The sequence below is a fragment of the Callithrix jacchus genome, chromosome 1 (assembly GCF_049354715.1).
Source record: "Callithrix jacchus isolate 240 chromosome 1, calJac240_pri, whole genome shotgun sequence".
Lineage (NCBI taxonomy): Eukaryota > Metazoa > Chordata > Mammalia > Primates > Cebidae > Callithrix > Callithrix jacchus.
In genome coordinates, this window is record NC_133502.1 from 72,006,255 (window position 1) to 72,078,343 (window position 72,089).

The 72,089-nt window shown below is 42.0% G+C and overlaps 1 long non-coding RNA gene and 3 pseudogenes across 3 annotated transcripts; 1 reads left to right on the forward strand and 3 right to left on the reverse strand.

Moving 5' to 3' along the window:
• Window positions 1-2,900: 2,900 nt before the first annotated feature.
• LOC118153653 (uncharacterized) lies at window positions 2,901-31,916 on the reverse strand. The gene is made up of 3 exons (XR_004743055.3): window positions 31,803-31,916; window positions 4,211-4,299; window positions 2,901-3,819 (listed from the first exon to the last, which is right to left on the reverse strand). It is a non-coding gene; the product is annotated as an uncharacterized LOC118153653 (long non-coding RNA).
• On the reverse strand, window positions 13,010-23,643 carry LOC100406768 (glycine cleavage system H protein, mitochondrial pseudogene; annotated as a pseudogene). The gene has a single exon (XR_013525948.1). The product of XR_013525948.1 is annotated as a glycine cleavage system H protein, mitochondrial pseudogene (transcript).
• Window positions 31,917-40,072: 8,156 nt separating the features above from the next.
• LOC100406032 (serine/Arginine-related protein 53-like) lies at window positions 40,073-42,195 on the reverse strand (annotated as a pseudogene).
• Window positions 42,196-45,874: 3,679 nt separating this feature from the next.
• LOC100406400 (dynein axonemal assembly factor 5 pseudogene) lies at window positions 45,875-48,940 on the forward strand (annotated as a pseudogene). The gene has a single exon (XR_013525951.1). The product of XR_013525951.1 is annotated as a dynein axonemal assembly factor 5 pseudogene (transcript).
• Window positions 48,941-72,089: the final 23,149 nt, after the last annotated feature.

A 72,089-nucleotide genomic window follows, 5' to 3' on the forward strand; every position in this document is an offset into this window, starting at 1 on the left:
CTTGCAGGGCAGAGAATAGATGGTGGCTGAGCAGTGCCTAAGGGCCTGTATGGGGTGAGCAGTGAGGAGGATATCAAGGTGGTCCAGATGGGAAAGGATGGTTTGGAACAGGGTGGTGGTAGAGAAGGAAAGAAACAGGCCCAGAGATGTTCAGGAGGTCAAATGAAAAACATACATGAGACATGGGGCAGTTTTAAAAATTGGCCACAAATGATTTGCAGCCTCTCCCATCAGGTGGGGGATGGGGGTGTGTGTTCCCACCCTTCTTATTTGGGCAGGCTGCTCTGAACAACAGAATATGGCAGAGGTGACCCTATGTGTGATATTATGATTTTGTGTGTGTGCATATGTATGTATGTATGTGTATATATATATATACACACACACATTATATATATATATATATTATTAATACAAGCCAGAAACTGTGGACACACACACACACACACACACGCACTATATATATATACACACATATATATACTATATATATACACACATATATATATACTATATATATACACACACACACATATGTATTGTATATATATATATATATATACACAATATATATATATATATATATATATATATATATATATATATTGTGTGTGTGTGTCCACAGTTTCTGGCTTGTATTAATAACTCCCAAAACCCTTGATACCATCTCTTGTTATAATATTGGGAAACACTGGGCCTCAGAAGCAGGCGTCAGGAAATGGAATCTCTCTCTGCTCTTCTTCTGCCCATCTTTCATCTTCCCAAGACAAGACTTAATCTCATTGTGGACTGAAAGACTGGCAGTCCGGAGAGGGCCCACCTCTGGACCCTAGAGGAAAGAAAGCTACATAGAGAGGCTAGAGTAGTCTGAACAGACAGGCAGGCCTTGCTGGATTTAGATCATGTGCTTTTGTCCAATCACATTTCTACGTGGTCGTCAATCATCCTGAGTCCTTCATAAAACCCAAAAGGACAGAATTTGGAGAACTTACGTCCAGAGAGCTGAACACGTAGAGGCTGACTGGAAGGTGAGCAAGAACCCATCTGCATGCTGGAAGGGTGGCGCACCCCAGCTTCACAGGGATGAAGCTCCTGCACTAGGGACCCTTCCAGACCTTGCCCTGTGTATTACTTCATCTGGCTGCTCATTTGTATCCTTTAAAATATCTTCATAATAAACAGGTAAGTACAAGTAAGTGTTTCCCCAGGTTATGTGAGCTGCTCCAGAAAATAAATGAAACCCAAAGAGGGAATTATGGGAACCTTAACCTGAAGCCAGTCAGTCTGAAGTTCTGGAGGCCTGGACTTGCAACTGAGGGGAAAGAAGGGAGGGGGCTTGTGGGACTGAGCCCTCAACCTGTAGGATCTGATGCTCTCTCCAGGTAGAGAATGTTGTAATTGAATTAGAGGACAATCAGCTGGTATCTGCTTCTTGGTGTGTGGGGAAAAAAACCCTTCATTTGGTCACAGAAGTCTGCTGTTTTGATTGGTGTTACTTTGGTGTGAGAGAAAAAAAAATACATAGTTTGTTTTTTTCCCAAACACTGTGATTTCTGATTCTGGGCCATAGAAAACAATGCAGCTTCTGCCTTCATCATCAGACTCTCACTCTCAGAGCCCTGGGTCCTGTGTAAGAATCCACATGCACCTGAGGTGGCCATGCTGGCAGGAAGCCCAAGTTTCACAGAGAAGTCACACATCAGAGCTCCAGTCCTAGATGAGTTCAGCCTTCAAGTCAAACCCTCACCCCTTCAAGTGAGTAAAGAAGCCTCTGGTGATTCCAGGCCCTGCCACTGAAGTCCTGTTCATTGTGATCCCACACCCTGTGAGACAGACAAGCTGTCCTCTCAGGGCCTGTTCAAAGTCTTGATCTCAGAATCCAAATAGCATTGTTGATGTAAAAGGAAGAAGCTGAGGCAAAATTAAAACAGACAGTTTATTTGGGCTATGGTTGAGGGCTGTTCCCAGGACACACTTCCCAGGTTGCCTTGGAGAGTGTGTTGGGGAACAAGGGGGAGGCTCTTGTTTTTAAAGAAAAAGAATGAATCAGGAGAGGGGAGATTACAAAAGTTGTTTGTCAAGAATTCTCATTGGCTTACAAAAGTAATATTGGTTGGTAATTAGTGACACATTGTTGAACCAACCAGAGGATGTATGGCTTTTTTTTTTTTTTTTTTTTTAATGAGATGGAGTCTCACTCTGTTGCCAGGCTGGAGTGCAGTGGCATGATCTCAACCATGGCCATACATTCAGCTGGGCTCAAGCGATTCCCCTGACTCAGGCTCCCAAGTAGCTGGGGCTACAGAATTTTGTATTTTGTGTAGAGACAGGGTGTCATTATGTTGGCCAGAATGGTCTCAATCTCCTGACCTCATGACCTGCCTGCCTCAGCCTCTCAAAGTGCTGGGATTACAGGGTGAACCACCATGCCCGGCTGACTGTATGGCATTTTATGGCTACTTGGCATCAGTTAGTCTAGAGTCCACATAGCAACTGACTTCAAAACATAACTATTTAGCTCATGGGGGAGAGACATTACTGCTATTTCATTCTAGCACCTCTCTGGGACTGATCATTTAAAGGGGCTCATATTCCTCAGATAAAAAGTTTGTTTTCTTCTTTTTTTCTTACAGCACAATAAAATGGATGTTGTTTTACACCACTTTTTTTTTTTAACTTTTAGTTTATTTATTTTTTAGATATGGGGTCTTGCTCTGCCATCCAGGCTGGAGAGCAGTGGCACAGTCATAGCTCACTGCAGCTGCAAACTCTTGGTCTCAAGAGATCCTCCCACCTCAGCCTCCCAAGTAGCTGGGACTAGAGGCACATGCCATCTCAACCAATATATATATATATATATAAGTTTTTTTCAGCAGGGATAAAGATAAAGATACGGGAAATGTTGGGGTGAGGTGCAGAGGAGATGGCAATAAGTTTTATGGTATTGTTTCCTATCGGTTAAAATGGTTTTCATGGAGGAGGTAAGAAGTCAGGAAAGACGTGAGACATTGGGAGCTCTTTTCTGGCTGGCAGCCAGTTGGAGTGGGGACTGGAAATGTGAATGGACTGACCCTCCTGAATGGTGATGATGTGCCCTGAAAGGGGTCCTGATCCAGACCCCAAGAGAGAGTTATTGGATCTTGTGCAAGAAAAAATTTGGGGTGAGTCCATAAAGTGAAAGTAAGTTTATTAAGAAAGTAAAGGAATAAAAGAATGGCGACTCCATTGACGGAGCAGCCCCGAGGACTGCTGGTAGGCTATTTTTACGGTCATTTCTTGATTATATGCTAAACAAGGGGTGGGTTGTTTTTGAGTTTTGGGAAAAAGAGGTGGGGAATTCCTGGAACTGAGAGTTTCTCCCCTTTTTAGACCATATAGGGTAACTTCCAGATGTTGCCATGGTATTTGTAAACTGTGATGGTGCTGGTGGGAGTGTCTTTTAACATGCTAAAGTATTATAATTATCATATAATGAGCACTAAGGACAACCAGAGGGCACTTTCATCACCATTTTGGTTTTGGTGGCATTGGCTGGCTTCTTTATCACAACCTTTTATCAGCAAGGTCTTTGTGACTTGTATCTTGTGCCAACCTCCTATCTCATCCTGTGACTAGAATGCTTAATCTCCTGGGAGTGCAGCCCAGCAGATCTCAGCCTTATTTTAACCAGCCCCTATTCAAGATGGAGTTGCTCTGGTTCAAATGACTCTGATGATGAGATGGCAGATGGGGGCTGTAGGAGACCAAACCTCAGCAGCTGGGCTGTCCAAGGCCATTGGCTGTTGTCTTGCCGAGCACTGAGTGGAAGTTGAGTCTGTCCTGGAGAGTACAATAATGTATCAGATCATAAAGTGCTTTGAGTTCAGGACAAGGAATAAGGTTGTTATGAATAACAATGGAACTTAATTATTTTTCTGGATTATTTATCCTTGATTTGTCTTTCTACATAAATAAAGACAAATTCCAGAACACATTTATTGATTTAAATAATTTTCTAGTGGGAAAGTCAGCATTTAGTTTCTAGAAGAATGAAAGGTACATGCCTGAAAGAACTTTTCTCTCGTTAAAAAGTGTGATTAGGGGGTTACCCAGAACACTCTGCGTTGCATTTCCCTGTGGCTTTCATTACAGCTGCTCCTTCCTCAGCAGGTTCCATAATTATACAAATGTCTTAGCCTTTCGAGTGTTTCATTATTCATTTGTTACTCACCAAGATCACCTAAGGCCTATTCAGCTGCAGAGATGGCTCGCTTGATTCACTGGCTGTGGATTTAATTTTTGATTTGGGTCTTTTATGTTCTGTAGGAAAGATGAAAATTAAAGATAGCACTTTATGCTTTCAGACTTAGCTTTTATTCTTTATAGTCTTTATATGTGATCCTATAGACTGTTCAGTGCTTGATTCTAGTTGTACTTGCTTGCAAATGATAGGCTTCATCATTTTACGCAATCTTGTCCACCTGAAATATCTCATTTACTGTCATTCCTTCATATAAGCAACAGTCTTTCTCCCATCCTTTGGGTCTCATGGCCATGGTACCATCTACTTCTTCCATTTAGTCATTCTATAATAAAATGTTCAGTGAAAGCCATTTTGGAATCCCAATTTCGTATCACAAATGTTACTTATATATAACTTCTAAAAAAATTTAGGGCCGGGCATGGTGGCTCACACCTATAATCCCAGCACTTTGGGAGTCCAAGATGGGTGGACCACCTGAGGTCAGGAGTTCAAGATCACCCTGGCCAATATGGTGAAAAAATTCAAAAATTAGCTGCCTGTGTTGGTGGGCACCTGTAATCCCAGCTACTTGGGAGGCTGAGACAGGAGAATCACTTGAACTTGGGAGGTGGAGGTTGTGTGACTTGAGATCTTGCCATTGCACTCCAGCCTAGGGAACAAGGGTGAAACTTCATCTCAAAAAAAAATAAAAATAAAAAATTATACAGTACTTCTCAGCGATATGTATATGGGGGAATGATTCAGTCATGTGAAATGGATAAAAGAGATAAATCCTTTTGACAAAAAACAAGAAGCTAACATCTTTTCAGTGGTTAATTAATCATTTGGCTGTTGAATTGTCATTCAGAAGAGTTCAGAAATTCAGATACTTATGGGGTCAAGCAAATATAAATGTGTGTTGTGCTGGGATATATAAAACAACAAGAATGAAGTGAAACTCATAATCACATAGTATTTTTAGAAAATTAACCTTTTATTCAGAGAAAATTGTATACTCACATGCAGTTTTAAGAAATAATATAGAGAGATCCTGAGTATCCTTCATTGCATTTCTCCTAATGGTAATGTAACTCGGTTGTGGGACAACGGGACGCAGGGGCTCAGCTCCCTCCATGTTTGGATGTGCCCAACGTGCCTAGGTTCTTGGTCTCACTTGCCCCAGGAATGGGGAAGGGGCCCTGGCAACGTGGTGAGCTTACCGTTTAAATAAATATTGAACTAAAGAGTTTAGCAGAGATAAGTTATTAGGCAAAGAGAGAGAGAGAGAGAGAGAGAGAGAGAGAGAGAGAGAGAGAAGAGAAGAGAAGAGAAGAGAAGAGAAGAGAAGAGAAGAGAAGAGAAGAGAAGAGAAGAGAAGAGAAGAGGAGAGGAGAGCTTCCATACTGTTGTGGGAGGGGTTCCCAGATTCCCAGAGAGGGAAATCCATATAGGTAAAGGGCAGGGGGATTTTAACCCCAGAGGTATTCCTGCCCCATTCATGTTCTCGTCCAATGAGAGGAGTTCTTTCAAATTTCCTCTGGAGTGATTGATCTTCAACTCTGATCCCGGATTGGTTGCTTGGGTCCGCAACAGAGCCCCTCCTCCCAGGGCTTTTGACGGGCTTTCTGAACAATTTTTACCTAGTTGGTGCTCGGGAAAGTTAGACGAAGAACTTTACATTCCCGGATGAGGGTGCTGGATGGAGGTGTGGTGCTGGGAAATTCCTGCCTTTGAACCACAGGCAATCTTCCTTAACGCAGTCACTAAGTAACATCTTGTAAAACTGTAGGACAGTATCACAGTAGGATATTGATGTTGGCATAGTCAAGATAAAGAACATTTCCAGCACTCCAGGGATCCCTCAGGTTAATCTTTTTTGGCCTCTGACTTTCCCATCCCAACCCTAACCATGGGCAATCACTGATCTTCACTAGATTATTTCCCATTTCTATAATTTTGTAATTTTTTTCTTTTTTTATTTTGTAATTTCAAGAATGATATATGAACAATCAAATAGTATGTTACCTTTTGGCTTTTTTTTTTTTTACACTCAATATAACTGCCTTGCGATTCATCCAAGTTCTTGCGTGAATAGTTTTTTTGATTGCTGAGAAGTATTCCATGATACAGATATACCAACCAGAGCTTGTTTAATCACTCAGCCACTGAGAAGCCTCATGTTTGCTTCTAGTTTTTGGTTGTTACAAATAAAGCTGCTTTGAGCATTCACATATAGGCTGTTTTTTTGAGACAGAGTCTCACTCTGTCTTCCAGGCTGGAGTGCAGTGGTACCATCTCAGCTCACTGCAACCTCCACCTCCCGGGTTCAAGTGATTCTCGTGTCTCAGTCTCCCAAGTAGCTGGGATTATAGGCACCCACCACCACTCAGCTAATTTTTATATTTTTAGCAGAGACGGGCCATGTTGGCCAGGTTGGTCTCGAACTCCTGATCTCAAGTGATCCAGCCAACTCGGCCCCCCAAAGGGCTGGGATTACAGGTGTGAGCCAGTAAACTTGGCCACATATAGGTTTTTGTATGAACATAAATCTTCATGTTTCTGGGATAAATACCACAGAGTTTACTTGCTTGTTTGGGGATCAGTTGCAGGTTCAGTTTTGTGAGAAACTGCCAAAAAACTTGGCCAAAACTATCCTGAGTGGCTGCCCCACTTTGCCTGCCCATCGGCAGTGTATGAATAATCTGTTTTCCCAGTGTCTTCACTAGCATTTGGTGCTGTCACTATTTTCTATATTCTAGCGAGCTCTTATCTGAATTGTTGTACCAACTGAGAGAGGGAGGGATAATTCAAAATCTCTCACAGTTTAGGAATAGGAAAGCTGGGTTCTTGGCTGTGCCTGCCACCAACAGGGCCCCCAGGGCCCACCAACAAGCCAGAGGGTGGGGCTTGTTCAAATTGCTGTGTGTGCTGAGGTGGGACAAGAACCCTGGGTTGAAAGGACTTTTCCAGATGAATTCTTCAGTCCTTCAGAGTAAGTGTCCTCCTGTCCAGGTACCTGTTCTCATGGCACCAGGGGAAAGGATGAAGCATTCAACAGTCTTGTTTCTGGATGGGGACTGAGAATTTCCCCTTTATATCCTGTGTCACTCAAACTATATGCAACATGCTTCAAGCTGGCTTTCTACGCCAGCAGACGCTCCCCTCCCATCGTGGAGTCTGCACCTAGGAGGGGACGCACTCCGTAGTGACTGAAAATACAAGTAAGAAAACATGATTGCAGGGAAAGAACTGGGGTCACAGGTTCCTTGAGAAGCATCAAGCTTCTACTTTAGTAAAAAGCATTAAAGATAAGTCACTGAAGAAACCAGGAATCTTAAACCACTTTGCCTGCCTGCCAGCCGCGCTCACCTGCCGTGGGGCACCAGGTCAGGGAGCAGCATTGAAACTTCAGAAAACCATTGTGAAAATCCACTGAGTGACCTCATTCCCTCCTTGCCTGCATTTAAAACCAATCTATCCTCATCAAAATGGTGTTCGGGGCCTCCCATGGACCAGGAGTAAAGTTCAGGCTGTCATGTCAACATTATCTTAAGCCTGTGAGGGTTGATTATCCGAACTGGGTCATCCAGAGAGAAGAAGCCGGGGGGAAGAGCACTCAGGGATCAAAACATTGCTCCAAGGGTGTCATTCTCTGCAAGTCTGGCTGCTGGAACTGCTTGTTGAAATCTGAAACCAGTTTTATCTCTAGCTTCTGAGATAATTTGCTGCAACTCTTAGACTAATTTTTTCCACTGCCATTGCTCAACAATCAGAGCTTGCCAGCTCCCCGGAAGCTTCCCAGTGCCAGTGAACTTTCTCAACCAGCAATACATAACATTGCAGAGCATACCGGAGACTACCTGATCTGTGTGTATGCCCCGAATTGCGATTCTCTCTTCCCAAATGAAACATTACATTTAGATATTCTGGTCTATATTTTTATTTTGACTTTGCAGGCTCTATGTATTTTGCATTTTTACCATTCCACATCAATTCTCTGTTTGTTTAAATATTTTTTTTAATAAGCCAAACCCTTGTAACCCCAGCACTTTGGGAGGCTGAGGCAGGAAGATCACTTGAGGTCAGGAGTTTGAGACCATCCTGGCCAACACAGTGAAACCCTGTCTCTATTAAAAATACAAAAATGTTGACCATTTAGAAACTCTTAGATGTGGATGCTGGGCATGGTGGCTCATGCCTGTAATCTCAGCACTTCGAGAGGCTGAGACAGGCAGAACACTTGAGCTCAGGAGTTTGAGACCAGCCTGACCAACGTGGTAAAACCTCATCTCTACTGAAAGTACAAAAGAATCAGCCGGGTGTGATCATAGGCACCTGTAATCTCAGCTATTCGGGAGGTTGAGGCAGGAGAGCCACTTGAACCCAGGAGGCAGAGGTTGCAATGAGCCAAGATCACGCCATTGCACTCCTGCCTGGGCAACAAAGAGTGAGACTCTGTCAAAAAACAGACAAACAAACAAAGACAATAACAACAACAAAAAACTCAAACCCTTTAAGAAGAAATAAATTGGCAGGGTGATATAAAGATAAGTCACTAATTCCAAATGGAATCGTCCTGAGATAATGCATGCCAGGTGCTTAGAAGAGTGCCCAGGGCATATCAGGCCCAAAGAGCTTACCAGCCACAGGGACTGTCAGGTGTCCAGATTATGAGGATGCCCATTGTAATTTTCACATTTGCTACAAGATTTTATCATGTGAACCTCACCTCACCCCATGCAGACATTGTTTAGCTATCAGCCAAGTGGACAATCACAGCTCCATTAATATGATATGAATGGAAACCTTTCCATTTTAGTTACCATTTTGATTCTTCTGTCCAATTTTTCTGTGTTAAACATAGTGTAAATATGAGCCTGTTTTCTAAATCTCAAAGCATATTTAAAATTCTCGTTTCTTTGAAGGGTATGAAATTCTAATCAGTTTTGGGAATTTGCTCATGTTGTCATTTATTTGACAAATACCTTCTTTGGAAAAGCCACTTTGTGTGGTTCTGATTGCTCTCTCTCTTTTCTAAATGCCTTTAATAAACTTAAACATGTTTTTGTAGTCAGCCATATCAAATAGTAAGCAAGGAATGAATGAAAAACACGCACATACTTTATTCTCTCAATCACAAGTCAGCAAATTTTTTCCATGAAGGACCAGATAGTAAATATTTTGAGCTTTGCAAACCTCTATCACAACTACTCAACCTTGTTATTATAGTGGGAAGACAGCCCAGATAGTACATATTTTAAGCTTTGCAAACCTCTATCACAACTACTCGACCTTGTTATTACAGTGAGAAGACAGCCCTGGACCAGTCCTGAATGAATGAGCATGGCTGTGTTCCAATAAAACTTTATTTTGGACATTTATTACAGACACCAAAACTTGAACCTCACATACTTTTCACATATCACTAAATATTCTTCTTTTCCCTGTGCCCCTTACCCACCCCCCTCCCGGCATTGAAAAATGTAAAAAAACCTATTCTCAGCTTATAGGCTGCATAAGACATGGTGGGCTCTAGTTTGCTGTCTTCTGCTCTAAACTGTCCATGATGATGACCAATACACTATTACGATCGTTTTAGTGCTGCCACTAACAGAAAGCAGATGCCCACAATGGCTAGATGACTTAGAGAAAAGGCTCCAGTGCTGAGGACATTTCCTTTCAACAAAGCCAGACAGATGGAAAAATAGAAATTTTGATTAACAATCTATTTTCTTCGGTTCCAGTGATCTCTGTTTGCTGCCAGCTCCTGTTTGATTTCTGATCAATAGTTTGGGACGGGCTATCTTACATGAACTTTCTGATGATTAGAACATCTCTTTTCTCTTCTGTATTCCTCATATTGAAACTGCCTCCCACCCCCCTCAATTTTGTAAAATGAATTAAGAAAAAGGAAAATAAAATCCAACTAGGCTTGAACAGCCATCATTAGTCAGTTTGCCCTTTGGCCTGCTTCTGGGTTGCTGTTCTGTGGATAAAGTCTGAGACTCTGTGAGGCCATTGGCTTTCTGTTGGAGCTGCGGGTTCTGCTTAGCGACAGACACCAGCTGGTGTGGAGGGCCTAGAAAGAAGCTGGCTCAGGAAGGAATGCAGTTTCCACATCCTGATGATTTCATCCCGACCAGCTGACCATCCAAATTTCCCAGCCCCTCGCCCTCCACAAATCCTTTTAAAAACCTTTGCCCAGAATCCCTCAATGAAATGGATATGAAGCTTGAGAATTACCCCTCCTTCCTCACTGAGCACTTCTGATTACGAAACTCTTCCTCTGCTGCAGCCCCGCTGTGGGTGTGTTTGTCTATTGCACAGCAGGCATGTGACCTTGGCACCATCTCACACTCTGACCGGTGAGGCAGCCGCTGTACAGACTCACCTCCTGGGCCCCTCTGGAGCCTGGTTTCTCTGCTGTCTGATTGCCTCTGGCCTGGCCCAGGTCTCTGTCGGCTCCAGCCTCCACATGGCCTGTGCGGGGCTGGTCTCCTGGCTTCCCATCTTCTCTGCTTTCTAGCTATCTGCCCTTCACTCAAGTCCAAAGGGAGCATCTGAGCAGGACTCCTCCAGGTGTAAGACCCTGCCCTGACTTCCCTGTGGGTTGGGGCATCAATTTCCTCTTCCTTGAAGATACACCTTGCCATGAGGTGACTGTGTAACTAACTCAGAAAAATGTGAATTCTTAATCCTCTTGTTCCTCAACTTCTTTTTCTGCAAAATGGGGCCAATTATGGGAGGATTGCCTGAGAGCATTTCCAGGTGCACTGAAGATGCATGAGAAATATTCGTTCTCTTCTCCTATTTCTACTTACTAGTCTCATCCCTGAGGCCAAGAGTGAAGTTAAAGAACACACCTAATTCTCTGTGACACATTCTTGAAGAATGAAAAGCAAATATTGAAGTTTTGTATTCTCTAGCCGTAATCACCTTGGTCTTTTCGGCCACACTGAGACATCCTGGCTTCAGGTTCCTGCGCTTGAGCGCTGCTCTCTACCAAGGGTGTGCCTGTCGCAGCACCCACTGAAGCCCTAGCATCTGGAGCTGAAGGTAGCCCCTTGAATGCAGTTTCGTCGGAGCCTTGTCTAGTGGGATTATTTTTCACTTAACGCAAACTAGTTTTCTAATAAAACACTCAGCATTACACCTTGAGGAATGAGAGATCTGTAGTTTGTCAGTGTGTCACACACACACACACACACACACACGCACACACTTTTTCTCACTCTGGTTGCCCAGTCTGGAGTGCAGTTCCATGATGTCAGCTCACTGCAGCCTCGACCTCCAGGTCTCAGGTGATTCTCTCACCTCAGCCTCCCAAGTAGGTTGGACAACAGGCACGAAACATGCCAGATTAACTTTTTGTATTTTTAGTAGAAACGGGGTTTCACCATGTTGCCCAAGCTGGTCTTAAACTCCTGAGCTCAAGTGATCAGCCTGTCTCGGCCTCCCAAAGAGCTGGGATTACAGGTGTGAGCCACTGTGCCGGCCCCCAGTTAAAAGAACAAAATGGGTAATATAGCCATTTTTAAAGAAAAGTGTCTGGAAGAACTGCTTTGTACATGTTAAAAATTTAATGAAAAAAGAAAGCTTTTTAGATAAATAGAGAGCTAGGAAGTGGCGGAAACTCTGATCACTATTTGAGCAAGCTCTTTGCTTTTCACTACAGACTGACGCTACAGCTTACCTTGATAGAACTATGAGATGAATGCTCTCATCACACATGTTCGTTCATGCCATGTATTTTGCGATATTACTACTTGCACCTTGAAGTGAGTTAAACTATAATTTTGATAATTTTCCATAACATATATTACAATCTTTTCAAAGGGAATGGGGGGGTCTTCCTGCTATAATAAATGTTTCGTTTTTGGTTTGTAATTCCGAAGGAGATGTTTGTCTTCAAATTTTATCCCCTGGAGATAGGCAGCGGGTGCAACACAATCTCTTCCATCTTCCCATTCCTCCTGAGGGGAAGCAGAAGTCTAGATGCGGGGCTGTGGCTTTTGAAGTAAGCTGTCAGCTGTGATAGCTTTGGAGCTGTTAACCACTGCACTAGGGCTAACCTTTCCCTCTGAAAGATGTTCATTCTGGGCCCACGACCCTGCTGCCCCTTCCTTACAGATGTGTGGCTGTCCCAGCTTGCTGGTCTGCGGACATCAGCTCTTCACCCAGCCTGTTGCTCTGACCACACCTATATCAAGACTGGCCTGCCGATATCTTCCCATCAGCTAGAACATCACCACTGTGAGATCTAAGCCAAGAGGTCTCTTCTCATAAGAAGGGACTTCTTTCATGAGAGTTGTACAGCATGGTCACAGGTCAAGATGCTGAAGAACAGGGATCAAAATCCCCAGTGTGATGCCAACTTTTAGTCAGGCTAACCCAACCCAAAATGTCTGGCAGAACTTTCGTGTCATGTAGCTTTGGGTTAAAAATGAAATTTTGTGAGTTAAATTAAATCACATTTTTTTTCTTGTTGAATGTACCTAGACTTTCATGAAATGTCTATTGTTTGATTGAGAAAAAGTTTTATATAAAGATGAGACGAAAACATTCAAGGAATTTTTGCTTTGGAGAAAATGTTTTCCAGTGGAAAACGACATGCAGAGAAGGCCTTTGGTGTGTTGCTGGTGCGCTGATCCCAGACTCCCTGGTCCATTTTGAACAAACTTCAGTATTGAAGCTTTGACCTCACTGTGATGTCAGGGAGGATGCCTGCTGGCCAGGGAGCTTTCTCCCAGACATTGCCACCTTAGCAAGGTCTCTACTTCTGCCTAGTGTCCACAATTATTTTCCATAATATAGTTTATTAACTATAAACTCAAGTTAATAAAATTCTCAAGAGACTGATATACAATCCCAAACACTAATTTTTTTTTTTTTTTGAGATCGAGTCTCACTCTGTCACCCAGGCTGGAATGTAGTGGCATGATCTTGGCTCACTGCAACCTCCACCACCTGGATTTAAGCAATTCTCCTGTCTCAGCCTCCCGAGTAGCTGGGACTACTCGCACACACCACCATGCCTGGATAATTTTTGTATTTTTAGCTGAGATGGGATTTCATCATGTTGGTCAGGCTGGTCTCTGACTCCTGACCTCAGGTGATCCACCCATCTTGACCTCCCAAAGTGCTGGGATTACAGGTACGAGCCTCCATGCCTGGCCCTAATTTTTAAATTCTGAGTGAATAAAGGACCAGAAGCACAGTTCTGCTGTGTAGCACATTCTCTGCCCTCAATATGGGAAGTCTGTTGTTCTTAGGAGACTGTGCTGGGGTGGAGGAGAGGGGTGCATAGACACATTAAAGGCACCTTCCCAGATGGTGGCCTCAGGAAGCATCTATGGATTGGAAGCCGAGAGCTGTGTCCTACTGTGGCTGATGCATCGGTCGCTCCCATACGTGGACCTCAAGTTGACCAGAACAGCTTCACTGTGCACATGGCTGAAACTCTGAAAAATCCATACTGCAACTTGTAGGCCCTTTTGTCTAAAGCACTCTCAGCCCATTTCCCTTTCATTGGTGTCGATTGTTCTGATAAGATGCAACATGTGTGTTGTGACTTCAGCTTCTGAGAGACAATCCTGTTTTAGTCCTAACCATGATTTCTCCAACACAAGATTTACACCCCTTAATCCTACCTGGATATTCTTAAATCCAGTGTCTAAATAGTTATAGATGATATTCCAGGGCAGTTCAAACTTCCCTTTATGAGGATGGCCTTGAATTGATCTTGTTGGGCATCTTTCCTTGCTTAATGCCTGGCAGCTTTGATGTTATTTAGCTGCATCTTTACTCTTCATGGTTTGGAAGTTAGGGCTTGTCGGACAATTTATTAATTCGTTTTTGACATACCACTGCTTTCGTTTCGGCATTGGTTTATTGCGGGTGGCATAATATTAGCAGTTAAAAAATAAATCCTAGAAAAGAATGTGTGTATTCAGGCGGGGCTAAAGTAGGAAGGAGATGACAGAGGGAGTGGGGCAGGGAAAGAAACAGAAAAACCCAGCATAGAAATCCTGGTCTTCTACTGGGCCATTAACAAGCTTATTTATAAGAAGTGGGTCAGGCACAATTAAAGACATTTTCATTCCAACCCTCAGCAGACTCAGTGCCTATTCCAAGTGGAGCTGATGTTCTGGGGCAGGTGCAGCGAGAATGGCGCTGGGTCTGCTCTCTGGAATTTTCACATGTCTGGGATCCCCATGAGAGTGTCCCTCTTGATAGCTCCTACCTGCTGATCAAATCTGCTTTATTGTGTTATTCTGAGGAATAATTTTAATACCAGTTTTTTATCTCCTCTCATCTAGGTAGAAATAGAGGTGTTATCATTATTCTTCTGCCTAGTCATGCGTTTGAGGTGACAAATTTAGTATCATTGCATGTGGTTAATCTTCGCATCATCCCATGTGGATGTTGTCTCTTAGTGACTTTTAGAAGAAACACACTTGTTGCTTTCAGTATGCAGCAGCAGTATGATCTTACTTTCTAATAGGCTTGCGTTTTGTTTTGTTTTTGAGACAGAGTCTTGCTCTGTCGCCCAGGCTGGATTGCAGTGGCACAATCTTGGCTCACTGCAACCTCCGCCTCCCGGGTCCAAGTGATGCTCCTGCTTCAGCCTCCGGAGTAGCTGAGGTTACAGGTGTGCACCACCACACCCAGCTAATTTTTTGTACTTTAAGTAGAGACAGGGTTTTGCCATGTTGCCCAGGCTGGTTTTGAACTCCTGAGCTCAGGCAATCTGCCCACCTCGGCCTTCCAAAGTACTAGGATTACAGGTGTGAGCCACTGTGCCCACACTACTTGCATATTTTTATTTCACGTGTGCCTCCTGTGGGCAGTCAAGTACTGAACTTTTTTTTAAATACTGGCAATGACTTTTATTTTTTTCCAGCCAGCAGTTCTGCCTATATTCATTCGCTGATATCAGGGACCCTCTTCTGTCCCACTATAGCTCTGTCCCCATAATTGACAGGCTAATTACTTCCTGCCACTTGGCTTCCCTTTGCATTTTGTGAGTGGTTCAGGGCTCTCACTGACTTGCTGGGAACTTTCTTCAAGGATTCGAGGTTTAAAAAAATGCAAAAATTCATGCCACATTTTTCAAGGAACGACATGGGAAACACTATTGTCAACCTGCATCCCTCTACTTGATGAGAAGTCTCCATCTTGAGGAAAGCACCTCTGGGACTGGTGGTGCCCACTGTTCGCTTCTCAGGTGGCTTTGAGAATGGGAGGTGAGAGGGACCCCACCCTGGACCCAGGGTTCCTCAGGACACCCAGAGTGGTGTGGGTAGGCTGGATTTGGGGACGGAGAAAAGAAAGAAAAGAAACCAAAAATGCATCTTCTTTGCCAAATCACTTTCTGCCTTGACCTATCCCTACCTTGTCTTTGATCACGGCATGACATTGAAATAGAATCTTATTGTTTTCTAATTTAATTCTACTGTGGCTATAAGAATATACTGTAAGTTTCTAATTCTTTGAAATTTGTAGATAATTGATTATTGATTATGTCCCTGCTTCTTGTCATTTATGGTAAACATTTCATATGCACTTAAAAAGATTGTCCTGAAGTCATGGGGTGAAGCCTGTTTTTTAAGGGCAGGATTTTCAAATTGTTTCTTTGAAAACTCATTACTGACATAGTACATAGAATGTTGGATAAATTTAATAAATATTAACTAAATGAAAAAGAAAGAAATCGAATCTAAAATGAAATTGCATGTAAGCAACAAGCCTGCCTGGAGGGCAATGTCAGGAGTGGACAGAAAGGGAATGTTTCTTGTTTTTTTTTTTTTGAGACAGCTCTGTTGCCCAGGCTGGAGTGCAGTGGTGCAATCTTGGCTCACTGCAACCTCCACCTCCTGGGTTCAAGAGATTATTTTGCCTCGGCCTCCTGAGTAGCTGGGATTGCTGGCACCTGTCACTACGCCTGGCTAACTTTCTGTATTTTTAGTAGAGATGGGGTTTCACCATGTTGGTCAGGCTGGTCTCAAACTCCTGACCTCATGATCTGCCCACCTTGGCCTCCCAAAGCTCTGGGATTACAGGCATGAGCCACCACGCCTGGCCAGAAAGGGGATGTTTCTTTCTATCTTCATCCTCCCCTTCAATCCCTGCCCACAATGACTCAGATGTGTCCAGAGTGCCTGGTTCCCAAGGTCAGCAGAGAATTAGCATGTTTTTCTCCCATCTTTTGGCTGACAATTCTTTTTTTTTTTTAAGATGGATTTTGACAAGAGCAACTCTCTGTGTGTTCGAAGGCAGGATTCCTCTTAACTAAGGCTGTTCAAAGCACAAGTGAATTCAATGGTTATACATTTTAAGTAAGTACCTTTCAAAAACAGACAATTATGCTTCAAAAGAATTAATCTTATAATTTTTGTTTCTACTAAATTGATTGCTTGACTGCTATTTTGGTGTCATGAATTTACTGAACATCATTGAACAAAAATAACATCCTTTTGTCAGTATCAGTTAAATATCAATGTCTAAGAGAAAATCTTGAGACTAGCACATTAAAATCTGATAATGGTTGTGACATTTTGATATTTCTGCAACATTCTTTTAAAAAATGAAGTGTCAGAAGCCTCATTACAGTTTAGGTTCCCTAGAACAGCGTTTTTGAGGAGATTTGCATACCAGGATCTTTGAGGCATTCTCATGGGTATCATCCTGTGAAGGAATGTGAGTGGCAGGAGGACAGGGGCAGAGTTGGGCTGTGATGTGGGTGCAACAGCAGCCTCAGGTGGAACATGAGGTGTTCCGAGCTGCGATGGCTTTTCTGAGGTGGCCCCCATAAAGGGAGCATGACTTGAGTGATTGCAGCGTCTTTCTGCTGAGGGCAATTCCTGAGGAGGGAGCCATTGGCAGCCAATACTCTCAGCAGCGGGTTTGGCCCCGAAGGGAGATCCACCACAGCAGTTATTAAGTCACTTATGTTCTATTCTTCTTGAATGTGGATATGAGAAAAGGAAAGGAAAGGCAAGACTGGAAGCGCCACCGGACAGAATGAAAGCAGTAGGGCCTAAGGCACAACCAGCGGGCTGTGTGGATGCCTGCCTCCCCAGTGAGGGCTGGAGAAGGGTCTCTTGCAACTGCCCCACCCCATAAACAGAATTCTTCTGTAATATCTCATGCCCATCTGCTTTCATCTAGCAGATACTTTTCCTTATTTTTTATTTACTTATTTTTTTAGAGATGAGGTTTCACCAAGTTGGCCAGGGTGGTCTTGAACTCCTCACCTCAGGCAATCCACCCGCCTCAGTCTCCCAAAGTGTTGGGATTACGGGCATGAGCCACCACTCCTGGCCTACTTTTCCATATTTTTAAAAATAAAGTTGTCTTTTGATTCCTTCACTCACTGAACCTCTGTTATGTGTCAAGCGCTGTTCTAAACTCTGGGGACCCAGTAGTGAACAAAACAAAAATTCTTGTGTTCCCGAGGCCCTAGAGATTTATTTCAGGGAATCGATTCATGCAATTGTGAGGATCGACTGGTTCAAAGTCTAAAGGTCAGGGAAGTTTGGAATTGTAGGGCAGACTAGAAGGCTGGAAATGCAAGCAGGAGTTGATGCTACAAAATTTCTCCCCTTTTCTACATTTTTTAAAATGACAGTTTTTTTTTTTTTTTTTTTGAGATGGAGTTTTGCTCTTGTTACCCAGGCTGGAGTGCAATGGCATGATATCGGCTCACTGCAACCTCCGCCTCCTGGGTTCAGGCCATTCTCCTGCCTCAGCCTCCTGAGTAGCTGGGATTACAGGCACGCGCCACCATGCCCAGCTAATTTTTTGTATTTTTAGTAGAGACAGCGTTTCACCATGTTGACCAGGATGGTCTCGATCTCTTGACCTCGTGATCCACCCGCCTTGGCCTCCCAAAATGCTGGGATTACAGGCGTGAGCCACTGCGCCCGGCCCTAAAATGACAGTTTTATTTGCAGTCTTGCTGAATACAGAATAAGAAACTATTATTTTAGCAGTTTACTAAAACTTTGTTCTGATGTACTGTTGAAGTGACTCGAGTGTATATTTTTTTCTCCAGAAAAGATACATTTGGCATATCAAATTAAATCTCCCCAAAGTAGTTTCTGGAAAAGAAAACGCAAGTGAAAACGTGTTGGTGATCTGGAACTTCAGCAGGTAATACTGCTACAGTCTTAGTCAAGGGTGGGTATTTGGCAGGTACTTAATTACTTTTATTGTTATTGTTATTTTTAGATGAAGTTTCACTCTTTTTGCCCAGGCTGGAGTGCAATGGCAAGATCTTGACTCACTGCAACCTCCACCTCCTGGGTTTAAGTGATTCTCCTGCCTCAGCCTCCCGAGTAGCTGGGATTACAGGTGCCCACCACCACACCAGCTAATTTTTTGTATTTTTAGTAGAGGCAGGGTTTTACCATATTGGCCAGGCAGGTCTCCAACTCCTAACCTTAGGTGAGCCACCTGCCTCAACCTCCCAAAGTGCTGGGATTACAGGCATGAGCCACTGCGCCTGGCCCTTAATTACTTTTTTAATGCATTATGATTTTCTGATCCTTAAGGGTTATTTTGAAGAAGATACATTTAAATTAAGAACATAACAGAATCCGTTTAATAAGTGAATTGTTATTAACATCTATCTTCTCTGTTTACCTAAACGAACACTTATCGATCTTTCAAAACCTTTAATGTGATGAATAAGATCTATAAAACAACATAATTTAATCAATGCATTTAACACTTCTTTAACAATAATCATCTGGATTTCTTTGCACATAAGGAATACCTTTAATCTGGAAGTATCAAAATTTCCAAGTCAGTTGCTCAACAAAAGAATATTTCACAAGAAACTGTAGGGAAGGAAAAACTATTCTTTTTCTTCCTCTACTCATCTTAGGTTCATTGAATGGGGTCCTGCAAATTAGACAGATTAGCAAGAGGAAATGAAGAGAAGTTTGTTAACATAAGCACTGGGTATTCACACGGGGCACTCAGAGGTGAGTAACTCAAAGGAGTGGTTACATTGTGGGCTTATGTGGCATCCTGACAAAGGACAATACATTTGCAGAGAGGTAACAAGACAAAGGAAAAAACTGGGTTTCTAGGATTGGCCAATCATAGGGAGGCAAATCTGCAGGGAAGCTAATGGACAATAAGTGCTAGTTAGGGGGTTTGTTTGTCTAGACTCTTTCTGGGTGCCATCGCATCTCCAATGTTAAGGTCTTTCTTCCCCTCTTGGCACAGGAAGGGGGAGGGGCGCCTTTTCAAGGGGAATTTGCATTTTACTTTTCCGGCAGAGAGAGGGAGGGCAAAGGGCTCATCCTGTGTCTGCTTTTTTTTTTCTTTTTTGTTTTTTTCGAAGAAGTATTTTATTATTTTGCTGCAAAGCTGTTGTTTCACTGTATCAAAATAGCACCAGCAAATGCAGTGTATTGCAAAATTAAGATAGTGTTGTTCTTCATCTGACACTGTACAAGCAACAAACACTCCTTCACTCCCAGTTATTTCCAGTGGACAGATCATTAAGTATTTCACCCCAAATCCAAATATGGATGTACACAAGTTACAACATCATATAAGGCTTAAGAATAACAACATTATCTCTGAATTATGTAATTTTTATAACTAGTTTTCAACAAGTATAATTTCATGAATACTGAATACTAAAGCCTAGTCTAAAAATCATAGGATATTGTGGAAAAGACATGTATTATGTGTATGTATAATCATTAGAAAGTTAAAGGGCATTGCTTTCATTAGCAGGGTGAACAGTTTTTTCCCCATCGGTAATGCTAAAAGTTGCTGTTCTAAGGCTTCTGCCCACCACTAATTTAAGACAACTCTGCTGGGTTGCATTAAATCATAACTGGTTTATTTAGCGGTTCCATTTTCACTCCTCGATAGATTTTATGTATTTCCCTACGCTTCTTCACTAATAAGTTAATCTAGTTATAAAGGGTTACTCAGTGTCATCTTGATCAGCCAACCATCTTCATAACAAGATTTGTTTACAAGTCCTGGATTTTCTGCAAGAGCTTCATTAATTTCGGTGACTTCTCCTGATAAAGGAGAATAAAGTTCACTAGCAGCTTTCACACTTTCCAAAGCACCAAATTCATCTTGTTTATTCAATTTTGTCCCAACGTCAGTCAGACTACAGTAAACATCTCCCAACGCTTCCTGTGCAAAATTGCTGATTCCCACTGTTCCAATACCATTTTCTGTTGTTATCCGTTCATGTTTCTCTGTGAATTTACGCACCAAAAGCAGAGCAGATCCCTTGCGCAGCTTCCGGGCCGCGCCCGCCCCCAGCTGCCAGGGCCTCGGCCTGCAGGACGCGGCAGGTGACTGGACTGCGCGCAGGGTGCAGAGCACCACCCGCACGCTCCGCGCCGCTCGCAGCGCCATCGTGTCTGCTCTTTCTCAACTGTCTTTAGCTCAAAATAAACCCTTTACTACAACAGCATGTTTTGGAGCATCATACTCTGAACCCCTTCAAAAGTACCTATTTTTTACTTTCTGCTAATGCTTATAGCTGAAGCAGTGTCAGCAATTAAACTCTTTGATCTAAGGTTGCATTATCCATCAATTTATAGACGACTTTTTAGAAGCTGTTGTCTGGGCTGGGCATAGTGGCTCACACCTGTAATCCTAGCACTTTGGGAGGCTGAGGCGGGCGGATCACCTGAGTTCAGGAGTTCGAGAGCAGCCTGGCCCATATGGCGAAACCCTGTCTCTACTAGAAATACAAAAATTAGCTGGAAGTGGTGGTGCATGCCTGTAATCCCAGCTACTCAGGAGGCTGAGGCAGGAGAATCATTTGAACCCAGGAGGCAGAGGTTGCAGTGAGCCGAGATTGTGCCATTGCACTCCAACCTGGGTGACAAGAGCAAGATTCCATCTCAGAAAAAAAAAAAAAAGAAGTTGATGTCTGTTATCCAAGACAGCGTGAATCCAAACTCAGTGATTTTTGAAAGCCAGAATCTATTTTTAATGTGAACCTTCTCAATTTTTACATGTTGGCAATTATTTACCTTTTTTGAAAAGCATAGTGCAGGACAAAGAAAACTATGTGAGGCTCCAATATGCAGTGTTCCCTTAACTTCTTCTCACTGCAGCTGAAGTGGTACAGAAAGATGAGGGACTGCTGCCCAGAAGTCCCATGCATCCATGGAGTCCCAGGAAGCTTAGAGGAAGGGCCCTGGCCATGGCTCATCTGGGAAGCTGATGGCACAGATGGAGATTACAGTTATCATTCTGGCCAGCCTCTTGACAGAATAGATTTTCTTCATATAATTTTTGGGACTTAATGTAATTTAAGGTCATCAACTTAAACCTGGGCTTCATGAAAGCTTTCTGAAGTGCTTCATAAAATACCTATAAAAATATAAAGTATGTAAAACACCGTGGTGCTGCTCAAAGAATCTGCATACTGGATACACTTCAGTGCTGGTTGGGGCAGGCAGCTCCACACAGACAGCACAGCACTGACAGCAGCATGCTCCATGAGTCCTTCCATCTCCCTCCTCTTTCCTCATATATCCGTGTGCCTCAGAGGCTCTTGTTATATGATCTCCCTGGGGGAAAAAGAAATCCAGGAAGTATGTAGATGAACATCTGCTTATAGGCACACATGAAAAGAAGAATGTTCATCACCCTTCCCGTTCCTGCCCTGCACACTGATGAGGACCTTCACTAACAAGTACCTTCCTTCACCAATGAGGACCTTCGAAAACATGAACCTTCACCAACAGGGACCTTCACAAATGGGGACTTTCACAAACATGAACCTTTGCCAATGAGGACCTTCACAAACAGGAACCCTCACCAATGAGGACCTTCACAAACATAGCTCTTCACCAAAGGGGCCTTCACAAACATGAACTTTTGCCAGTGAGGACCTTCACAAACAGGGACATTCACAAACATGGAACTTCGCCAATGAGGACCTTCACCAATGGGACCTTCACCAATGGGGACCTTCACAAACATGAACCTTTGCTAATCAGGACCTTCACTAACAGGGACCATCACCAACAGTGACCTTCACAAACATGAAACTTTGCCAACAAGGACCTTCACAAACATAAACCTTCACCAATAGGACCTTCAGAAACACGGACCTTCACCAATGGGGACCTTCACAGACATGGACCTTCATCAACAAGGACCTTCACCAACAGGAACCTTTATAAACTTGGACCTTCACCAATGGGGCCCTTCAGAAACATGGACCTTTACAAACACGAATCTTCAACCACATGGACCTTCACCAATGGGGACTTTCAAAAATGCGACCTTCACAAACATGGAAGGTCCTTCATAAACATGGAACTTCACAAACATGGGTCTTCCCCAATGCAGACATTTGGGGACTTCACCAACAGGGACTTTCACAAATGTGGACCTTCAGAAATAAGGACTTTTACGAGTGTGTTGAAATGGCCCCAGCATGACTGTATCTGCCACCATCCTGTTTATCATGGTGGTAAATGAGATTATTCTAGTTCTTATTATGACCCACTCTCCTTTCCCAGTTTCGCACAGAGCTAGCTCAGTAGCTCCTGCCTCCCTCTGCTCTTCCCAAATAGGAGCTAGTGAGCCGAGAGGGCCTGCTGAGCAGCCACACTTTCTAAAACAATGCCTGCCTGGTGCCTCCATGCAGTGACAGTCAGAGGTGGTAACTAAAACTAAATAGGGAAGTTTTATTCTTATCTCTTTGCACCCAGCAAAACCTACAAATAATTGTTTAGCATTTCCTTTGAGTTGGAAAGCTCCTAATAATTGCAAATATAACCCATTAGAATCATGGAAAAGAGTTGAAATGGGTCAAGGCTGCCTAACATTCTTTATTCTTGATAGAAACGTGTTTGTTAAACATATGACCCAATCTTCCTTTCTACCTACATGAGTCACCACACATCACTGCTACATAAATTCCGATTATATCATCTTTGCAGCGTTGACTGGGTGACAGTTTTCTCTGGATGAGAACTACATAGTTAGCCTGTCGAGAAATTAGCATGTTTATATTTAATTGCTGTCTAAGCACTTTCAGCTCTTTGCTACTGGTATAAATCACTCCAGCATTACAGAACAAATGTCCTCCAACAAGACCAGTACTGTCCATGCCATGCTGCTGTGGAGCTGGGTCTGGAAGGGTGCTGTATGTACTTTGGGAGCCTCACTTAAGGACTTGATCTTGCCCTTTGTAAAGGCAAAAGTCACCATAATTTGCATCTGACACCAGAAGTTAGGCTATGAGCCTGGCTATGGGAGCGTGTCCTGTCAGCTGGGCCATCGGCTGGAAATGCCAGAACTAGGCGGAAAATTCACTCTCACATCACCAAGCAAATTTGGAGCAGGGTCCTGTTAAGGAAATCTACTTATTTTTAAAATACCATTTAAGTTTAAATGGCAGAATTGTTAAAAATAATTATAATTCTCATTTTCTTCATTTTTTAAAGATATTTCAAGGCACTACTAATAATAATTTTCTACTCAAACTTGCAATGACATTTCTGTGCAAGACAAGGTGGCATGGGCATTTTTCAAAGGATATTTTTGTTGCTGGACTTGGGATTTCCAAAAACTAGAAATATAGATTGCACCAGAGTGTTTAATGCATGGCTTTGGCAGGGTCATAACAGAACAGAAACTATTTTCAAAGCCAAGAGCAAGTCGATGTATGTTATGATCCAGATGGTTCTGAGACAGGCTTACAGGATAGCCGTTTCTGTGCCTCATATTCCTTGTGATACTGTGATTTAAAATAAGAAATATATATTTGGTCTTCATCCTGGTTTCCCGCACACATCTCCTAAATTTTTTGGAATCTCCAAAATGATGTGCCTTTTGTGTGCTAGGGAGATGGCTGATGACTGGTGACTCCTGGATAGCCTCAGGATGGAGCTGGTTGCCAGGTGAACTGGCCTTGCGATTAGAGAGTTAGAGCCGGGCGTGGTGGTTCACGCCTGTAATCTCAGCACGTCGGGAGGCTGAGGCAGGTAGATCACGAAATCAGGAGTTTGACACCAGCCTGGGCAACATGGTGAAACCACATCTCTACTAAAATGCAAAAAATTAGCTGGGCGTGGTGGCGGACACCTGTAATCCCAGCGAACTGGGAGGCTAAGGCAGGAGAATTGCTTGAACCAGGAAGGCAGAGAGTGCAGTGAGACACTGCACTCCAGCCTGGGCAACAGAGCAAGACTCTGTCTCAAAAAAAAAAAAAAAAAGAGAGAGAGAGAGTTAGAACTTTACACCTGTAATCCTAGCATTTTGAGAGGCCAATCACTTGAGGCCAGGAATTCAAGATCAGCCTATCCAACATGGCAAAACTAAAAATACAAAAATTATCTGGGCATGGTGATGGGCACCTGTAATCCCATAATCCCAGCTATTCTAGAGGCTGAAGCTGGAGGATAGCTTTGAACCAAGGAGGCCGAGGTTGCAGTGAGCCAAGATCGTGTCACTACACTCCAGCCTGGGCAACTCCAGCTTCTGTATCAAAAAAAAGAGAGAGAGAGAGTTATAACTTTTAGTTTTACCCACCCCTACCTTCAGTGAGGGAAAAGGAACTAATGGATGAACTGAACACCAATGGCCAATAATGTAATCCATCATGCCTACATAATGAAGCTTTCATAAAAACTCAAAAGAGCTGAGTTGGGAGTTTCCAGGTTGCTGAGCACATGGAGGTGTATGGAGTTATGCTCCTTCCCACATACGTTCCCCTGTGCATCTCTTGCATCTGACTATTCATTTGTAGCCTTTGCAATATCCTTTATAATAAGTGGGTAAACGTAAGCAAAGTATTTCCCTGAGTCCTATGAGCCATCCCAGCAAACTAGCGGATTTAGGAGGGTAACCTCAATTAATAGCCAGTTGGTCAGAAGTACAGGTCACAACCTGGGACAGGTGATTGGCATCTGAAGTGGGTGGCAGTCTCATAGGACTGAGTCCTTAAGCTGTGGGATCCCAATTTTGGGAGATAGGCCTTAATATGAAGTAATTGGGCCATCAGGGCAAACCCCTCATGTATGGCTTAACGTCGTTATCCTTGGAGTAGATTAAACAGCATGCCTCTTTCCTCTATGGCTTTTTTTCATACTACACAATATATATTTATGTATTTTTTGAGACAGGGTCTTGCTCTGTCACCTAGGCTGGAGTTCAGTGATGCCAACATGGCTCACTGCAGTCTAAACCTACTGGGTTCAAGGGAGCCGTGCCTCAGATCCCATGTAGGTTGGACCACAGGCACTCACCACCATGCCTGGCTAATTTTTAATTTTTTTAAAAATAGAAACAGGGTCTCACTTTGTTGCTCAGGCTGGTCTCAAACTCCTGGGCTCAACCCCTCACTCTCATCTCAGCTTCCCAAAGTGTTGAGATTACAGGCATGAGCCACCACACCTGGCCTCATAATACACAATGTTTTTGAGGTTTATCAGTGTTGTGGTATATATTGGTAGTTGATAATTTTTATTGCTCAGTGGTATTTTATTGTATCGACATATTATAGTAAATTTATCCATTTTAATAGATATTTGCATTGGTAGATATTTGGGTTATTCTGACATTGTCATTTTTCAGTGCATAGTGTGGAAAAGGCTGATGTAGAGGAATTTTACAGAAATGCACACATGCACACACAGAAACCACAGGAGTTAATAACATGGTTCCCAATGGAAACTGATGGAAAGGATGCTTTTTTCAGTGTTGTCCATACGGATATACAACGAGAGATCTGTAGTCATTTTTGTAGTGATCTGTAACTCAGGAAGATATTTTATGCCAAAGAGTAGATTTTTCTTTTCTTTCTTTCTTTTTTTTTTTTAGATGGAGTTTCGCTGTTGTTACCCAGACTGGAGTGCAATGGCATGATCTCGGCTCACCGCAAACTCCGCCTTCTGGGTTCAAGCAATTCTCCTGCCTCAGCCTCCCGAGTAGCTGGGACTACAGGTGCGCACCACCATGCCCAGCTAATTTTTGTATTTTAAGTTGAGACGGGGTTTCACCTTTTTGACCAGGATGGTCTCGATCTCTTGACCTCATGATCCACCCGCCTCGGCCTCCCACAGTGCTGGGATTATAGGCGTGAGCCACTGCGCCTGGCCTTTTTTTTTTTTTTTTTTTAAGACAAAGTCTGTCACCCAGGCTGGAGTGTAGTAGTGTGGTCTCAGCTCACTGCAACCTCCGCCTCCAGGGTTCATGGGATTCTCCTGCCTCAGCCTCTCGAGTAGCTGGGATTACAGGCATGCACCACCACGCCTGGCTAACTTTTGTATTTTTAGTAGAGACAGGGTTTCACCATGTTTGCCAGGCTGGTCTCAAGCTCCTGACCTCAGGTGATTCACCTGCCTCCACCTCCCAAAGTGCTGAGATTATAGACATGAGCCACCACGCCCAGCCAAGAATAGACATTTTTTATGTCAAAATCTCAAAGTATACTGTTTATTCATCCAATTCATTTGTCCCTTTTCCCTGAAAAAAACTAAAGACTTTTTTCCACAAAGGCTCTTAAAAATATGCAAATGATTTACGTAAAAACATACCATATAGGATAGTAAATTTTCAAAACATAAAATCAAAAGCAAAGGAAAAGGATAAAGCAAATGTGCCAACAGTAAGAGGAAACATAATTGCTGTAACTGAGCTTAAAGTTTGACTTGGCTCTTTCTGCTAAAGAATTTAAACCAGAGACATTAAAAGTCACATGATTCTTATTACCAGTGACAAAACCATTTTATTTCCTTCAGAGAGATGAAGTCACCATAATAGATTTCTAAAACTTACATGAAGAGACAACCATTCAATTCAGCAAATACATTTTAAAAACTCAACTGGCCGTCTGAGTAATTGGTTGGCTTCTTTTGTTTTGGAGAGAGTCTCTCTCTGTTGCCAGCTGGAGTGCAGTGGCGTGATCTTGGCTCACTGCAACCTCTGACTCCCTGGTTCAAGTGATTCTCCTGCCTCAGCCTGGTTGGCTTCTTATAACTAAATCACACAACTGTCCTATCAATCAGTACACACTGGTGTCTTTATATCCTGGTGGGGACATCTTACTTCAGGCTCGGTGTGTCTAATAGAAGGAGGTCTGAGAGGGGACTTAGGCCATTGTATGCCAGGGCATACACAGAACCAGTAAAATATGGTGTAAAATTTCACAATGAAAACTCTGTTCTTCTGTGGCCCAGAAAGAAACAAAATTTTAAGATGGTACACAAAGGTTAAGAATGAGAGTGTAGTAAGGCTTTAAAACTGTGTGGATTTTTAATTCTTATTGTTCTTTAAGAATTTTAGCTAGAACACTGTTGCTTTCTTCCAGATCACAAGGTTTGGTGTTTTTTTTTCCAATCCCATAGCAGATTAAAGACCACAAGGTTTCTACATGTGTGAGTGCAGCAAAGAGATTTGAGGTAATCAGAAAGACATAAAGATCATTCTCTTAGTCAAGGAACTAGGGAAAAAAAAAAAAAAACCCAACCAAACCCAAGGTTAGCAAAATGAAGGAAATAATAAAGACTAGAGCAGAAATAAATAAAATAAAGAAATGGGCATGAGGGCACACACCTATGGTCTCAGCTACTTGAGAGGCTGAGATGGTAGGATTGTTTGAGTCCCAGAGTTAAGGCCAGCCTGGGCAACATAACAACAGCCTATCTCTAAAATAAATAAACAGGCTGGGCATGGTGGCTCACACCTGTAAACCTAGCAGTTTGGGAGGCCGAGGCAAGCAGATCAGCTGAGGTCAGGAGTTTGAGACCAGCCTGGCTAACATGGAGAAACCCCATCTCTACTAAACATAAAAAAATTAGCCGGGCATGGTGGCACATGCCTGTAATCTCATCTACCCTGGAGGCTGTGGCAGGAGAATCCCTTGAATTCTGGAGGTGGAGGGTGCAGTGAGCCAAGATCATGCCATTGCACTCCAGCCTGCGTGACAGAGCATCATCGTCTATTCTTCCACTCTTGGCTATTTGCATACTAGACAGAGCAATCATTTCAAAATCTGAATGTGATTGTGATACTCTTCTGCTCAAAACTGCCTAATAACTTCCCATCACACTTAGAATAAAGTTGGGGTCCTCACTGTGGCCAACATAGTGTTCATGACCTGGTCGTGGCTTCCATTGCAGCTCCCATCACCAGCGTTTCACTCCCTTATGCTGCTCTAGGGCCCCACCTCCTCCCACAGCCTGGGGATGCCCAATGTACTTCTACTTCAGGACATTGGCATTTGCCGCGCCCTCTGCTGAATGAATGCTCCTTCTCCTACATCTCCGCATTTGCTGATCCTAAGTCTGAAATCTTTTTCTGCCAGACATCTACATGGCTCACTGCTTACACTACATTCAGAAATAGCTAGCAGAAAGATCTTTCATGACCACCCTGTATCAAACAGCACCCCATGAGTCTTTTTTCTTATTCCATTCCATTTTTCTTTGAGATCATCTCCTGATGTTACTTATTGTACCTATTATTTTATTTATTTATTTATTTTTGAGATGAAGTCTCACTCTGTCGCCCATGCTGGAGTGCAGTGGTGCAATCTCAGCTCACTGCAACCTCCGCCTCCAGGGTTCAAGCGATTCTCCTGCCTCAGCTTCTGAGTAGCTGGGATTACAGGTATGAAGGACCACGCCCAGCTAATGTTTGTATTTTTTGTAGAGATGGGCTTTTGCCATGTTGGCCAGGCTGATCTCGAACCCCTGACCTAAGGTGATCCACCCGCCTTGGCCTTCCAAAGTGCTGGGATTACAGATGTGAGCCCGGCCTAATGCACCTATTATTAAGTGAGACTATAGGGTATAGAAAATACATTTTTCCTGTGTCAATATAGTTCTGTAGTGCCTGATATTTACTTTAATAGAAGATGGCTTTCCCTTTCCCATCTTTTACCACACTGGGTGTGGACTAAGCAAACAGAAGGAAAATGCAGTAGTCAGAGGCAGCAGCAGATGGCACTGTAAAGAAAGGTGAGCATTCTATTTTGGACAAAATTGAGGCGTCTGTAGGAACCACTTGTAAAAAGCAAGTGATGCTTGCTCTAAGACATCACCATTCCCCTAGTCAGTCTGTCACCCTTAAACCGCAGGAAATCCTAGTATGAAAGGTTAGTGTCAGTGACCAGTGAAAGCTGAGCTGCTCAGTTTCCCATATCCACATCAAAGTGGGGTCAGGGTTAATAACATCATCAGCGTTTCTTATCTTGATGCCCTACAAGGAAACAGCTAGTAACAGTTGCCTTGAAAATATCTTGTCCTAAGAATGCAGCAAAGCCCTTGTGAATGTGGATATTGAGAGGGAGGACAGTGCAGGCATTTTGGCAGCATAGGTACCTTGGAGTCTTTCTTAAAAATGAAGGTGATGACATCTCGATTCAGTTTTTAAAACTTTTTATGATTAGTCTCCTTTGGGGATAAGTGGAAAGACTGTGTGTTTGGGATAAGACTCTTTTCCTTTGTAAAGCCAGTGCTTTAGAGTATCTGGAAAGAATTCTGTGTGCTTTTTCCAGATGGGGAACGATGGGGTGAGGGGAGGGGGAGGGGGCGATGCACAGACAGTTATTTTAAAAAACTCCTCTGGCATGCATCTCTTCTTGGGAAGTCACTGCACGGTTTTCTCAAAAAAAAAAAAAAAAAGGTGAATGTGTAAAGCAACAAAAAGAAATACACTGGAGCAAAGAAAAGAGGATTTGGAAAGAGTCAAATCTTCATTTTCATATGAAAACACAGTACATGATATCTGAGATAGAACAATCAAGAAAGAGCAATGTTAAGTATGCTATTTAGCAATATGGAGACTAAGACCAAGAGAACCAGCTAAGAGAGCGAAAATTACTAACTTGCTGGGGTGGCCAGGTGTCTAGGCTCACTCAGGGCTGTCAGTCCCGCGTTCCAGAAAAATACTCGGTCCTGGGCACAAGATGTCTCAGTTTTTCATGATGGGTGAGGAAGGTTGAGGGAAAAGTACAAAACCCATAGGGCATCCTAAAAAATAGGGGCTGAGTACTGCATAGATCCCCTGCGAGTGTGGTCACTGACCGTTCATGTTGGCACCCATGACTTGGAATTCCTGCAATGGGGCATTGAGTGATGAGCGAGTGAGGTGACTGATGTGACTTAAGGGTGCAGCATTCAGGGAAGTATTAAGAAAAAGGAAATAGAAAGAGTAAATTATCCTACTGTACAGGAAAAAGATGTCATTGTTGTTTTCTACTAAATATGGGTAATCTCTCTTTACCTATATTAAAGTCCTCTTTAAATATTATTAAAGTTCTATAATTATAATTATAAATAATTATAATCTATATTAAAGTTCTCCTGTGAAAACATTCACATGTACCTTAAGAATGCCCAACTAGGGGCCGGGCGCGGTGGCTCAAGCCTGTAATCCCAGCACTTTGGGAGGCCGAGGCGGGTGGATCACGAGGTCAACAGATCGAGACCATCCTGGTCAACATGGTGAAACCCTGTCTCTACTAAAAATTACAAAAAAAATTAGCTGGGCACGGTGGTGCGTGCCTGTAATCCCAGCTACTCAGGAGGCTGAGGCAGGAGAATTGCCTGAACCCAGGGGGCGGAGGTTGCGGTGAGCCGAGATTGCGCCATTGCACTCCAGCCTGGGTAACAAGAGCGAAACTCCGTCTCAAAAAAAAAAAAAAAAAAAAAAAAAAAGAATGCCCAACTATATGGCCTACATAATTTATTAATTTTTTTTTTTTGAGGCAGAGTTTTGCTTTTGTTGCCCAGGCTGGAGTGCAATGGTGTGCTGTCGGCTCACTGCAACCTCTGCCTCCTGGGTTCAAGCAATTCTCCTACCTCAGCCTTCCAAGGTGCTGGGATTACAGGCATAATCCACCACTTCCTGCTAATTTTCTTTGTATTTTCAGTAGAGACAGGGTTTCTCCATGTTGGTCAGGCTGGTCTTGAACTCCCGACCTCAGATGATCAGCCCTCCTTGGCCTCCCAAAGTGCCAGGATTACAGGTGTGAGCCACTGCGCCCAGCCAAAATTTATTAAATTTAATAAAGAGTTAAAATAAGTTGATGTGTCAGAGAATAAAAAACATGAAAATATTGTTATATTTTCCTCACACATAATTTTGTTTAATCACCTCTACTACTAATTGCCACTGTTAACTAGTCCTATTGTTTTTGTTTAAATAATAAATTCATCATTTCATTTTGTTTGATAGCATTTATGTAACAGAAAATAAATCATATATAATAATATGTCATTTCAAATAAACACCCATTTTTTTCATCCTACATAAGGTAAAGTAACCCAGGCTGGCGCTCTAATAATTTGGTTTTCCTCATCTGGAAGGGAACAGAGGGACAGGAGAAATGAGAGATAAATTCTGTTTTCTTTTTCTAGTATGTATACACATTATTTTGTTTAAACTTAAAAATGTTTATTTTTTATTTTACTTTATTTTTTTTATTTAAACAACTCATAAACTGAATTATTATTCCAAAAGCAGAGGTAAGAATAGAGACTGTCTTTGTTCATTTAGGCTACTATGACAAAATACCATAAACTAGGGAGTTTATAAACAGCAGAAATGTATTTCTCACAGTTCTGGAGGCTTGGGAAATCCAATATTATGGCATGGCAGATTCAGTATCTGGAGAAGGCCTTTTCCTGATTCATGGATGAGGCCTTCTCTCTGAGTCCTCACATGGTGGAATGGGCAATATAGCTCTCTAGGGTCTCCTATGTAAGAACACTAATCCCATTGTGAGGGCCCTACCCTTATGACCTAATCACATTCCAATGGGCCAACCTCTGAATAGCAGCACACTGGTGATTAGGCTTCAACACATAAATTTGGGGAAGACACAAGCATTCCCACCATAGCAGAGAGTCAAACGTAAAATTTTCTCAAGTCACAAAATAAGTGATTCAGTCTGAGTGCTAAACCACATCACTGACTTCTTATACTCTTCTTCCAGACAACCATGCTGCTAGCACAGAAGTTCTTTATGCAGGAACTAACTCTTTAATTGATTACTTTGGTATTAGGAATTGCTCACAGCTCTACATGCTGATTTTCTGCTCTGGAAATGCATGAAGACCATCCAGAATAAATACTACTTATTCAAAGCTTACCAGAGCAAGGGAATCAGCCACCAGCAGTTGTGTTTGTCAGAGAATCAAAGGCAGACAGAGGAGCCGGAAAGCTTCATGGGTGAAATAAAAAGGGGCTGGTGTGGGAGGGAGTTTCAAGTCCCTTTTCTTATTGGAGATTGTGGGCATAGACAAATTGAAGGCAGGCTAAAGAGAAACAGCAACCTATGTGCTCAGTCAGGAGAACATATTTGGCTTTTTCTGGTTGGTTCTAAGTTGAAATTAGGGGCAAAAATTAGGAAAGCTGGCAGTTAGAACAAGTTCTGATCTTGTTGCTGCAAAGGTTGTGAGTCAGAATCCTATCTTTATAGTGGCCTGAACTTTGTACATTCTGTTTATTTCTGTCCTCAAGGAACTCGCTCTCTGTTGGAGAAATATCTAACCAACATGGATTAAACATGGATCAGGCCCTGATCTCCCTTTTCTTAGAACACTTACTTTAGAAAACATGTAATTTTTTCTCTGTATCTTTGGTTACAAGTCTTTTCAGAAGCCTCTTGCCCAGTTTAACAACCTAGGACCGTCTTTCTCAAGGACCTGAGACTCATCCTTTGCTATGTGATCACTAAGGAAGATGGCACTGCTGTCTCCCAGTCTCTGTGGGAGAAAAGGAACCAAGTTTAGTGGGCATATTTCTCCAAGCTGTAAAATTACTTCCTATGAAAAAGAGAAAGTTGACTTTTCTTTTGGGTGAGGTTAATTAACATACATAGATGGCCTGTGATCTTCCGTTATAAGTTCCACTAGAACATATTCCCCCTGTATAGTTTTAGAAACTCTCCCATCCTTTGTTTCACTTGAGCTGGGTTTAGACTCTCCCCTTCATGCAAAGCCTTGAGGGAAGTCTTTCTTACCTGTTTGACTTTGTTTGTTTTTTTTTTTTTTTACAAGGAATCAGATGTTCAAAGGAATGTATTGAGTAGAGGTGAAGAACTAGGATGTTGAAAAGTAAAAAAAGGAGAGAAGGAGAGGAAGAAAAAGAGGGAGAGAGAACAGGAATATTGCTTCATTCTAAAAATGGGTATTAGTAATGGCCGATCAATATTTTGTGTATTTAAAATGGAGAACTCTATAAATATTTATTGAGTTTACTTGTTCCGGATCTGAGTTGAAGTCCTGGATATCCTTATTAATTTTCTGTCTCGTTGAGTCTAAATCTCGTTATGGGTCTTATGTATCTGGGTATTAAGATCTCTTATTGTTGCATTGATCCTTTTACCACTGTATCTTTGTTGCTTTGAAATCTATTTTATCAAATGTGAGAATTGCAACTCCTGCTTTTTGTTTATTTATTTATTTTTGCTCTCCATTTGGTTGGTAAATTTTTCTCCAAACCTTTGTTTTGAGTCTTTGTGTATCTTTGGATATACCGTTAGGTTTTGGCTGTATCTTTTGATTGGGGGATTTAGTCAATTTAAATTTAGGGTTACTGCCATTTGATGTTAACTGGCTATTTTATCCATTCGTTGATGTAAATTCTTCTTTATGTTGATGCTCTTTACTTTTTGGTATATTTTTAGAAAGGCTCATACTGGTTGTTCCTTTCTATGTATAATGCTTCTTTCAGAAGTTCTTGTAAAGCAGGCCTGGTGGTAATAAAATCTCTGAGTACTTGCTTGTTCATAAAAGATTTTATTTTTCCTTCAATTGTGAAGCTTAGTTTGGCAGGATATGAGATTCTAGGCTGAAAGTTCTGTTCTTTAAGTATGTTGAATATTGGCCCCCACTCTCTTCTGGCTTGTAGGGTTTCTGCTGAGAGATCTGCTGTGAGTCTAATAGGCTTCTCTTTGTGGGTAACCTGGCCTTTCTCTCTGGCTGCCCTTAGTATTTTCTCCTTCGTTTCGATCCTGGTGAATCTAATGATTATGTGCCTTGGGGTTGCTCTTCTTGAGGAATATCTTTGTGGTGTTCTCTGTATTACCTGGGGTTGAATATTGTCCTGCTTTGCTAGATTGGGAAAATTTTCCGGGATAATATCCTGAAAAGTATTTTCCAGCTTGGATTCATTCTCTCCATCACATTCAGGTACACAAATCAAACGGAGATTGGGTCTTTTCACATAGTCCCATATTTCTTGGAGACTTTGCTCATTCCTTTTCATCCTTTTTTCTCTATTCTGGTCTTATCATTTTATTTCATTAAGTTAGTCTTTGGCCTCTGATATCCTTTCTTCTGCTTCATCCATTCTGCTATTTAAACTTGTGCATATTTCACTAAGTTCTCGTGTTGTATTTTTCAACTCCGTTAGTTCATTTATATTCCTCTCTATATTGTCTATTCTTTTCAGCATTTCGTCAAACCTTTTTTCAAAGTTCTTAGTTTCTTTACATTGGGTTAGAACAAGTTCTTTTAATTCCCAGAAGTTTCTTATCATCCACCTTCTGAAGCCTACTTCAGATAATGGAACACAATTCTTTTCCATCAGGGCTTGTTCCGTTGCTGATGAGGAACTGCAATCCCCTGTAGAGGGAGAGGGGTTCTGATTTTGGGTATGCTCGGCCTTCTTAGGCTGGTTTTTTCCCTTTATTATAAATTTGTCCATCTGTCGTCTTTACAATTGCCACCTTTCTAATTAGGTTTCTGAGTCGACATCCAATTTATTGATTCTCAGTGCTGGAATTCAAGCAACCCACTGCGCCGGCCAAAACAGCAGCAACAAGACTGATGGTGCTCTTCTGCCCGGGAATCTCTGGTCTGGCGTCCTTCCTGAGTCCGCAACAAGTGGCTCTGCCTTCCCGGAGCTCCAAACACCGGTCAGTAAGGAAACCAGTCCCGTTTACTCTGCATGAAGAGCTGCGGCGCCAAGGCACCGGCAAAACCGCTGCGCCGGCCACAAGAGTCACGCTGGCGACCCGTGGGGCTCCTCCACTAGAAATCTGCTGGTCCGTGAGCAACGAAATTTCATCTGAAAGTGTGGCATTCTCTTGATCTCTGAGCTTTCACTGGGAGCTACAATCCTGAGCTGTTAGTGATCAGCCATCTTGGATCTCTCTTGAGATGTTTTAATTAACATTTAATTAATGTTTTAATTTAATGTTTTAATTAAACATTAAAAATGTTTAATGTACCATGTTTAAGAAGGAAAATCTCTAGAACCATTGTCACTAAAATTACTGTATACTTCAAAAAATGAAAAATGCAGACCAAGTGAATTAAAACGTATTTCTTGAAAGACCAAGATGAGGGTAGTAGTCAAAGCTAGAAAATAAAAATAGAGTCTGCTGAAATAAGGAGAAGAAAGGATTAGTAAATATAAGAACAGAAATCAGAGAAAGATAAACCAGCAAACCAAGCCCACAAACCAAACTGAAAGAAGATTCTTTAAAATGACTGATTAACTCATGAGAAAAGTCTGACTCCATGAAAATTAATTCGCTGATAAATTAAAAATGGATACATTTGACTTAATCAAAGTTAAAATATTTACTACTACAGAAGACATGCTAGCAAAACTAAATATAGGAGACATATTGGGAAACAGATTTGCAACATCGACCAAGCAAGAGCTTGGTATCAGAAGATCTGAAGAATTCTTACACATCAATTGGACAAAAGCAGCCCAATAGACAAACAGACATTTTAGTCTTCAAAGAAGAAAACTCATGGCTCCATGTTTGAATAGACAGTTAACCTCACGAATAATTGGGGAAATACAAAATGAAACAAAAGGAGATCCATTTGAACTCATAAGACTAGCAAGTATTTTAAAGTAATTAGTATGTCGAGTGATGACTGGAATATGAAAAAGAGGAAATTCTCAGTATGCTGGTGGAAGAATCTCAAAAGAGTAGTTTGGCAACATATAGAAGAGTTAGAAATGTCCTTTCCTTATGACCAAGAAAACACCTGAAAAAAAACCTTGCACATCTGCACCAAAAGATGGGTACAAAAACATGTTCATAGCAGCAGTACTATTCATAAGAGAAAAAGAAACCTGTGAACATCCAAAAATGTCTAAAAGGAGAAACACATAAATAAATTATAGTCATACAGTAGAATATTACAGTAAATAAGAGAAATGATCTAGAACCATATGTATTAACATGAATACATTTTACAAAAATATAACAGATAAAAATGTAGTTTCAAAATGAAGCATAAGGTGTGATACCATTTGTGTAAATTTTAAAGTAAATTTTTTTTTTTTTTGAGACAGAGTCTTGCTCTGTGGCCAGGTGCCAGGCTGGAGTGCAGTGGAGTGATCTCGGCTCACTGCAACTTCTGCCTCCCGGGTTCAAGCAATTCTCCTGATTCAGCCTCCCAAGTAGCTGGGACTACAGGCACTCACCACCACGCCCAACTAATTTTTATGTTTTAGTAGAGATGGGGTTTCACGATGTTGGCCAAGATGGTCTCGATCTCTTGACCTCATGATCCGCCCACCTCAGCCGCCCAAAGTGCTGGGATTACAGGCGTGAGCCACCACGCCTGGCCTAAAGTAAATTTTCAGTTGAAGTAATGGAGTAAATATTAAATCATGCAAAATAATATTTTGCAAACAAAATAAGGCTAAAAAAAAATACCGAATTCAGGTCAGTGGCAGCTTCTGGGGATGGATGTAGGGGAATGAAGCTTAGAAAATTAAAAATGGAGATTTCAGTGTTCTCTCCAATGTTTTTATGTTCTTTTATATATGTGTCCAAAACAAACTGTCTAGATTTGTTTTTCTGTGTAACAAGTACAATAGTGTTTATGACGTTATTCTCTGTGTCTCCCTATAATTTTTATTTTCTCTCTCTATATATATACATACATATGTATATATATATAGAGAGAGAGCTGAGAAACTATATATATATGGAGAGAGATAGAGAGAGAGAGAGAGAGAAAGAGAGAGAGAGAGAGAAAGCGAGCGCGAGCTGAAAAGAATATGTGCTGATGCTGAGCAGTTGGGTTGGGTTCCCCCGAAAGCAAAGGCTGAGCCAAAGGAGTGCCGGTAATTTATTTTGGGAAATAATTCCAGAGAACGGAAATGGAGGACTGCAACAGGAAAGGATGGGAAGATAATACAGGGGTGAGTTCTCAAGTGACTCGTTGTGGGAAGCTCGTGCCACTCTCTGTGGAGCCTTGGTGTTTCCATCAGCTCCCATTTCCCAATGGCCTGTAAGATGGTAACACCCTCACATTCCATGGGTGACAGGGAGCTTCCCACAGTGTCCTTAAGCCCTGGGGCAGAAGTCTGCTCTACACCCTGCAGTGGAGGCCAAGTACAATTGGGTCATGCCTGGGGATCACTGCTGGAGCTGTGTGCTGGGAGGATGGGAGGGGTGGGGCACTGTGAATTAGACATCTAATCCAGGAGAGCATTTTCATTTGCCTAGGATGAGAACCAACCTGAAATGGAAGAGTAAGGATATAAGTTAGACGTTAGGAAACGCTCCCAAGCTTAGCAGACAGGAGGTGCTGACAAGAATTAGTAATGAAGAAAGGTCCACGCGGGTGGCTCATGCCTATAATCTCGGCATCTGGGGAGGCAGAGGTGGGAGAATCACTCGAGTTCAGGAGTTCTAGACCAGCCTGGACAACATGGTAAAAACCCATCTCTACTAAAACTGCAAAAATTAGCTGGGTGTGGTAGCAGGCATCTGTAATCCCAGCAACATACCAAAAGTTCTGAGAGTTTGGTTCTAACTGTTCCAACTATGGATTTCCTCTTCCTTCCCTCCCTCCCTCCCTCCCTCCCTCCGTTCCTTCCTTCCCACGTAGTTCTTCAGTCCTTTTACATCACAGTTTTCTTTTCTCTGCTAAGTTGTATTCTGAATTATATTCAATTTATCTTAAATCAGTAATAGAAAGTAGAGCAATGCCTGGATATCTGTTCTTAATAAATCATCTGAGGTAGGGAAGGCAAGTGTTTAATTTGATTTATTCGCCAATAAGTGGTACTGAAAAAAATTATTGGTGGGAAATCAGTTTTTCTTATTTTCAGCATAGAGATTATTTTTAATATGAAATCAATTTCTTTAATAATTATAAACCATTTGATTTAGACCAATTTATTGATAAAAATTAAACAGACATTTTAAATAACTCTCATGTAATTTTTAGTCCTATATAATTTCACGATATTTTCCACATACTAAACTGTCTCAATTCAACTAATTAGGGTACATTTTGGAAATTCTCATGTAATATGTCACACATGAATTGTATTTATGAATATAATGTCTAAATATCATAATCTAGACAAACAAGTGAGGATAAAGAATGACTGATAAGAAAAAGCAAAGACAAATCTATGGTCATAAAAGTATAAATAGTTACATTCATTTGTATTTTATTAAAACCATTTTAATTTATAGAAATTTATGGGTACAAGTGTAATATTGTTACATTAATCCATTGCATACTGGTGAAGTCAGGGCTTTTAGAGTATCCATCACCCAAAAAATGTACATTGTATCCATTGGGCAACTTCTCATGATTCCCTTCCTCACCTTCTCACCCTTCCAAGTCTCCATTGTCAATCATTCTGCACTCTATGCCCATGTGTACACTTCATTTAGCTCCCACTTAGAAGTGAGAACATGTGCTTGTCTTGTTTCACTTAAGATAATGACCTCCATTCCATCCATGTTGCTGCAAAAGACATGATTTCATTCTTTTTTATGGCTGAGTAGGTATTCAAGTGTGTCATACATTTTCTTTATCCAATCAGCCATTGGTGGATACTTAGGTTGATTCTATATCTTTGCTATTGTGAATAGTGCTGTGATAAACATATGAGTCCAGGTATCTTTTTAAGATAATTATTTCTTTCCCTTTGGGTAGACACTCAGTAGTGGGATTGCTAGATTGTATGGTAGTTTTATTTTTAATTCTTTGGGAAATCTCTGTACTGTTTTCCACAGAGGTTGTACTAATTTACAGTCGCACTAACAGTGTATAAAAGTTCTCTTTCTCTACGTCTTGCCAACATCTGTTATTTTGTCTTTTTAATAGCCATTCTGACTGGCGTTAGATGGTATCTCATTGTGGTTTTAATTTGCATTTCTCTGATGATTAGTGATGTTGAACTTGTTTTCAAATGCCTGTGGGCAATTTGTATGACTTCTTTTGAAAACTGACAATTTATGTCCTTCTTCCACGTTTTAATGGGATTCTTTAGAAGTATTTTTGTTGAGTTGTTTGAATTTCTTGTAAATTCTGGATATCAGTCCACTGTCAAATGCATTCAAATTCTTTTAAAATATATATTCTGCATGGCAAAATAAAACAAAACAACATAACCCCAAACACATCCATCTGCTGACTTTCATAGTTAATACTAGGGAATTGGCTGAAGCAGGACAGAAGATACATTCACATATGCCTTTGGCATCCAGATAGACAACCTGGATCCATTAGGCATTAATAGGGAGCTCTGGGAACTGCAGTCCACTGCAGAACACCTGCCACACCCAGAGAATCTTTTTAAAAAATGTATAGTTAGCTTTATTAAGAGTGTAACATTTTCATGCCTCTCTTTCATGCATTCTTAAATTTTATGTTTTAATTTTCACAATATTACAACTTAAAGTATACAGCTTAAAAACAAGTTGATTTTGTTAAAGCGAATCAACACATATTCAAGTCTACATGAGAGAAGAATGAAATGAGATTACCTTTTTATATAATCAGCTGAATTCTTTTTAAGGGCAAAAAGTTAATATTGGTATTTTAAAACCTAAATTTCCAACATTACTGGGGCCATCCAATCCAACTGTATGCATTTTACTTAGGCCACAGGACTGCCCATTAGTCTTTCTTGTCAGAATGCAATTAGCCTCTGAATCATTTTCCCTCAGCATCAGCTTTCTCTCTAAATAAATGCGGATGGGCCAGGGAATTGTCATCTTGGTACCTGATGGCGGTAGGAATGCTGCTCATTTCTATTTCATTTTTGGTACTGAGTGGATCAACACCTAGTGATGCTGGTCCTGATGTTGAAGTTGCATGTTGTGCTTCAGTAGATTCCACTAACTTTTTGACTTCTTAATTGATCTGAATGTCTGCTGAACAAAGGAATCACTTTCAACAGCTTCCATTTATTTTATTCTTTTTGTTTGTTCTACCAGGGTGGTTTGGTCTTCCTCCTTTCTTCTCTTTGCTTCTTCCTCATTTCTTTCTTTGGCTTTCAATGCCTCATCAGCTTTTCCAGCAGCTTCAAGAACCAGCTGTAGTCTGGCTTTGGTCTGCTCAGCTGGTGGCAGATGTTCTAATCCAGCTTTGATGTTTCCAGATTTCCCATATCTGATGTGATGTAATCCTTGTCTTTCCCTTAATCCTTCTTCTTTCCTCCTTAGCTCTGCCTTTACGTTGTTCTTTATCCTGAGACCGACTATGCATTCTTGTGTGGCTGGAGCTTTCACTGCTCCGACTGTGAGAACATGGACAAGGTCTTGACTGAGATCTTCTTATTCTTCTTTTTGACCTAAACCTAACTCTTAACTCTTAACTCCATAGAATTTCCCTCGACCCCTTGAATGACCTCGAGTTACTTTCCTTCTACAGCCATGAGAGCTACTGCTTGATTGATGCCTGTGTCTTCTATCATAAGAATGACAACAAGGGTGATCTCTGTACAAATATCTTGACTTCAGTCTTGATTTCCTTCCTTCTTTCTTTTGGCTGTATATTCTATCTGAAGAACTCCTTGAAGAGGACTAGCTACAGTGTTTCTTTTTTTTCTTCTCTTGGTTCTGCCTTCTTCTTCAGTATTTGGTGACTGGTGTCCCACTTCTATAAGCTGGGTCCAGACCTCTGGGCTCACACCTTCCTCTGATGTGCAAGTGCCGCAGATCCCGAGATATTTCTTCAGATCAGGGCACTGCCGGCATCCACTGAACTTGCTTCAGTTTAAGCTCAGCACCTTCCTGACAATCATTTAATTTTATCATTCATTTTGCAGTGAGAAGAGATTTCAGCATGAGTAGTATAGGGACATGTAAGGTGTATAAAACAGAATGGACTTGTGAATTGGGTAATAAGAGGAGAAAATTATAAAAAATATAAAGCATTTTAAAGACAAATGCGTGTTACACAAAATCAGACCACTTCATTTTAATAGGTAGCTGCTAGTCTCAGAAGCTTTAAGTGGTTTATAATTTAGTCAACAGTAAGTGGCAGATGAATTGAAAATGTATTTGTATGAAGTCCTTAGTTAAGAGGTAAAGCTATGATGTTATCCCCAGCAACACTGGAAGGGAAAGAGCTTTCGAAATCCAGGTCTGAGCATTTGCTTTAATCAGAGGTCAACATCTTCTCTGTCCTCCTAACCCACTCCCTTCTAGGGGTCCCATCTCCCAGACCACACATTAGCAGATATAATATCTGTCATTCTGGCTTCTCATCATTTTCTTTCCAGAAAAAGTCAGACATGATTTTATCTGCAAGATGGAGAGAAAAGGAGACAACATCACATGTCTTATATTAATCACAGAAACTAGATGGGTTTTATTTCAGGCCCTAATTCATTTGAGAACACAAGGAAAACTTTGATCTTAATCTATTTGATGTGGTTTTAAGCGAAGGAGCATCTCGTGCTTACTTTGAAAGTGTTTTTTTTTTACTTCAGGCTTGGTCAAATATTACATTTTGTTCCAGAGAAAAACTCATTTGGAAGCAGCATGGAGTATAGAATTAGACATCCCTGGGCTTGAAGTCCATCTCCGCCGTGAACTACCTTCATGACCTTGAGCTAGTTACTTTTCCTCACTCAGCTTCAGTTTCTTTATTTAGAAAGCAAGTGCCTCAACATCTCTTTTTTATTTTCTTAGTCTTATCTACACTTCTACCAGTAGTCCTTTTATTACTGATTTTTAACCACTGCTGGCCATTGGAATTACCTGAGAAGCCCATGTCTGACTCTCAGACAGGGGGTATTTTGATTCTAATGGCAGATATGACTGAGAGTCCACTGTGTTAAATTCTCTTCATTGAAACATCTGATGTGAATTCTATTTTTTGCTAAAACCTCAGGCACAGACGTTACGTTTTAAAGTTATATCTTAAGTTAATTCCCACGACATATTCACTGAGTGGTTACCATGTATAGACTCTGTGGTAGACTATGGAAATACATTTAAAGAAATTTCCTGTTTTTAAGAATTTTATCTAGTGTTTAGAAGATGCATGTAAAACTTACAATTAAAATACTATAGACCGGTTTAAAGGATGCACCTTGTTATCTGTAATCATATTTGTAGTTATATATTGCTTTGAAAATACGCTGTAGCCAAAAGACAAAAAAAAAGGAAATAAAAAGTACATGAATTGTAAAGGAGAAAATAAAATTGTCTTTGTTCACAGATGACCTTATTGTCTATGTAGAAACCCCCAAAGAACTGACAAAACAAACAAACAAATCTAGAACTAATTAGTTCTAGAATATAGCAAAGTTGCAGGATTCAAGTTTAATACATGAAAGTATTTTTTTTTACTATACACCAGCCATGAACAATTAGAATTTGAAATTAAAATACAACATAATTAACATTATTACCAAAAGAGAGAGAAATCTGTAGTATGCTAACAAAAGAAGTACAAAATATATGTGAGAAAAACTACAAATCTGTGATTAAATAAATCAAAGAAGATCTAAATAAATGGAAAGGCAAACTATGTTAATAGATAAAAAGGCTCAATCTTGCTGTGTGTTAGTTCCTCCCAATTTGATCTATAGATTCTGTGCAATCCACTTTGTGGATATCAGCAAACCGATTCTAAGGTTTATATGAAAAGGCAAAAATATGCAATCATCGAAACAATATTGAAGAAGAACAAAGAAGACTGACTTTTCTTGACTTCGAGTCTTCCTGTAAAGCTACAATGATCAAAACAGTGTAGCGTTGGTGAAAAAACAGAAAAATAGATCAAATAAACAGCATAGCGTATTCAGAAATCAACTCACACAATATAGCCAACTGATTTTTGACAAAGGGGCAAAACCAATTCAATGGAGAAAGGGAAAAGATAGTCTTTTTAACAAATGGTGCTGGAACTGAAGTTCCTTGTGAAAAAGAAATGGAAAGAATCTAGACACTGACATTACATCTTTCACAAACATTAGTTCAAAAAAATCATAGATATAAATGTAAAACACAAAACTATAAAACATGTAAAATATAACGTGAGGGAAAATCTAGGTGACCTTGGTTTTGGTAGTGAGTTTTAAGATATGACACTGAAAACATGATCCATGAAAGAAAAAAGTGGTAAATGGGACTTCATTAAAATTAGAATCTTCTTATCTGTGAAAGATACTAAGACAATGCAAAGACAAGTTACAGACCAGGAGAAAATCATTGCAAAACACAAAGGACATGTATCCAAAATATGCAAAGGGCTCTTAAAAAATTCACAATAAGAAAACAAACAGCCCAATTAAATTGACAATCTGAACAGATGCCTCACCAAATAAGATATACAGCTTAAAAACAAGCATAGGAAAAGATGTTCAACATCATATGCTGTCAGGTGATATAGTTTGGATGCTTGTCCCCTCCAAATCTCATGTTGAAATATAACTCTGTAATCCCTAATGTTGATGGTGGGGCATGGTGGGAGGTGTTTGGGTCATGGGGGAGGATCCCTCATGAATGGCTTGGTGCTGTCCTCATGATAATAAATGAGTTCTCACTCTGTTCATGTGAGATCTGGTTGTTTAAAAAGTGTGGCACTTCCCCCACCTTCTGCTCCCACTCTCACTCGGTGATGCCCCTGTTCGTCCTTCTTCCACAGTGACTGTAAGCTTTCTGAGGCCCTAACCAGGGGCAGGTACCAGTGCCATGCTTACTGTACAGCATATAGAACTGTGAGCCAATTAAACCTTCTTTCTTTATAAATTGCCCAGCTTCAGATATTTCTTTATAGTAATGCAAAAGCAGCCGAACACATCAGGGAAACACAAATTCAAGCAATAAGGAGACCCCTATTAGAATAACTAAAATTTAAAATGCTGTTGATACCAAATGCTGGTAAAGATGTGGAGTAACGTTTTTACCAGCATTTGGTATCAACAGCCTTCCCTGCTAGTGGGAAAACAAAATGGTACAGCTACTTTGGGAGAAAATGTGGCAGTGTCTTTACAAAGTTAAACATAGTCTTCCCATACATCAGGCAACTATAGTCCTTTGTATTTACCCTATGAGTTGAAAATGTATATCTACACAACTTGCACACAACTGCGTGTTGCTAAGTGAAAGAAGCCATGTAAAAAGGCCATGTGATGTGTGGTTTCAATTATATGACATTTTCGAAGTGGCAAATCTATAGACAGTAGATCAGTGATACAAAGGGATTTGGGAAGCACAGAAGGAAGAGGAGAGGGAGGAATACAGTGGAGCACATGGGATTTTGAAGGCAGTGAAACCATTCTATATGGTATTATAATGATGACACATGACATTATGCATTTGGTCATAGAATATACAACACAAGAGTGAATCCTAATGTTAATAATGGACTTTAGTTAATAGTAGGGCATCAATATTGGTTCATCAATGGAAACAAATGTATCATTCCAAAGCAAGATGTTAACAACAGGGGAAGCTGCTAGTTGGGGAGGGGTGGGAAGAGGAGGCTATATTTAATTCCTGCTCATCTCTTTATAAACCTAAAACTGACCTAAAAATAATGTCCATTAATGGGGGGGAAGCTAGAAAAAAAAATGCCCATTAATTAAAATTATGCTGCAGAAGTATCACAGGCTGCATTTAATGAAACGACTTCTCATGAGTATCTAAATTTTTAAAAAATTATTAATAGAATCTTATTAATTAGAAATAGTAAAATATAAAAGTAATGGTGGGCAAGGAAGCATTAGCGGTCCTTTGCTTCTCTTCGGAGTAGGAAGCCGTCATGTATTCTGGAGGCAAGAGTGTTCAGAGGCAAATTTCTACTTGCTTGGGTTGTGCCTTGGCTTTCCCATTGAGTACAAATGTTCCATCCAGATGCATGGGTGGAAATGTTGCCCTGAATTTAGTTTTTGGAATTGCTAATAAGACTAATTCACGCAGGCTTTGCAGAATTGAAGTTGAACTACATGAAAAGCAGGTAAGACGATTTTGAGGAAGGTTTCAGGAAAGTCTCTCCACACAGACTTCAGCTGCAAACAAGGGACACAGAATAGATGATGTGGAAGATTCCTCTTAACTCAAATTATATGAGTGATTGATATTCTGGGCATGTTAGGAAAAAGAATGTAAAATATTTTTATGAAGTAATGAATTTTGTACTTAGAGTTATCACTCAGGAATGGAATATAAAATTTCTCATCAACCAATCCCTGAAAAGCAGGGGTCAGCAAACTTTTTCTGTAAAAGATTTGATAGTAATAGCGGCCCCACACCTGGCGGAGGGGCTGAGACCGCCGAGGCGACAGAGCTGAGCAGAGCCCCGAGCCGCCTGCTGCCTGGAGGCCGACAGCAAGCCGGGCTGGCGGCGCGCGCTAGAGGAGCCGGGCCCCGCCGCGGACCCCGCCGCCTTCCAGGGCCCCTGCGCGCGCCTGCTGCTGCCACGCGCTGGCAGTGCACCTGCTGAGTCTGGGCCTGCGCCGCGCCGCGCGGCCCCACGACGCCCTGCCGCGGCTGCTGCCTGCGTTCGTCGCTCGTCTGGCCTGCCCGGAGCCCACGCCCCGCCCGCCGGAGGTCTGCGAGGAGCTGCGCCTGGCGCTAGTGCAGCTGCTGAGCCTGGCTGTGGACCTGGGCGGCGCCGTGCTCGCGCCCCACCTGGACGACACCCTTCGCATGCTGCGCTGCTCCCTGCTCGACTCCTTGGCCGCTGTGCACCGCGAGAGCTGCAGCTGTGCTGCCGTCCTGGCGCAGGCCACGCCCGACCACTTCCACATGCAATCGGAGTCTCTGATCGGTCCCTGGTGCAGACCATCTCCCACCAGCACTGGAAGGTCCGTGTGGCCGTCATCGAAGCCACGGGCACGATGATCCAGTTTGGCAATGGGAAGTCTGTGGACGACGTGCTTTCCCATTTTGCTCAACGGCTGTTTGACGACGTCCCGCAGGTCCGGCGGGCGGTGGCTTCTGTGGTGGGCGGCTGGCTGCTGCATCTGCGTGACCGCTACTCCTTCTTCCACAAGCTCATACCTTTGCTGCTCAGCACCCTTGATGACGAGATGCCCGAGGTCAGGCAGCTGGCTGCTAGCCTCTGGGAGGATGTTGGCCTGCAGTGGCAGAGGGAGAATGAGGAGGAAGGACCTGAAGGACAAGCTGGACTTTGCCCCTCCCTCCCCCACCCCATTACCCTCCGCATGAGCATCGCCCCGTGCTGGGCTGTCGGAAGCTCTTCTTCAGGAACCTCTCCAAGATCCTCCCCGCATTGTGCCACGACATCACCGACTGGGTGGTGGGGACGCGAGTGAAGTCGGTGCAACTGCTGCCCGTGCTGCTGCTGCATGCCGAGGACCACACCACACAACACCTGGAGATCGTCCTCCGGACCCTGTTCCTGGCCTGCGCTGACGAGGAGACAGCCGTGGTCCATAGCTGTTCAAGATCCGCACAGCTCATAGGGACGTTTGTTAACCCTGAGGTATTTCTGAAGCTGATCTTACCAATGCTGAAGAAGGGGCCCTCCGCCTCCCTCCTCCTGGTGCTGGACTCCACCATTCAGGGCTGCCCCCGAGAAGCCCTCCAGTCGCACCTAACAGCCATTGCCACCGAGCTGGCACAGGCCCACATCTGCCAGGCATCTGTAAACGACCTCTACCTGGAGCGTCTGCTGCTCTGCGTGCAGGCCCTGGTATCCGTGTGTTGCAAGGACTGCGGCATGGCCAGCTTGCAGCTCATGGACGTGCAGCTGACCATAAAGGCCCTCGCAGGTTCCACCAGCCTCAGGGACAAGGCGCAGGAGACGATGGACTCGCTGGCCGCTGCGGAGGGCGTCAGCAGCTGCCAGAACCTCTATCGCAAGTACCTGGGCCCTCTCCTGGAGCGGGCGACCGCGTCGCACCTCGACTGGTCCGCGCCCTCGCCGGAGCTCCTGTAGTTCAGTGTCATCATCGCGCAGTCGGGCCCCGCCCTAGGAGAAGCCCTGCCGCACGTCATGCACACGCTCAGGGCCTGTCTGCAGCCCTCCCGAGACCCGCAGATGCGCCTGAAGCTGTTCTCCATCCTGTCCACTATGCTGCCCAGAGCCGCGGACACCATCGACTCCCATGGGCAGTTACCTAGCTACCTTGAGATGGTGACAAAGGACATCCTGGCCCCCAATCTGCAGTGGCATGCAGGGAGGACAGCTGCGGCCATCCGCACGGCCGCCGTGTCCTGCCTCTGGGTGCTCACCAGCGGCGAGGTCCTGTCGGCCAAGCAGATCCAGGACGTGCAGGAAACACTGATGCCTCAAGTCCTGACCACGCTAGAGGAAGATTCGCAGATGACTCGGCTGATCTCCTGCCGTATCATCAACACGTTCTTAAAAACCTTGGGCAGCATGATTGATCCAGATAAACTCAAGATTTATCCCGAACTCTTAAAGCATCTAGACGACGTTTCCAATGACGTGAGGATGGCAGCTGCCTCCACCCTGGTGACCTGGCTGCAGTGTGTGAAGAATGTCGATGGAAAGGCCTACTGTCAGAGCAGCGTCCAGTGCCTGTACAGAGAGCTGCTCGTTCACCTTGACGATCCAGAGAGCGCCATCCAGGACGCCATTTTAGAGGTCCTCAAGGAGGGCAGCGCCCTGTTCCCAGATCTCCTGGTGAGGGAGACAGAGGCCGTCATCCACAAACACTGCTCGGCCACCTACTGCGAGCAGCTACTGCAGCATGTGCAGACCATGCCAGCCACGCAGTGACCACACCCTTGTCCCCACCTGAGCTGGCGTTTGTGGCCTTGAAACCTCATAAACAAGGTACCCCTGTGCCAGCAGTGAGGCTGTGACAGCAAGAATGTACTCCCCAGGAAACCTGCCCGCTCTTCCCCTGGAACAACAACCTCTGAGTGGATTCTGCATTTTATGTTATTTGTCGTCCCTCATCGAGAGGTCGTCCCAAAGTCTAAAGCTCATTTGAAATTAAAAGTAAGTTGCAACTGCTCCCCCTGCAGCCGAATCAGCATTGTCTTGGTTTTTAAGCCTCATGTGGGCAGCTGGGTTCATGGATTATCGGTTCCAGCCTGCTTAGATGCCCACCAGGAAAGTTTTTACCTATCTAACAAAAAAGAAGAAAGCCAAAGTGATTAGAAGACATTAATGAAACCTCTTTTTGAGTTCTGTCTCCTGAAATTTAATGGTGAACAGACTAAAAAGAATTGGAATCTTAACAACTTATCAGTTAAATTTATCCTGTTTTAAATATACTGGAACTTTAAAGGTTATATATCCAGTGGCCATATATTTTAGGTCAGTAATGCTAACTGTGTTGAAAACAGAGTATTTAATTTGATCTAATTTTGGTTGCCCCTATAGGTAGCAAGAAAGGAAAACTGTATTTCTCTCTCACACATTCTACACCCAAGTGCCTAAAAGAGCTCACTGTAAGTGGGTTTTGTTACTGTAAGCCATTGTGTTCACACAAGGGGGAAATGCTGTGTATATTTTCCAACAACCAAATGTTAACATTTATACTTTCATGTTTGAAAATTTAACTAAAAATATTTATTAAAAAAGATTTTATAGTAAATATTTCGTGTTTTATGGACTCTACAGTCAATCACAACTATTCAATTCTTCCATTGTATGAACACGCCATATATAATATATAAATGAATGATTGTCACTATGTTTCAATAAAATTGTATTTACAAAAACAGGTAAAGTGGGCTGTAGTTGGTCAACATGTTTTAGGCATTGAAATATGTTGAACCAAAGTCAAAGGAAAAGGAAAAATAAAGAGAGAAGAGAAAGAAAAAAGGAAGGAGAGAAGGAAGGAAGGAAGGCAGGAAGGAAGGAAGGAAGGAAGGAAGGAAGGAAGGAAGGAAGGAAGGAAGGGAGGAAGGAAGGAAGGAAGGGTCACAGGTGCCACACAAGGCATATTTGTTCCATGACAAATATTTTAAGTATCTGTTTTCAGTCACCGTGCTAAGCACTCAAGATTTTTGTTTTTCGAGATGGAGTCTTTGCTCTGTTGCCCACTCTGTTGCAGGGTCACCATCTTGGCTCACTGCAACCTCCACCTCCTGGGTTCAAGCGATTCTCCCACCTCAGCCTCCCAAGTAGCTGGGATTACAGGCACCCACTACCATGCCCAGCTAATTTTGTTATTTTTAGTAGAGATGGGGTTTCACCATCTTGGCCAGGCGGGTCTCGAACTCCTGACCTTGTGATCCACCCACCTCGGCCTCCCAAAGTGCTGGGATTATGGGCATGAGCCACCATGCCTGCCCAGCACTCGAGATTTTTAAAAGAGAGAGTGATAAAAAGTTGAATAAGAGAGTCCCTGCACTCAAGATGCATATGGGCTAGAAGGGAATATATTCATGTAATAATAATCATAAGAAGTAGAGGAACTGAGACCTCCCCAGCAACCCCGAATAAGAATGGTCCTCACCTGCTACCCAGATATGCCTGAAATAATAAATGGTAGCCATTTAGGAGCTATATGCTTTTGTTTTTCCGAGTAGGTTGTGAAAAGTACAGGCAATAATTGAGTTCCTGTGTGTCCATGGCCAATGATGTGGATTTTAGAGGTTCTGCTGGGTGGAGGTAAGGAGGAGGAAAGAGATGAGAAAACTGATAGGACTATGGGAAGAAACACGGAGCAAACAAGAAGAACTATGATGAGGCTTCCGAACTGTAGTGTGCAATGCAGATTCTCCTGTCCTTCCCCCTGGAAAACATCGGCAGACCATTCGTATACTGTGAAGTTGCATCTGTCTTGAGGAATTAAAAACAAGTGCTCATGTGGCCTCAGAGCAGCTGGGGGAAAAGACATAAGAGGTCTGTCCTCCTGGCCTCCCATCCCTAACCCCTGGCAACCAATAATCCACTCTCCATCTCTATAATGTCACTATTACAAGACAATTTATAAATGGAATCATACTGTATGTGACCTTTGAGACTGGCTTTATCCATTCTGCATAGTTCCCTTGAGATGCATCCAAGTTGTCACCATATCAGTAGCTGGTTCCTCCCTCCCTTCCTCCCTCCCTTCCTTCCTTCTTTCATCTCACTGTGTCACCCAAGCTGAAGTGCAGTGGCAGGGCTCACTGCAGCCTTGACCTCCTAGGCTCAACTGATCCTTCCACCTCAGCCTCCTGAGTAGATGGGACTACAGGTTTGTGCCTCTATGCCTGGCTGATTAAATTTTTTTTTTTTTTTCTGTAGAGATGGCATCTCACTACGTTGCCCAGGATGGTCTCAAACTCCTGGGCTCAAGTGGTCCTCCCACCTCAGCCTTCCAGAGTCTGGGATTACAGATGAGAGCCAAGGCACGCAGCCTTGCCCATTTTCTAATTACATTTTTGCTTTTTCGTGTTGAGTTTGAGAATTCTGTTTGTTTGTTTGTTAGTTTTGAGACAGAGTTTTGCTCTTGTTTCCCAGGCTAGAGTGCAATGGTGTGATCTCGGCTCACCACAACCTCTGCCTCCGGGGTTCAAGAGATTCTCCTGCTTCAGCCTTCCAAGTATCTGGGATTACAGGCGCCCACCACAATGCCCAGCTAATCTTTGTATTTTTAGTAGAGATGGGGTTTCCCTATGTTGGTCAGGCTGGTCTCGAACTCCTAACCTCAGGTGATCTGCCTGCCTTGGCCTCTCAAAGTGCTGGGAGTACAGGCGAGAGCCACCGCGCCGAGCCAAGAATTCTTTATATATTTGTTGAATCTGTGGTTGGCAAATATTTTCTTTAATGCTCTGGCTTGCCTTTTCATCTTTTTGTAGGGTCTTTTGCAGAGCAAAAATTTTAAAATTTTGATGCGAGACCATCCTGGCCAACATACTGAAACCCCGTCCCATTTATAATTTTCCCATATTGCACTTGTGGGGCCAAGTCCAAGACTTCTTTACCAAACCCTAAATCCAGGTGATTTCTCCTATTTCCTTTCCTAAAGGCTTTTTCGTTTTATCTTTCACATTTATGTCTGTGATCCATTTTCAGTGAATGTTTATGTAAGATGTGAGGTTTGGGTCCATTCTTTTTCCTATGGGTGTCCCATCGTTTCACCATCATTTTTTGAAAGGTGATCCTTCCTCCATTTAATCATGTTTGACACTTTATCAAAAATCAGATGGGCACGCCTGTATGGATTTTTTATTCTGTTCTATTAATGTATGTGTCTGTACCTTCACCAGTATCACACAGTCTTAACAGCTGTAGCTATAGTAAGTCTAAACATCAGGTAGAGTGACTCCTCCCATTCAATTTATTTATTTACTTATTTAGAGACAGGGTCTTGCTATTTTGCTTGGCTGAGTTTGAACTGGGCTCAACTGATTGTCCCACCTCAGCCTCCTGAGTAGCTGGGACTCCAGGTATGCACCATTGCACCCGGCTCCACTTTCTAGTTCTTTTTCAAAATGTTTTAGCTATTCTAGGTCCATTGCCTTTCCATATACATTTAGAATGTGCTTCTCTATGTCCTCCCACCTCAGTATGAAAAACTGCTGAGGGTGGGCACAGTGGCTCATGCCTATAATCCCAGCACTTTGGGAGGCCAAGGCAGGTGGATCACTTGAGGTCAGGAGTTCAAGACCAGCCTGGCCAACAAGGTGAAACCCCGTCTCTAATAAATTTGAACAATTAGCCAGGTGTGGTGGCAGGTGCCTGTAATCCCAACTACTTGGGAGGCTGAGGCAAGAGAATTGCTTGAACCTGAGAGGCAGAGATTGCAGTGAGCTGAGATTGCACCACTGCACTCCAGCCTGGGCAACAGAGTGAGACTTCATCTCAAAAAAAAAAAAAAAAAAAAAAAGATAGAAAAAGAAAAATGAGCCAGGGTGCGGTGGTTCACACCTGTAATTCCAGCACTTGGGAGGCTGAGGCAGGTGGATTACGAGGTCAAGAGACTGAGACCATCCTGGCCAACATGCTGAAACCCTGTCTCTACTGAAAATACAAAAATTAGCTGGGCATGGTGGCGCACACCTGTAGTCCCAGCTACTCCGGATGGAGGCTGAGGCAGGAGAATCACTTGAACCTGGGAGGTGGATGTTACAGTGAGCTGAGATGGCACCACTGCACTCCAGCCTGGTGACAGAGCAAGACTCCATCTCAAAAAAGAAAAAGAAAAACTTCTGAGATATTGATAGGCATTGTGTTATATCCTCAAATCAGTTTGTGGAGAACTGACATCTTTACTATGTTGAGTCTTCCAATACATGAACACAATATGTCTCTCTATTTACTAGGTCTTCTTTTTTGTTTGTCATCATTTGTGTGTGTGTGTGTGTGTTTGAGACGGAGCTTCACTCTTGTTTCTCAGGCTGGAGTGCAATGGCGCGATCTCGGCTCACCGCAACCTCCGCCTCCTGGGTTCAGGCAATTCTCCTGCCTCAGCCTCCTGAGTAGCTGGGATTACAGGCATGCACCACCAGGCCTAGCTAATTTTTTTTTTTCGTATTTTTAGTAGAGACGGGGTTTCACCATGTTGACCAGGATGGTCTCAATCTCTTGACCTCGTGATCCAACAGCCTTGGCCTCCCAAAGTGCTGGGATTACAGGTGTGAGCCACCACGCCTGGCCCCATTTTTGTGTTTTTAATTTTAGTTTCCACATGTATGTTGCTAGTATGTAAAAATTTAGATGATTTTTTTTTGTGTGTTGATCTTGTGTTATGCAAATGTGCTGGACTCTCTCGTTCAGGAGGTTTGTTAAGGAAAATTCCTTGGGATTCTGTATGTAGATGATCATGTCATCTATCAATAGGGACAGTTTTGTTTCTTTCTTTCCCATCTGTATGCCTTTTAATTCTTTTTCTTGCCACGTTGTACTTGCTAGAACTTCCAGTATTCTGTTGAATATAAGTAGTGAGTTTAGACATCTTTGCCTTGCTCCTGATCTTAGGGAAGAGCATTTAGTTCTTCACTACTAAGTACAATGTTAGCTGTAATTCTTTGGGTAAATGCTTTTTATCAAGTTCGGAAAGTTCCTTTCTAGTATTAGTGTCTTGCAAATTTTCATCATGAGTGGATGGTGGATTTTTTCAAAGGCTTTCTTGGTGTCAGTTGATATGCTCATAAAACCTTTTTTATTTTAGCCTAGTGATATGTTGATTGATTTTTGAATATTGAATCAATTTTGCATACCTGAAATAATTCCTAATTGATCATAATGTGTAATTCTTTTTTTTTTTTTTTTTGAGATGGAGTGTGACTCTGCCACCCAGGCTGGAGTGCAGTGGCATGATCTCGGCTCAATGCAACCTCCATTTCCAGGTTCAAGCCATTCTCCTGCCTTAGCCTCCCAAGTAGCTGGGATGACAGATGAAAGCCGCCATGCCCAGCTAGTTTTTCTATTTTCAGTGGCGACGGGGTTTCACCGCCTTGGCCAGGCTGGTCTTGAACTCCTGATCTCAAGTGATCCACCTGCCTCGGCCTCCCAAAGTGCTGGGATTACAGGCGTGAGCCACCGTACCTGGCCTGTGTAATTCTTTTTATTGTTGGATTAAATTTGCTAGTATTTTGATGACTTTTATGTCTAAGTTAATAAGAGATATGGATTCTCCCTCCCTCCCTCCCTCCCTCCCTCCCTCCCTCCCTTCTTTCACTTCCTCCTTCTCTCCCTGGCTCTCTCTTTGTCTGTCTTCTCTTCTTTCTTCTGTCTTTGTCTAATTTTGGTATCAGGGTAATACTTGCCTTACACAGAGTAGGAGAGTGCTTTCTCTTCTTCTATTTTTCTGGAAGACATTGTATAAAATTGGTATTAATTGTTTAAATGTTTGGCAGAATTCTCCAGTGAAACTATCTGGGTCTGGAAACTTTCTTGTGGGCTTTTTAGCTATAAATTAAATTTCTTTCATGGTTATGTGACTACTCATGTGATCTATTTTATCTCGGTTGTGTTTTGATAGTTGGCGCTTTTCAAGGAATTAGTCTAATTCTCTATGTTTTTTAATTTATGGGCATAAACTTGTTCATAGTAGTCCCTTACTTTCTTTTTAATGACTGCAAGAGATACAGTGATATTCCATTTCGTTCTGACATTGGAGATTTGTATATTCTCTCTACCATTATCAACCTTCTTAGGAGTTTTTCAGTTACTGATTTTAAATAAGCCAGCTATTGTTTCATTGATTTTCCCTATTGCTTTCCTGTATTAATTTCTTTGATTTTTGCTCATATTATTTCTTGTCTTTCTGCTTGTTTGGATTTAATTTAGGTTTTCTTTTTCTCCCTTGTTGAGGTAAGATCACTAATTTGAGATCTTTCCTCTTTTAAACATAAGCAGTTAGTGCATAATTTTTTTTTCTCAGTACTGCTTTAGCTGCATTCTACAAAATTTAGTGCCTATTTTCATTTTTATTCTTCTTCTCTGTATTTTAAATTTTTAGTTGAAGGTTTTTATTGCTCTATGGATTATTTGGAATTGTGATGTTTAATATCCAAGTTTGGGAATATTTTTATTGACTTTCTATTATTGATTTCTTAGTTGATATTTTGTGATCACAGAATACATTCTAATTGTGAATGTACCTTTTTCTCTTTTCAGCTCTATCAATCTTGCTTCAGTGTTTTGATGCTCTGTTGTTTGGCTCATGCACAGTTAAGTCTTCTTGATGCATTAACCCTTTTGTCATTAAGTGATGTTCCTTTGTCTCTTGTGCTTTTCTGTGCTCAGAAGTCTATTTTATCTGATATTAATATAGCCATGGCTGCTTTTTGAAAATGAATGTTTGCATGGTCATTTTACATATTTTTCTTTTAGCCTACCTATGTCACTGCTTTTCAATTCAATTTCCTGTAGGCAACATATAGTTAGGTTGTGGGTTTTTTTAACCCACTGTTCCAATCTCTGTTTCATGTATTTAGACCATTTCATTGGAAATAATTATTAAAATGTTAGGGCTAAAGTCTTCCATTCTACTTTTTTTTTCTGTTTGTTCTCTCTGTTTCTTTCTTTTTTCCTTTTTTCTGAGATGATATCTAAAGTGTTGGAATTACAGGTGTAAGCCACTGTGCCCAGCCCATTATTTCTTTGCATACTTCTCTAGCCATATTCTCTTTGTCTGCTTATGAGTGTTAGATCGTTTGTTATAGTTTCACAGGTCCTGAAAACTCTGTTCTGTTTTTCCTTTTTTTAAGTCTTTTTTTCTCTGTTGTTCAGATTGAGTAATTTCTATTGTTTTGTCTTCAGTTTCATTGATTTTTTTCTGTCGTTTCATTCTGCCATTGCACCCTTCCAATAAGTCTCTTTTTTTCAATCATTGTACTTTTCGATTCTATAATTTCCATTTGGTTCCTTTTTATATCTTTTATTTCTTCAGTTAAAGACTTCATTTTCTTCATTTGTAAAGTATACTTGTAATTGCTCTTTTGAATTGTTTTTATATGATGGCTACTTTAAAATTTTTGTGAGATACTTCCAACATTGATTCACCCCAGTATTAGTATCTGTTGATTGTCTTTTCTCATTCCATTTGCAATTTTCCTGGTTCTTGGTATGACAAGTGACTTTTGATTGTATCCTAAATATTTGGATATTATGTGAGGAGACCTTAGATCCCTCTTAAATCTCCTCTTCTAGCAGCCAGTCACCCTGTTTAAATTTAGTGCAGGCTGGGCATGGTGGCTCACACCTGTAATCCCAGCACTTTGGGAGGCCAAGGAGGTCAGATCACCTGAGGTCATGAGTTTGAGACCAGCCTGACCAACATGAAGAAACTCTGTCTTTATTAAAAATACAAAATTAGCTGGGCATATTGGTGTATGCCTGTAATCCTAGCTACTCAGGAGGCTGAGGCAGGAGAATCACTTGAACCCAGGAGGTGGCAGTTGCAATGAGCTGAGATCATGCCATTGCACTCCAGCCTGGGTGACAAGAGCAAAATTCCATCTCAAAAAAAAAAAAAAAAAAAATTAGTGCGTAGGTCCTGTTCCTGCTTTTGTGGGCTGTGGTTCTAATGACAATAGAGTCTTCAAAGCCCCTGCAGTGCTGTTCTTGTCCATATCCTTCCCTTGGTCTGAGCTGGTGGAGTGCACTTCCCTGGGATGCTGGGAGTCAGCAAGAGATGCCAGCACATGGGATGAGAGCATCTTCCTCACTTGCTCTCTGTCAGGGCCACCACCTGCAGGGTCTGTCCTGTAGACCCTGACTCAATGATGGATGAACAAAGTACACTGACACACAGATATTATGCTTTGCCAGTTTGGCTAAGGGACTGGGTGGCTTACAGACTTCCTGGATAGAGCTGTTAACAGTTGCAACTGCCAGCACTCCCCAGCCAGTGACACTTGCATTTATTTAGTAAAGTTTAACTGACAAAGGCTTGAGTCAACACTACTAGAGGTTGAAGATTAAAGCACAGGTTCTGATGCCCAAAGCAAACACCATTAGAGGATACTATCCCTGGTCAACCTCCCCCACTGAGAGGGCCACCCGGCTCAAAGATTAGTTTTAAGACCCCATGAGGAAACAAGTTAGTTAGGTAACTCCCCTACATAACCTAGCTATTTGCTTCATTTATTAACTAAATGTAAGGGGGATTTAGGCTGCCTTCAACTGAAACTTCTACTGAAACTATGAAAAAACCCTTAGGCCTTCTGAAAGGGTTTGAGACTATATTCTGTACCTTTCTCTACTATTTTTCCCTTAATATTTTTTCCACCCCCTGAGTGAATTCCCACAGCTTTAGGCCACCTGGTGCCAGTTGTCATCATCCATGCAGGTAGGTGAAAGGGGGCCTGGAGGCCTCAGGCTCCTCAGGGCAGTGTGCCCCTTGCCCATTGTTCTCTGGACTGCCCAAGAGATCTCTACCTGTTCCACTGCAGAAGGAAAGCCCTGTCTAGGCTGCCTCTGCCTCTGGATTGAGGGGACTGTGTCTACAGGGACTTGTGTCACCTTTTACCACTGGGTGAAAGTGGTATAAACAGGAAAATTAAAAATCCAAAGTCAAGATGTGTTCAGAAAATGAAATTTTCTTGTCGCTTTCTCTAAGAGGAGTTAATTTTATATTTTAGCTTCATTTTGGTTCTTTAGTCACTTTCGGTTTTAAAATGCTGTCTCTTTCAGGGAAATTTACTGCCAAATCTAATCCCTTTTCCCCCATTCTCCATGCTCCTGAGGGAGTCTTCTCCCACTCTTAGTTCTTCCCCTCCTTCCTCCTGGTATATGAAAGAGTCTGTTGCTTATTTGCAGAGGACAGGGAGGGCCTGTGGGCTCCTGCAATCGGGCACTTATCTGTTGTCTCCTTCCTCAGCCTGTGATCTTCAGACTCAACAGCATTCAATGCTGGCTTCTCTGTGTGGCCTTGGGACTACCTCGTTTCTCCTACAGGTTCCATCATGCACCAAATTTCTCCAGCCCCAGTACCCTTCAGCCCCTGCCCTTCTTTGCTTCTCTGCATTACCTGTTGTGGGCTGGCACGTGGGCCATGTTCCCAGGCATTTTCTACCTCATCCTTTAGTGCATATGATTATGAAAATCTTTGCCCTGCCATGTGGACCTGCACAGAGACTTTCCTCACCAACTGGTATCCTCAGCTCTGCTGCCGCTCATCTCTCTCCTGACTTTCTCCCATCCTCTGGCAGGACTTTTTGCTGAATGATGCAAATCCAAGAAGCAAATCTTAGCCCCTTTTCCCCTAATCCTGTGTCTCCCTAAATATCATTCTGCCTCCTTCATGAATACCTCAGATTCACTTTTTTTCCTTTCTACTCTTCCTAATTGTTTTTATATCTTCTCCCTCCAGTCTCTCTCCCTGCCTCCCTCAACAACAGGACCTTGTCGGATAAAGATCAGGCTTGGAAGACCAGTTGGAGTCACTGCTCCATTGCCTCCAAAGCTGCAACTGAGGCCCCCACCAGGACGGAGTGACCATTGTGCTCCCACAGCCTCTTCACTTTTCCATTTGAAAGTGTTTTCTCTGCCATCTCTGCTTCATCCCTGTTGAGTAAAGCTAGGCCTCCTGGGTCTCTCTCACCACTGTCCGTCATGCTGATATCCACAAATGCCCACTTTTTTTTTTTTCTGTTCTGACTCACAGCCAAGGTTCTTTTCCCCCTTGTATTTTTCCAGCATCTCTTCATGTCCCTTGGGGGACACACTTTGCCTGAGCCTAATCACACTTTGCCTGAGCCTCTTCTCAGGGCTGTATGCAGCAGGCAACCTTAAAGGATGGAGTAATCTCTTTCTCTGGACAAAGAGGAGGCTTGTTTTCTGCTTGCTATTAAAGCAATAGATTTCTAACGTTTATATTCTTCTTGTACAACTTACTTCATGTGCCGTGTCATCTGGCTGCTCCAAACCAGCCCCATAAGAACTTGGGGGACAAGAAAAGTGAACACAAACATGCAAATGCTAAAATGAAGCAGAAATTCATAGTCATTTGGGTGAGGTTAAAGGAATACTTTTCTTCCCCTGAAGAATCCATATTAACATTTTCCTATATGGTACCAGATGCTTAGGTAATTACTTGTCCCCTCCCCTACTCTTGTTTGCTTTGACTTTGTATTTTTAGCCTAGAAGTCTCCTGCTGAGGAGAACAATATGGCACTAGGGAGATTAAAACTTTGACGTGATAATACTTGCGACTTGAGGCCTATTCTCAGAAGGTACATTGGCTCCATTCAAGTTGCCCAGGAAGTCTTGTGCATGATGTACATTTTAGCATCTCTTTCAATGCCTGCTCTTATGTCTGATAATACAAAGACAGCTACACCTAACATAACAAGGTGCTTCCTTTTCTACCCCTGGCTCCTCCCAAGGGACATGAAGAGATGCTGGAAAAATATAAGGGGGAAAAGAACCTTGGCTGTGAGTCAGAACAGAAAAAAAAAAAACCATGGGGAGGAAGAAACCCTAAAAACAAGCCTAAGGACCTCAGCACCCACTACATTATCTTTGCACCAAGTACAAAAATAAGCAGTAATGCGGTAAAAACATTGCTGTAACATTACTAGGGAATCAGAAAACTATGGAAAGTGCCATTTTCCTGCTTGGACTATGGGAACCAAGATAAACCAATGTGAAACTTGCCATTGTATAAGCATCCTTGGGGGACTCATGAGTCACAGCAGATGGTCTCGGTCCCCTAGTTAATTACTGCAAATGAATATGAGCGTTTTGTCCTTTAAGATTTTAAATTCTGTCTTGCAACCACCATATGGTCTCTTGTCATTTGCATAGTTATCTGTCACTTGAATGGTGACTTATTTATTATATGGCAAAAATATTTGCAGAGTGAATAATGACTTGGTACTAGTAAAAATACTCATTAGAATCCGGTTTCTGAAAGTGATTACTCAGTGTCTCAGAGCATCACCCCTTGTCCCCAAAACCTAATAACTCAAAAAGGGAGGGTTTGCCATGGTGCAAAGTATGCAGCACACATACTTTTATGTTTCAATGTCAGCTTCATGAGAACACCCTGTGCTTATTAATTTTTACTGATTTTGCACAAATCGAAATGAACGCTTAGCTTAATCATTTGAACTCATTCGATTTTCTTGCCTCACAGCAGCCTCACCCACTTGTCACCTGGAAAAACACTGGATTCCTGTTCAGCCTGTTCGCCTCACCCCCCAGAACCCTGCAGTGGCTAAGTTCCAGAAAAGCTGTTTCCTTATCATTCCACAAATGTAGCTCTCTTACAGCTGTGGTTTTGTTGGTGTTTTATATTTTTCTTTCTTGAAATGGTAGGTTTGTGAGAATTAAGACACTTCCTTGCTAAGACACTCCAGTGAAGCTGCAGCTGTCCCTGATGGCCACTACACTGAGATGTTTAAAATGAACAGTGTGGGTCACCTCAAGAAGGAAATCAAATCTGACCTTATTTGGACAGCAAGATGCAGAGACAGGTGCTCACAAAATTAAAATTATCACAAACAATTTCTTTGCTTGTTTGTTAAGTAGTTCATTCTCTTCCCAAAAGTTATTTTTGTTTTTGTTTTTGTCTGTTTTTGTTTTGTTTTTACCTAAAACTGGTTTCATTCCCCTGAAGTAATGCTAACTGAATTTGGCGGTAGCATCATCTATGCTGCATTTATGTGCATAATTGAGTTTCTCCACTTTCCTTTTAGGAAAGGGGTAAGGGCTGAAGCACAGATGATGGGAGAGACAGAGAAAGGAGACGAAAGCAAGAAAGACTGCATCACATCTAGTGTTGCACTGTTCCCAACCCGGGCATGACAGAGGGTCTTCTGGAACATAGCTCATTTTAGGTCATGCATGTGGTGGTGTGCTGAGACACTTCTACAGGCAAGGATGGGACTGTGGCACTTTTGAAAAAGAAAATAACCCCTTAAAAATATTATATTATTGGCTGGGCGTGGTGGCTCATGCCTGTAATCCCAGCACTTTGGGAGGCTGAGCTGGGTGGATCACCTGAGGTCAGAAGTTTGAGACCAGCCTGGCCGATATGGTAAAACCCAGTCTCCACTAAAAATACAAAAAATTAGCCAGTGTGGTGATGAACACCTGTAGTTCCAGCTACTCGGGGGTCTGAGGCAGAAGAATCGCTTGAACCAGGGAGTCAGAGGTTGCAGTGAGCCCAGATCATGTCATTGCCTTCCAGCCTGGGCAACAAGGGTGAAACTCTCTCTCTCTCTGTATGTACACACACACACACACACACACACACACACACACACTCTCTCTCTCTCTAGAAAATAACATCTACAACTTCCAGAAAAAAGAATGCTGAAAGATGGTTGTAGGGTTATCTCTACAACATCTGACAACATAAACAACAGAGAAAAGAAATGAGAAACACACACACACATGTGCTCTCATCCCTCAGCCAATGATGAGAAAAGAGACTTTATGGCTGTGATCTCTGCAGAGTGGTGTTCACAGAAAGAAAGAAGCAAAACAGCCTGACTTGTTTTGCAGAAGTAGCTAACCTCAGAATACTCCCTCAAATAAGGGGAAAGAAGTGGGTGAGCAAAATCTTGAGAATTTTCACTATCTTCTTGCCAACACATGTTAAGAAAGGGAGGGAGACAAGGGAAGATACGAAGAAAACCTTAGAAAGAATGCACCCTCACTCTAACTGCAGGGACAGGAATAGGGAGAGGTAATTGGGATCTTTTGAGCTCCCCACTTTCATTTCTTCAAGGTGGGGGAAAAATAAAGGCAAAATTATTAAAATCACAAAGATCTAATACTTCTCATGAATAGATAGAAGCATAAGAGGAGGGAAGAAAAAATGAGATATTTGTTATGTTATGTTCCCTCCTGTTATGTTTCTGCCACACAATCCCCTTGGCCAGGCACAGTGGCTCACATCTGTAATCCCAACACTTTGGGAGGCTGAGGCTAGAAGATCACTTGAGCCCAGAGTTTGAGATTGGCCTGGGCAACATAGTGAGACCCCCATCTCTACAAAAAGTTAGAAAATTAGCCAAGTGTGGTGACACATACCTGTATTCCCAGCTACTTGGGAGGCTGAGACAGGAGGATTGCTTAAGGCCAGGAGGTTGAGGCTGCAGTGAGCTATGATCACACCACTGCAAGCTCACCTGGGTGACAAAGCAAGGCCCTGTCCCCAAAAGAAAACAAACAAAGGTGAAACTACAACAGTAGGCAAGATGCTGGAGGGGGAGGAGAAGGATAGATCTCAGGAAGGAGTTGAAGTGTCTGCCCCAATCCTGAAGGTATTGGGCCATACAGGCCAAAGGTCCCCCGGGGTAGGCCACAGGAGAATGAGTCCCAAACCCATAGGCTCAACCCCACTGCAATAAACATCTCTGACAAAAAATGAAGCCAAATTGCAGAAGAAATAGAAGTCTTGGTAGGGCAGTCAAGGTTGTACCCATTCTCAGCTAAGCTGCCCATCCTGAAGTGGCCATCACCTAAGAAGGCAGGGAGGACAGTGAGGACATGCCATATCCAGACCTCACTGCCTGTGGGAGTAGCTGTAGGGAGGCTTCAGAGGTAGTGGGAGGACAGTGGGACCTATTTCAAAGCCTCAGAGCTGCCTCAGGTGAGCAGGACTTAAAGATGGCAAAGTAAGTACCTCTCAGACGCCTCTTTTCTCTTAAACCATAAGAAAATGACCAGGAGACTAAGAACAGAATGGCAATCTTGGTATTAATAAGAGAACATCTCTAATGCCAAACTTCAATATGCTTGAAGCAGGGCCGCCAAGGGCAGGGGAGACTCCTAAACTTGAGCACACAACAGGACCAGACCTTGCACACAGCTGGGGAGCAGGGAAATGCCACAAGTGAGAAGGCGCTCCCCACAGCGTGCAGACCCAGGTGGCGCGGGAGCTCATAGGATGAGCTGGTGAGAAAACTTTAGAGGAAGTAATGACATTGATTTAAGTCTTTTGAGAATTCAAGAACTGTGATGGCTACAACAACTACTGGCAGAAATACAGTAGAGCAGGCTGGAGAACATTTGCGTCTTGGTTGTCATGAAAGCACACTGAACACAGACAGCAAGCCAAGCAGCACCAGGGCTGTGTACCATTCAAAAGCAGTCTTATCTTCAGTGTTTGCAAGAAAACCTCCCAGGTCAGGGGCTCTCACACTGTTTTGCTCTAGATCGTTGGTAAGAAATACATTTTTATCACACACACATACACACGTTTGCATTACTAAATACAATGTTTTTGTAGAAGTACATGCTCTTATTACGTGTGACACATTCTGGTATCTTCTATATAATCCTATGCTATTTTCCAAATATAGATGTGGTGATAAGATCCTAAGATGATCCCCAGTGAACTGCACCTGCCGGTGGTGACATCTTTGGATACTCCCCTCCTCTCAGCTCTGGGCAGGACTGTGACTTGTGCTCCTATGGGTTAATAGGACATGACAAAGGTGGTCATATGCCACTCGCAGGACTATTACATTATCAAGCTGAAGTGAGAGAGCCTCCTTGCTGGCTCAGTAAATGGAGTGCCATGTTGAGGAAGCCCATGTGGTAAGGAACTATGGATGGCCTCCAGCGCTGGGAGCAGTCTCTAGGGTCAAGGATGGTCTCCTTGACCATCCTTGCCAACAAAAGGCAGGGGCCCTCAGCTAGGTAGCTGAATAAAATTCTGTGACAAGCAAATAAATTCTGTTAAAGACCTGAATGAGCTTGGAAGTGAATTATTCCCCAGTTGAGCCTCCAGATAAGAATGGAGCCCAGATGGCATCTTGATTGTAGCCTTATGAAACCCTGAGCAAAGGACCCAGCAAAGTTGTTTGCAGATTCTCAACCCATGGAAACTGTGAGATGATAAATATGTGTTGTGATAAGCTGCTCATTTTGTTGTAATTTGTTATGCCACAATAGGAAACGAATTCAGCAGACTACAATCCACTAAGTAGATTTCATGACCCCATCACGAGTTGCAGTCTGTAATCTGAAAAACGGACTTGGCTGGGTGTACTGGGTCACACCTGTAATCCCAGAACTTTGGGAAGTCGAGGCAGAAGGACTGCTTGAAGCCAGAAGCTTGAGACCAGCCTGGGCAACAAAATGAGACACTATCTCTACAAAAAAATTTTTTTAATTTAAAAAAATTAGCTGAGCATGGTGGTATGCCCCATTCCAGCTACTCCAGAGGCTGAAATGGGAGGATTGCTTGACCCCAGGAGTTAGAGACTGTAGTGAGCTATGATCACACCACTGCTCTCCAGGCTGGGTGGCAGAGCAAGACCTCTTCTCCTTAAAAATAAATAATGCAGACTTAGTAAACTGAAAGCCACACATATTTTTATATTCTACAGGAATGTGACCTTGTGATAATAGTAAATCTTGTAAATATATTTGTTTAAAAAATCGGATTTATGTGCCTGTAGAAGAAGACTAAACAAATGTAACATGTAAGTATTTAGAATGTTGATTCAAGATTTTTTTGAAATAAAAGAAGAATCAAATCTGCAGATTTAAAAAGTGCACCATATTATGGAGGAAAATGATATAGAAAAGTCATCACTGAGCCATACCCTGGTAAAGCAATTAGACTTCAAAAATAAGGGGAAGATAATTTGGGCATCTTCTAAAAAAGATCAAGTGACTCAGAAAGAGAAAAATAATAAGACTTGATTCAGATATCTCCTCCTCCACCATGGCAGTGCATGCCAGCTGTCCAACAAAACCCCATTTTCTCTACTTCCTGGGCTCAACATTCCCACCCCCACCCCCATGCAGACAGGTGGGCACAGTGACTTAGCAGCAGAAGGGATAGTGCCCTTTTGCGCCTCGCTTTAAGAACACTGCAGCCCAGTCGCCTCTCCAGACTCTTTTGAGACGGAGTTGCGCTCTCCTTGCCCAGGCTAGAGTGCTACCACATCCAGCCAAAAATACATTTTTATTATGCGTATACCATGATATCTTTTGGGGCCTATTTTTATAAGTGTGAGTATTGTTGCAACTAATACAGGAGCATTCAACACCAGAAGAGAGTGAAGCTGGACTTGTGAAGAACTCAGGGAAGAAAAGCATGGCCCACTAATTGTGGTCAGCAGTTAGTTTTCCAAGTGTATAGGCAAGAAACATTCTCAAGTATGTAGTAACTCAAAGGATAGGTTCTCCATGAACCTTGAAAAAATAACCTACAGTCTGGGTGCGGTGGCTCAAGCCTGTAATCCAGAACTTTGCAAGGCCAAGGCAGGCGGATCATGAGGTCAAGACATTGACACCAACCTGGCCAACATGGTGAAACCCTATCTCTACTAAAAAATACAAAAATCATCTGGGTGTGGTGGCACATCCCTGTAGTCCAGCTTCTTGGGAGGCTGAGGCAGGAGAATTGCTTGAACCAGGAGGCAGAGGTTGCAGTGAGCCGAGATCACACCACTGCATTCCAGCCTGGTGACAGACTGAGATTTGGTGAGAATGTAAAATTGTGCAACCAGTGTGAAAAATAGCATGGTAGTTCCTCCAAAAATTACCACGTGATCTGGAAGTTCCATTTCTGGTTATATACCCAAAAGAATTAAAAGCAAGGTCTTGAAGAGATTTTTGTACACCCAGGTTAATAGCAGCATTATTCACAATAGTTAAAAGGTGGAGGCAACCCAAGTGTCCACCAACAGATAAATGATAAACAAAGGGTCCTATCCTTACAATGCAACATTGTTCAGTCTGTTTTTTTTTTTCAGGGACATCACTTCCAATTTTTTAAAAATTGTTCAGTCTTAAAAAAAGAAGGCGACTGGGCACAGTGGCTCACACCTGTAAACTCAGCACTTTGGGATGACAAGGCAGGCAGATCACCTGAGGTAGGGAGTTCGAGACCAGCCTGACCAACATGGATCATCTCTACTAAAAATACAAACTTAGCCAGGCATGGCGGTGCATGCCTGTTATACTGGCTACTTGGGCGGCTGAAGAAGGAGAATTGCTTCAACCTGGGAGGCAGAGGTTGCAGTGAGCCAAGATCATGCCACTACACTCCAGCCTGGGTGACAGAGTGAGACTTCATCTCAAAAAAATAATAATAAAAAAAGGAAGGAAATTCTGACACATGCTACAACAACATGGATGAAACTTGAAGACATGATGCTCAATGAAATAAGCCCATTGCAAAAAGACAAATACTGCATGATTCCAGTTATGTGTGGTACCAAGAGTACCCAAATTCATAGATAGAAAGCAGAATGGTGATTGCCAAGGGCTGGGAGAAGAGGGAATGGGAGTTATTGCTTAATAGGTAGAGTTTCGGGTTTGCAAGATGAAAAGGGTTCTGGTGAATGATGAATGTACTTAACACTGCTGAACTGTATGCTTAAAAATGGTGATGGTGGGGCTGGGCAAGATGGCTCATGCCTGTAATCCCAGCACTTTGGGAGGCGGAGGCAGGTGGATCACCTGAGGTCAGAAATTTGAGACCAAGCATGGCCAACATGTCAAAAAATATAAAAATTAGCCAGGTATGGTGGTGGGCACCTGTAGTCCCAGCTATTCGGGAGGCTGAGGCAGGATAATCACTTGAACCCAGGAGGCAGAGGTTGTAGTGAGCTGAGATTGCGCCACTGCACTCCAGCCTGGGCAACAGAGTAAGACTCTGTCTCGAAAAAGAAAGAAAAAAAAAGTTAAGGTAGTAAAAATTATGTTATGTGTACTTTACCACAATTTAAAAGATTTTAAAATCTCAAATGGAATCACAAAGCAAAACCTAATGTATATGTAATATGTAAGAGACAGATCTAAAATAAACTAAGTCAGACACTAAAAATAAATGATGAGGCCGGGCATGGTGGTTCATGCTTGTAATCCCAGCACTTTGGGAGGCTGTAGCAGACTTGAGGTCAAGAATTCGAGATGAGCCTGGGTAACGTGGCCCGTATCTACTGAAAATACAAAAATTAGCTGGGCATGGTGATGTGCCTATAATCCCAGCTACTCCAGAGACTGAGGCAGGAGAACCACTTGAACCTGGGAGGCGGAGGTTGCAGATCATGCCACTGCACTCCAGCCTGAGCAACAGAATGAGACTCCATCTCAAAACCAAAACCCAAAAAAACTAATAAACCAAAAATTAGCTAAAATATATAAAAGAATATTAGAATATAAAATATATAAAATAATATTAGAATACAGAAAATAGATAATTTTCTAGAAAAAATAAATGGAAACTATTTAGAAACTATAAACAATTTGAGTATCAAAAAATGATGACAGAATGGTTTCCAAAGACTATCTCCAAGGGAAGAAAAGGGTACAGATGGTTTTACAAATGAAGTCTACAGATTTTCAAGGTAGAGGTAAACCAAAAATATTTAAATGATATCCAAAACACCAGGGGAAAAGGAAAACATAAAATTTTTTGTAGTCAGCATAATGCTGACACCAAATTCTGAAATGGATAGCACTAAGAAATAATCTTGTAAGCCATCTGAAGTATAACTGCTAATGCACAAATTCAAAGTAAAATAGTAGGAAATAGAGTCCAGCAGCATTTTGTGTCATGATTAATCATTTTCGTAAGTGGAATACAAGGATGGCTTAATACTGAAAATCTATCAATAAAATTAATCATATTTATTGACAAAAATTGAAAACACATATATGATCATCTCCATAGATATTGAAATAAGATTTGATCAAATTTTGAAATCTATTACTTAAAACTTTTTAAAAAGTATTCCATATTTATGTTTATTATTTTTTAAAAATTATATGTGAAGTTCTGGGGTACATGTGCAGAACTTGCAGGTTTATTACATAGGTATATACGTGCCATGATGTTTTGCTGCATCTCCTAATGCGGTCCCTCCCCTATTCCCCCACCCCCTGCTATCCCTCCCCTAGCCCAGATACAAGAACAGAAAATGAAACACCGCATGTTCTCACTCATAAGTGGGTGTTGAACAGTGAGAACATATAGACACAGGGAGGAGAAAAGAGCTTCTTAATAAAATGGAAAAATATTTTCTTAATAATTGATGTAAAATCCAATATTATGGAGAATTACTTGATGGAGAAATACTGAATGATTACCAATAAGGTAGAAATATGACAAGGATATACACCATTATTTAGCATTGTTTTGGAGATAAAATCAGAGGAAGGAAGAGAGGGAGGAAGGTAAAAGAAGGAAACAGAGAAGGATGGATGGAAGAAAATTGACAAGGTGGTGCAAATATTCTTTTAGTGCTGGAGACACGGTGTATATCAAGGAATCTGAAGGGAATGAGCTAGAAAAACACTGCTAAAGAAATTAAGACATTTCAGTAAGGTGGTGGAAATACAATTCACATACAAATATCAAAAGCCTTCCTGTAAAAATCTAAATATACCCCAGATAACTTAAAAATTTAGATGCAAAAAATTAAAATACAGAAAATTCAGGGAAAATGATTATGTTCTAATTTTATAATATCAGTGATAAAGAAAGGCTTTCTGATTATAATACAAAGCCCAGAAGTATAAAAATAAGACAGACGTTTTCATGAAATTCAAAAAAATGCTCAACATAAAGTTTGAAAGATAAATATGAGGGAAAATACTGAATGCGTGTGACGAAGTATTACGTCCTTAATGTAAGAATAACCTTCCAAAGGGAAATGGAAAGGAAAACCACAGTGAGATACATCATCTCATCCATTTGATTTTGAAATGTTTAAAAAACTGTTCACACTGTTGGTGAAAGTATGGAGAAACAAGTAATTTCAAATATTTGCTCTAGTTTCTATGGAGAGCAATTTGGCAATATCTGTCAAATATTAACAAGGATGTGATTTAGGACCCAGCAATTTTGCAACATCTATGCTTTCAGGAGCACAGAGACGAATACACAAGGGCTCTTAATGCAGCATTATTCATGAGAGCAAAAATGGGCCACAATATAAATGTTCATCCATAAGAGGAACTTTGAGTAACTTATTGTTACTTATTGTTGATCCACCAATTAAAAACTTTATGATCGATCTTCATCTATTGTTGCTATTGGTGTTACTCTATTATTATATAATCTTTTCAATCATCTATCCAACAACAACAACAATGACAATAATAATAGTAACAGGCAGACTTACATACCATTTACTTTTGTGCAGAGGTAGAAGCTTTCTTGGGAAGTCATTTACGCTGTGTTCTAGGAGTTGTTCTTAGAAGCCTAACAATTTTTAAATCCCTGCACTAAATCCGTTTTGGTTTAAAATACCTGGAGCAGTTTCTCTTTGCTGCCCTGAGTTTTGAATGATACAACTTTTAGGGGAAAGCAAAAGGTCATTTCTACTGAGTGCTACAATTTATTGTTAAAAAGATGCTCATCTACTGGAATGCACTATCACTATCTCTGGAAGGACGCAGGAGAAACTGGTATCTGAGGTTGCTACTTGAGAGGACAGAGGGGCCTGGACCTACACAGTGGGTAATATTTTACTTTCACACGGACCCTTTTTTATTTTTAATTTCATAGCATGTATATATATATTACCCATTTAAACAGCTAAATTTGATAAGGCAAGGTATGTAACCAAGCAAACATTTTATAGAAAGTAAAAAGCAAAGAAAATGAACATAGCATGAAACAGATAAGCAAAGACTCTATTATGAAAAAAAGCATAACCTAAGAAAGTAAACTTGATCATCATCAGCATCATCCCTGTGAATGTGCTGTGCTCTACAGGAGAACTTTTTTTTTTTTGAGACAGAGTCTCGCTCTGTCTCCAGGCTGGAGTGCAGTGGCACAATCTCAGCTCACTGCAACCTCCCCCTCCTGGGTTCAAGCGATTCTCCTGCCTCAGCCTCCTGAGCAGCGGGATTACAGGTGCCCACCACCATGCCCGGCTAATTTTTGTATTTTTAGTAGAGACAGGGTTTCTGCTACATTGGCCAGTCTGGTCTTGAATTCCTGACTTTAGGTGATCCACCTGCCTCGGCCTCCCAAAGTGCTGGGATTACAGCTGTGAGCCACCGTGCCCAGCTACAGGAGAACTGCTTAACTTGAATTGGAAATATAAATATTAATTTACAATGTATATTTTTCCTTAAGAAACAAAAAATAACTCAACTTAGGTCCTGTTTCTATCTGCTGATAAATCAAGACCAATCCTCAAGCTAGGAGCAGCCCTTATCCCAGACTGTGGTCTCTGTGGCTGTTGCTGGCTTGAATGAACAAGGGCTCCTTGGAAGGATGGCTAATTCCTGGTCAGGGGCAGAAATGACCTGAAACATGAGGGCACCCACATAGCGAAGAAGTGAGGTTGCGCCCGAAGGCCTCAGGAGCCAACCTAAAAACCTCCCACTGATCAATGATGGAACAGTTTGATGCTCAATAACCACAACTGATTGAAGCACATCAAATATGTTTAAACATATTGGTTCATAATAATACCAAACACATAATAATATTAAATACACAAAACTCCTTCCCCTCCCTGAAAAGGAAAAAAATAAAGAAAGTACATCAGCTCCTTGGTTACATCTGGAGGATGCTAATGGGGGAAAAAATCAGATTTTCAAGCTCTCTTATCTTTCCTTTACAAATTGAAGTAGATATGGAAAAGCTAGTGTTCCAGATAATAAATGAAGATAAAGGCTGATACAATTATAATACCACGATTCTGCAATTTCTACTGAATTAACAGATATAAGCTCTGTGCCTCACTGGCTGCTGACATCACAAAAAGAGACAGCCTGGCTGGGTGTGGTGGCTCATGCCTATAATACCGGCACTTTAGGAGGCCGAAGTGAAAGGATTCCTTGAGCCTAGGAGTTTGCCACCAGCCTGAGCAATGTAGTGAAACTTCGTCTCTATTAAAAATAAAAAAATTAGGCAGCTGTGATGTGCGTCTCTGTAGTTCCAGCTACTTGAGAGGCTGAGGTAGGAAGATCACTTGAGTCTCAGTTTGAGGCTGCAGTGAGCTGTGATCACACCAGTGCACTCCAGCCTGGGCAACAGAGCAAGACTCTGTCTCAAAAAAAAAAAAAAAAAAAAGAGAGAGAGAGAGAGAGAGAGAGACTGCCAAACAATAAAAGCCTTCTGATGGAAAAGCACCGTATCCGTGAGGTGGGCCTCCCAAATAACCACACTTGAATTCAATCAAGTTCCTAGTACAACACTAATCCAGCAGAAATATGAGGAGCAAAGGGAGACATTAAACACAATCAAGAGACAAATCTCACTTGTTAATATTAATGTAATATTAATGCCAATCCTTAATAAGATATTAATAAATAGATTTAAATCATAGACCTCATACAAGTTTAAGGTCATCTCACTCACCATGAAGATGGTGCAGTATCAGGAAATCAATTAGTATAATTAATCATATTAAAAACCAACAAGAAAAACTATATAATCACTTAAAAATTCATGCTTAGACAGGGCTCAGTGGCTCACGCTTGTAATTACAGCAATGCGAGAGGCCAAGGAGGGCAGATCTCCTGAGGTCAGGGGTTCAGGGCCAGCCTTGCCAACGTTACAAAACCCCATCTCTACTAAAACTACAAAAATTAGACAAGCTTAGTGGCACATGCCTATAATTTGAGCTACTTGGGAGGCTGAAGCAGGAGAGTCCCTTGAACCCAGGAGGTAGAGGTTGCAGTGAGTCGAGATCATACCACTGCATTCCAGCCTGGGTGACAGAGTGAGACTCTGTCCATCTCAAAAAAAAAAAAAAAAACTCATGCTTAATTAAAGCCATAAGTATAATAGAAAGAAAAATATTTCAGTTATTCAATAAGGCATATGTATGTGTGTGTGTATCACTTACAGATAAAATATGCCATTAAAATCAGGCACATGTGGTTGTGTGCTGTCTCCATTACTTAGTTGTATTCTCATTTTTAAATTGTTTTGCCTATTATTAGACAAAATGAAGAAAGAAGGTATAAATATAGGACAGAAGGAGACAAAAGTATCATTTTAAATGATATATGCCTGGAAAACCTAAAATAATAAAAATTTTATCATAAGGAAAAAAGAATCATCATCATCATCATGACATCATCATCATGACAGCTCACTCTGCACAGGCATTGTGCTGAGTGTTTCTCACACATGAGCTTGTTTCATTCTCATAGCAATCCTGGGAGGCACACATTAGTATTATCCCTATTGTAAAGATGAGGGAACCGAGGCACAAAGAAATCAGTAATTTGTCCAAGTCAACAGCTGGTACATGGTAGGGCTAATATTCAGAAGCAATGGTGCTCAGATTTTCATGTAACGACCACTTTAAAATATTTACCATTGATAATAATAACCTAATTAAAAATACATAGAAATATTCCTATCAAGAAATGAAGAAGAC